Raw genomic sequence first — 72089 nt, 5'->3', positions numbered from 1 at the left:
TATGGATGGGGACGACACAAGCATTCAGTCTATATCAGAGGCCTATGGGAAGGAGGTTAGTTCTCAGCATCCCTCTGTCTTGTGGCTTTTTGGATAGCACTGGAAGACCCCAGTTTTTTTGTTTTGTTTTGTTTTTTTTATCAAATGCACTTGTATTGTATGATTTTCTCCTCTGTTACTATAGGTAATTTTATCAATAGGTTTTTTTAATATTAGACTTTCCTTGCATTCCTAAGAAAACTCATATCAGTTTTCACCCACTTGGTTTCCAATACTTTAAAAGATTCAAAATAACAAGTTTTGGCATGGATATTGGAACATGGATTTAAAGTGGTAAAATCTTTTTGGACAGTAATATGACAGGATCTATAAAAATTTTTAAGCACATCTCTTATGACCTATATTGGTTCTAATTTTTTACTTTGTATCCTTGAAAATACCTTTGCATTATGGGCGAGGTTGTTTATTATTGCATTGTATGTAGAGTGACAAATCAGAAACAATCAAAATGTTATTAGAAAGGGGTTAAATGAACAATGAAACACCTGAGTATGGCAGCAGTCAAACAAATATGTTAGATCTATGTATATACATATATACCTGCTTAGAATTTTCTGACACTGACAGTTTAAAATTAAAGCAAATTTCAGAACAGTTAGCACAAAACATCACTTATACTTTTTAAAAAGCCCAAATTTCCATATGCACATTATGATATAAATGCAAAGAAAATAATTTAAATTATTCCTATAACACTGATAATAATTGTCACCTCTGGAGGGGTATTTTCAGGGAGGACCACTATTTATCTGTGGTGTTTGCATCGTCTTTTTCTTTTCAACATCTTTATTGGAGTATAACTGTTTTATAATGTTGTGTTAGTTTCTGCTGTATAACAAAGTGAATCAGCTATATGTATACACATATCTCCATAACTCCTCCCTCTTGTGTCTCCCTCCCACCCTCCCTATCCCACCTCACTAGGTGGTCACAAAGCACTGAGATGATCTCACTGCACTATGCAGCTGCTTCCCACTAGCTATCTAATTTACATTTGGTAGTGTGTAAAGGTCAATGCTACTCTGTTTATATTATTTTCATTCCATATAATAGGTAAATCCCAAAAGACAAAGAGCACATTTTATTTCTCTGAAAAGAACATTCCTTTCTCTCAATCTTTCTTTTAGCCACATCATACTCCACCAAGTGGCTGGTAATAAGTGTGTTTTAAATTTATTAAGCTAATAATAATCACATAACACAGTAGATATATAGAGTATAACCCAATAATTTTCAAATGCAATCTAAGTTTGTCTTGTGCCATTAACTGGATATTTTATTTTACATTTTATTAATATCCTTTTTTATTTTGCTTTTCTGAGTACTAGACCTTCCCCCAAGGCCATGTTGCTTAAACGGCAAGTGTAGTATTTGTTACAGAGAGAATGCAGAAAGAATAAGGTGATGGTCAACTTTTAACATGCAAAACAGATTCAAGTAAGTCTTGAGATCCAGGGAGAAACTATTTTTAAAAAATTCATTTATCACATTAAAAAATATCTAATAACCAAATATGAAAGCTCCCTGTGCATAGAATTCTGTCAGAGTTTAACATTTTCATCAATGATAGTAAAAACACAAGTCTTGTTACTTGACTGTAGGAGGGTAAAGCTTGGGGAACTTTTTTCAAAGAAAAAGTTAGGAGGATTTGTGGAAGAGAAAAGTAAGAGGAATATGGGAGTTGGTCAGGTATGTGTCCCAATCTCCCCCCTCTTGGTTTTTCTGTCTGGACTCTGGAGATTTCAGTTTCTTGTTTCAGTTTCCCAATTTACTGCTGGAAGTAGCTGACGGTCTAGCTGAGAAACGTGCCTAGGCAATGAGGGCTGTAGAGTGGACCAGCTGCGCTGAGGCCAAATGGGAGGTCCAGGTTATTTATTTATTTTAATAAAAAAACCCTCTACTGAGGTATAATTGATATGCAAAAGTTGTATGCATTTAATGTATACAATTTGATGGGTTTGGACATATGCATACACCATCACCACAATCAAGGTAACAAATATAAGCATCACCTCCAAAAGTTTCCAGGTGTCTCTCTTTTTTTTTTTTTTGTGGTAAGAACACTTTACATGATATCTACCCTCTTAACAAATTCTAAGTGCACAATACAGTAATGTGTATTATAGGCACCCTGCTGTACAGCCCATCTCTGGAATTTACACATCTTGCAGAACTGAAACATTATATCTATTGGATAACAACTCCCCTTTCCCGCACCCCTGACAACCACTCTGGTACTCTCTGCTTCTCAGAGTTTGACTATAGATACCTCATATAAGTGGAATCATGAAGTATTTGTCTTTCTGTGACTGTCTTATTTCTCTTAGCATAATGCCTGGGAAGTCCAGTTTAGAGCTCAAAGGAGTCTCCCCAACCAGTGCCTACTGAAGTGAGGCTGAATGACTCAGGAACTCTACTAGGCTCTGATCTGGAGAAAATAAACTACAACTTATATCTGCCATAGAGTCAGCTTTCAATGACAAAAGGGCTAACCATCTCCAGTCAGACAAGGGATATGGTCCTTGACACCAGAGGGACCACAGTAAGATGTGATGCAAAGACCCCATGTGGATCCAAGGACCATAACTAGCCCTAAAGCCAAGAGGTCTCAAGTTTCCCTTCACCCCCAAACACTTAGAGGCAAACTCAAAGAGAGAAGCAGGAGAGAAAGCCTCTGAGAAGCACTTTTGTCCGAGGGAAACTGAGTAATACTTAAAGGTACTATCTAAACTATAGGATCAGACCTCAAATCAACAGATTGGACATGTAGGTTATTTTTTTCTTGCTAAGCAGCATGAGAGGAAAGCTGATTAATTATAGATAAATAGAGAAATTACATTTTCTCTGCACATATGAATTTATTTTGTGAGTTAAATATTTGCTACACTGCTACTCTGCCTAATGAATTAAAATTAAAAGAAAATCTAAAAAAAAAACCATGAAAATTTTTTGTTGCATTTCAAACTCTCAACTAATTGGAAAATACTTGTATTAACCAAAATGCATATATATTTACATCCACTTATCTTGAAAGAATCAATTATAAAAAGTAAAAAGCACTTTTCTCAACATTTGGCAGAGATGTAAATTGGATGTTCTCTAAGCTTTATAATCATACACTTCATAAGCTGGCTTTATATACACATAATAGTTTAACTTACCTCCAAAATCCAAATATGTCCTTAAAAATATATATTGTTATGGGAAAGTTTCTTTTCTTTTTGTGCAATTGATAGCATCACAGAAAAAGGCAAATCACTACACACTTGCCTATGGTTAACATTGGCTGAAGTCACATGCCACTTTCCACCCTGAAGCTTCCAGCCTATTCTACAGGTAATTACTTTGTGCCCAAGATGGAAATTTATCAGAAAAAAATTCAATAAATATTAAAGAGGAGAAGCATTTTCACAAGAGGTGGGGGTGGGGGGTGGCTCTAGGGGTGGGGTCTCCCTGGGGACCAGTTGAGGTTGCCGCTGTGCCATCGCCCTGGAGATGGGGGCAGCCTGGAGCCCCCTCTCTCGCCGCTGCGTCTCCGACCCACTGGATTGTGATTCAGTAAAATTCAAATCTTTCGCTGCCTGGACTGGCCAGGCAGCAGGCCCAGAGATCCTTTCGAATCAGGGTTTTTACAGTTATTTTCATCCACAGAGATGCCCGCCTTTCTCTGCCTCACAAAGACAAACAAACCCTTACAAACACAAAGGCTGGTAAGATACAAAGTCTTGAGGAGAATGTGGAGCCAGATTCTCTTGTGGGGGGAAAAAATGAGACCGAATGCATGTGTATTGTTCGTTGTGCTAATCTGCTGTGTATTTCAGTTCTCGTGACCAGATGCAGGTAGCAATGACAGCAAATAAACGATGGGAGAAGAGTGTAGGCAAAAACACAGCAGCGAGCCTGCAGCCAGCGCACTGCCGATCAAGTGGCCCTTAATCAACATAATGACTGGTTAGAGTCACTTTTTCTTCCTGTTGGGCATGCTGGACGCCGGAGGGATGGTTACCCTGATTAGCTTAGCCGTGATATCTGGGTTCCGCTCAGCTCTGGGTGTCTAAGCATAGATGCTGGGGAGCAGTAAGTACACGCATAGCCCTGGATGAGAAGTGCAGCCTGGTGGTTACAACAGCACAGACCCTGGGATCAGGCTGCCTGGGTTCAAATCTTGCTTTGTCATGAACTAGTGATGAGAGTCTGGGCCCATTTGGAAATTCTCTGTGCCCTCTGAGATGAGAGAGATGGTAATGACTGTGCCTACAATGAGGATTTAATGAATGAATATATGTGAAGAGCGTAAAGCAGTATTTGGCACATAGCATTGTTCAGAGTGTGGCAGCAGCAGCAGCATATTTGAAATGCAGTTGCCTAGGCCCTCTCCCCGACCTACAGCATCAGAATTGAATTTCAACAGTATTCCAATTGACATTAAACATTTGAGGAGTCTTGCTATGTAAATGTTGGTGCTGATATTTCTGGCTGGCTTTAACTAGCTGAAGTGATCAAGGTGAGAGTGGCATCCCTGCTGGTTTGCCTTTCCCTGCCAGGCTCTGAGCCCCGAGAAGAGACTTTGTCCTCCCTGACACAAGCCTCTGATTATCCTGACTTCTTGGTGGCCAGTGGACTGCGCTCCTGGGAGCCTGTGTTCTGTATTGTCCTCAGCCCGCAGGCCGACCTTGGATGTTTCCCTTAGGTCCATATCCTGATGTTTTTGACTCCATCAACTTATTTAACCCCCAGACTCTGTTAGTGCCTCTGCTTGTCAGCCCTGTTAGAGGTCTTAAATTATACACTGCATCCTGAGGCCATTCCGGTTCAGCTGGAAGTTTCTATGCCCACTTGCCCTCTTGAACAAAACAAAAATATTAGGAACATGTTAGGAGGAATAAGAAAGTTGGGATTATTTAACAGTTCCCTCCTAGGCTCCACACTGCACAGAAATATTTGGTTTTTATTGTTGGCTCCAAGATGCAATTTTCAAACAGATTTTCTAGCAGAGAAGAGAGCTCTGCCTTTAAAGACTGCAAAGGTCAACAAAGCAACATTTGCTCTATTTATGGTATCAATGTGACATTTGGACCTCCTAAAAGCCGGTATTCTTTTGGCTTTAGGAAAGAGTTCAATCGCCACACCTGCTTGCTTTATTTCACATCAAATTTAGTAAAGGGGTTTGGAAGCAGAGACCTTCCATTAGCATTCATGCCAAGCTTATCACAATTCCATGGTGCTTGGCCAATAGCGCAATGAGAATGGATGACACCAGGATGCCAGGGTCCTTGGTGTATGTGAATTGAAGGGATGTAATTGTATGGAAATGGACGGAAGAAATTCTTCAAGGGCACGCTGGCACTGATTCACAGTAGCAGAGCAGGAATTCACAGCAATAAACTTTGTATCCTGCAGTGGGTCAAATTGGAAAAGAGGAGAGGTTAGTTATTTGTAGGTTGTGAGATTAATGTGACTCACAAATTTTTTCACTCATGGATGTCTGATCTGCTTGGAAGGATCGCTCGGCCACCCACAATTATGGATGGCACTAAGAAAGCAGCCAACGTACAGAAAGGAGAAGTGTAACACTTAGATCCTCCTCCTGAAGAACTCAGCGTCACATGTGAAAAATACATATATGTAATATGAGATGGAAATAAACTTTATCGGGGAGTAAGTTGAAGGTTCCAAATGAGTAACAGAGGAAAAGTTAATTCAATCTAGTCTAGAGGGGTCTGGACAGCTTCGAGAAGGTGGGGTTGGAGCTGGGTTGGACTTTGGAGGATAAATTTATATTTGTTGTGTGTTGCACTCATAATCTCGACAAAGAAGCTGGATTCTAGGGGACCATTAAATAACCTTTTTTTTTTTGCCCTCCCAAACTCAAATATATGAAGAGAAAAACAGGAGTCAGACTCTTCCAGAGAACATAAGCTTTATTACTGTTGGAAGTTCCATCGGAGGACATGAATGGTATGTGGCTGTGGGTGCTTTAAGGCTTTATTGCTGATGTAGGCAGAATTAGCTTCCATTTGCTGGAAGAGCTGGGTGACCACAACCCACACTCCACAGAGATAGGGTCCTACCGCATGGCAGAGAGTAGACAAGATGCACTCTCTCTCAGGCAGGCAGCCAGGAAAGAGAACCCAGAGGTGAGGTACCATGCTGACTTAGCACTTTCTCCAGGGCTCCCAAGTCAGAAAAGCCATTTCTCCTACCTAACATGTTGATTTTTTTCTTAAAGAAGTAGGAAATAAGTGATTAATAGATGACTAGATCTTTTCCCTCCACCTTCTGCAGGCAGACCATGTGGGCAAGATAACATCTAAAGAAAGATCACAAGGAGTCAGCAAGTTTTCATGCAATGGAAAATGATGAAGAATCTAACACTTACCCTAATGATGAACTGAGATTGTTTTCCCCTTTTCCCTTTAAAGACTGTCAGGGTTCAGCAGAATCTTCAGAGTTGGTTTTTGGATGAGTTCAACTTCTCCCCAGGTTGCCAGTCTCCTGAATAAAGCAGCCTTTCCTTTCTACCAACACTTGTCTCTGGAGTATTGGCTTTCACGTGGTGAGCAGCCGAACCTGAGTTCAGTAACGTTAGGGGTCCCCAGGACCACCCTCAAGGGAAAGCTGTTACACTCATGGTTACAGTCTGTTGTGATGGGACATAGATTAATATCAGCAAATGAAAAAGGCACAAAAGGCAAAGTCCAGGAGGAGCCCGGTGCCAGCATTCTCTAAGTGGAATTAGATGAGGATGCACTGAATTCTCTCAGCAATGATGAGTGACAATATGTGCAAAGTATTGCCAAGTATTGCTTGGGGGGCAAGCTCCCCCAAGCCTTGGTGTCCAGGGTTTTAATTGGGGGTCAGTAAGGCATTCAGCACCTGAGTCACTGACCTTATCTATTTAGTGTCTGGCCCCCCAGAGATCAAACTGATATAGCATGGCCTGAGTTCTCACTCTTATCAGGTAGGAAATTCCAGGGCTCAGAGGTTTTTTGGTTTTTTCTTTTTTTGTCCTTGAGTCTAAACTTTAATACGACTTCTGGCCATATACTGAAGTATACACTTCTGACTACAAGTAAAAAAACACCTTTAGAGCACATTAGAAATTAGAACTCATATTCCCCCCAATATTACCATTCACTCCTATGAGGCCTGCTATCACTAAAGGTCTCCAGGGTGAACGTTCCTCTGGCTAACGTCAACCCTGTCCCCAACGCCATCTTCATGGGCTTTAATAAAAGGGTTCTTTGCTGTCCTGGCAGCTGAAAGATCACCCCAGCAACTTCATGATTCTGCTTCTACCATAATGTCCCTGCTAAAATATCACCCAGGAGCAAGTCAAGGGCCAGTCCTTTCTTTGGAAAGCTCAGCGCTTGAGAAACCCAAGCTGCTGAGAAGACCCTTCACTGCACAGGGCTACTGGTGTGGCTTGAGATATCTGACTGACCCCTTCAGCCCTCAGGAGGCCAGTGCCCCCAGGCCAGGTGCCATCACCATGAACAGTCCCTTTGAGCCTCATCAGGGTCTGATGCAAGTGTTGTAGGACAAAGTTGAGAAGAACTGGTGTATAAATAATTCCCCTGGTGATTCTGATAAGCACTAAGGCTTGGGATCTTTGGGACTAGATGATTGTTAAGGATTTCAAACCATGGTTTCTATGATTCTTGGAGCTAAACATCCTTGGAGATGCTAAGTGTCTTTTTCTTTCTCTGGTTACTTATTTGATTAAGTTTAGTTTCTGGCTAAAGCTGAAGATACTGCACTCTGGAGAAGTATTTCCAAATAGGAAATGAGGGTGAGAAATAGATATGAGAAGAAAGTATCTCAACTATGTGCCCAGAAGAGGAGGTAATGGGAAATCACTGGGGTACTTAGGTTGAGAGGGAGTGGGGTGGGACTGGTTCCCTGATCAGCTTCTACAAAGAGGTCAGGACAAAAGATTCTTGTCATTGAAAAATGATGTAATGAAGTGATGTGTAACAAAGTGCTGAACAGTGGAGTTTTTGATTTTGTGGGAACTCCAGCCTGTTATGTGTCTCTCGGTCCCACTTACCTTATTAGCTAAATAGGATTAAATGAAACTATCTTTGCATTATTGTAGTAATAATTATAAAGAATATGTTTGAGAAATTTGCAAATATAAATGTTAATTACTAGATTAAAATATTGCTTCCCTAAAACTAGTTTATAGCAGATGATCTGCCCATATAAGTGAAATATGCTCTAGAAATGAATTAATTTGCATTTTGGTGTTGGCTTCCTTTGTAATTTGTTATCAGCACTAGAGCTCTCTTATTTTGTTCCCCACACATTACTGTATTCTCTCGCGGCTTCTAAGGTGTCTCTCTTTCCTGGGTTTCTCTCTTTTCTCTAATATTTTTCTTATTTTTGTGTCTGGAATCTGTACTTCTGCCTGCCTTTAAATATTAGTTGTGCCCCAACTATATTTATAAGGGTCTATTTTTAATGCCTTATCTTTTCCTTTTATGCTAATTCCTTCAGAAGTATAATTAAATACAAGTTAATTGAGTGCCTACTATATGCCAGACAGTGTGCAAGGCACTGAGGATGAGGAAATAGAATCAAAGACCCAGCTTCTCACACATTTGACCATCACTTACATTCAGTTCCTCTCCTCTGCTGTCCCAGGCCCAAATCATACTGAAACTGAGTAGAACCCTGAGAACTACCCCCTACCCCGAAGTACAAAGGCCCCTCCATGTGCCCTGCCTCTTGTTTGTAGAAAAGTTAAAGTCTTCCAGGCCTCCCTGAGTCACGAAAGAGTGGGCTCAAGTAGTTAAGGATTAGGACAATAGAGTCAGAGATTCAGTAAATGGTGCACATTCCTGAGTTGTTTTACAGATACTATAACTGCATGATGACTAGACTGCAGCCATGACATAAGCTGCTCCATCTTGAGCAGTACTGAGTCTATGGCTGGGACAGTTCCAAGAACTGGCCTCAAGAGAATGAGATTAACATTATTGCTCATAATAATCTGTATCTTTGTGGGCATTAAAATAATTGTAGCTTGCTCTGCCCATATATGTAAGTGGGCAACTAAATTTGTCAACAAAGAGATGCTGCAGACCCATGTCAACATCTTCTACTCGAGAAAACGGCACCTATGTCAGCATGACAAAGTTACAGAAGATGGACATTCACTCTTAATCCCACAGAAGTGGAATGATGTCTGTCAAGTGGAGATTTGTAAGCAGCTCTTTTGTCCCTTTTCTGTTTGTCTATTTCTGTTCTCCTTAAACCTTAATTATAAAAATGATATCATTAGCTAACATTTGACCTAACTCCTGACTTATGCTCTATTAAATGCACGCAGTACTTTGCCTAACCTGCTGATTCTTTCCCTAGATTAAAAGAAGTTGGAATGAAGAATGACTAGGTCTCTACCCATAGCAGCCCCCTTAGCAATCCTGTAGGCAGACCATGTGGGCAAGACAACATCTGAAGAAAGATCATGAAGAGTCAGCCATTCTGCATACAATGGAAAATGATGCAGATCTTGACCTCCGGCCTTGATGATTCACTCTAATTCTTTCCCCCTTTTCCCTTTAAAAACTGTCATGGCTGAGCAGAATCTTTGGAGTTCGTTTTGGGATGTGAGTCTGCCTTCTCCCCAGATTGCCAGGTTTTCTGATTAAAGCAACTTTCCTTTCTACCAACACTTGCCTCTCAAGCACTGGCTTTTGAGCATCGAGCAGCCAAACCTCAGTTCAGTAACAATACACTGAGCATCTCTGCTTGGAATCCTGTAGGCACTGCATACCCAGTGTGGAAAGTTACTGAACTCATTATTTTTCCCTGTAAACCTATTCTTCTGGATTCCCTTTCTCTATTAAACAGCATTATCCCAAGCTTCCATGTTAGTAAGTCTTTCATCCTCTCTGTATCCACTCAGTTGCCAGTTCCTGATTACGCTGTCTCTGATGTGTCTCTCAGGTCCATTTCCTTCTCTCTTTCCCTCATTGGCTCCCATCTGCACAGGTGGACCTGTGTCTTAACTGCGTCCACGTGTCCAGGTTATCACAAGGCTACAGAGTTTCCTTCTGCTTGCACCTTTCTGCACCTTGTTCTCCTGCTTACTTTCAGTGTAGCCAGTAATCATTCCCGCTGTGTGGTCCTGACTACTTTCCCATCTCCTGCCATTTTCACACAGGCACTCATGTCCTGGTGGCATCAGACTAGACAGAATTTCCCCCACATTCCTGTCTCTGCCATGCCTTGGTGCCTCTGTTGGCCCTGGGGCCAGGGATTTCCTTCCCTTCCAGCTTTGTTGGTGAACTTCAACCTTCAAGGCTTAGATCCTTCTTCTGTGAAGAGCCTTCATCTGTGAAGATGTCTCCACACCTCCCAGTTATTTGTCCATATCTCTCTTAGAACATGTTTCACATGGTATTTTGTATTCCCAGGAACTTGTTCAATATCTGGCAGAGGAGATGATCATTTATTTTTTTTTTGTGGCTGCTGAATAAGCAAAATGAATTTTTTTACACTTTTATATCTGTCTCTGTGACCCTTAACAACTTATTTTAGCTGTAGCAAAAGACTGGATCATTAAACAGTTGATATATTTAATTGATGTAAATGCAATTGTGAAACATAAGTTTTGACTTGCTGAGTTCACATTTAGCTGGGAATTACATCTTAGTACAAACAGAGAATTAATTTTTTAATATCTTTAGGCTTTTCTTTCTTGAAATATATTCTGATAGCTGCATTGCACCTGAAAAATTAAGATAGTCCTGTTTGTCTCATGTATTTTCAGCAAGGGGTTGAAGGAACTGAAAGCATAGCTTTTACAAAGCATAATTGCTTTATATTCCATGCCTATATTGTTCTTAATATTGTACTTTACTCTTTAATGAAGAAAATACTGAATAGTGATATGATTTCCTTTTTGTCCTTCATTGGTTATTGGGAATATAAATGATAGGAAGGCATATAGTTAATTTCACTTATTCTATTTATATATTTATTCATAAGGTGGTTATATAACCCATTATCACTATTTTTCATGGTAGGATTATTGGGTGCAGTTATTATGTGAAGATTTGGGTTTCCCTTTAGTTCTAGGTATTCTAGGGTGATGGCAGGTAAGTTTATTATTGCTGAAATCCCCTCCAGGAGATCATTCCTAGTAATCTGATTCTCTCAACAGGGTGGATTTTGCAGATATACTTCAACTCATTTACAGCTCAGGATGACATGAGAGCTGGGGGGAAATAAAGATTTAGTGATGCTATTGGCATGTCAGGCTGCACGTGGCTATTTTTCTGATTCTTCTCGAGATTTAATATTATTTCTGAGGGATTTTTCTTTTGCAGTGTTTAATCTAAGATTGTTAAGAAGCATAGCAAAAGACCTAGGATTCTCTTGGACTAAACATTTAAACATAGAACCACTCAGGATACAGTTCAAAAAAAAAAGAAATAAAAATTGGGGAAAGTGTTAAATAGACTCCAATCATTTGACTGTTTTTAGTGAATTGGGTGATAGAGAGGGATCTAACAAAAAGGGTACTGTTAAAACAAAAATGAGTTTTAAATATCGTTTTCTGTGTTATGACACTTCAGCTACTACTCAGCTCAAACATAGATCTGTAGCTGTCAGGGAAATGCTCCACCCCCCAGCAGCTTGCTGCACACATGAGGTGGTTTTATTCCCTTTTTGTCTTTACTGACCCAGTCTCATCTGCTGGAGTCTACATAATTCCTGCTCAGTCATTAAGGCTCATAGCAAGAGTTCCTGACTCCATCCAGCATGTTTCTTTGTTACCTTCGGGCTGGGTTACACATCTGTCTATTGCATATTTCTTTCACTGTTATTTTTCCATCCCATTTTTATAATGATCTGTTCATGGGTCAGTTTCCACCATTAGCCTGTGTGCTCCTTGAGACCAGAGGTTGCTCTTTATCATTTGTGCCCAGCACTGTGTCTTCAGTGTAGTGGAGGATACTGTGGGAATGTTTTTATAATGAGGAAATGAAGCCAGCTCTTGGGGACTGGAGTTTTCATTGCAGTGCAGCACCATTGAAAGCTTTTACTTTGAAAAACTGGATTAAATAAAATATCACCTAAAATTTATGGACACATCTGAATTACTGCATTAAACTACTGTGTTTAATTTCATTCTAAAATAAAAGCAATATCTCTTGTCCTCTAGTTATTTAACAGGTATATTTTTAAAATAGAAAGTGGAGGTGAATTAAAAAGCATAAAGTCATAAGTGTAAATTGTTTCCCCATATAATCTCTTGAGTTCATATTTAATAAAGATAAGTTACTCAATCAACAGTTACTCTATGTGTGAGGGTATTTGTATATAAATCACTTAGTTGGCTTGGATCTAACATTGATATGACATAATTGATCTTTAAAAGTTTTATGAAAAATCACAGACTGTGAAATTACAGGAGGTTGTACTGTCTAACTTTGCCTTTCATCAAGGAGACACCTGTTTTCTTGGTAGTGGAAACCTCATTTTATATGTATTATTGATCAGTCCATGAAATAATTCCCTCATGATAATTAGCATCATATTACTTTCTAGTTTATATCAAGAAAAGCTACCAGAATTTTCTAACCTAATAAACTGCCAGCTAGGACTATTTTTGTACCCACCGTCCCCCCGCAATGTTTAAAGCCAACACCAAAGCATGTATTTTATGCTTTCTGGCTCATGATTTGGTAAACCAGTGTGTCATTTAACCTGTGTATTGCACAGTGTTGGGATGTGTGATAAGAGTTGGGAAATGTTCAGGAAACCAATTTTATTCTGCTTTCCTTTTTTTTTTTTTTTTTTTTTTTTGTGGTACGCGGGCCTCTCACTGTTGTGGCCTCTCCCGTTGCGCGGAGCACAGGCTCCGGACGCGCAGGCTCAGCGGCCATGGCTCATGGGCCCAGCATGGCTCACGGGCCCAGCATGGCTCACGGGCCCAGCCACTCCGCGGCATGTGGGATCTTCCCGGACCGGGGCACGAACCCGTGTCCCCTGCATAGGCAGGCGGATTCTCAACCACTGCGCCACCAGGGAAGCCCTATTCTGCTTTCCTTAATCTATAACAAGCTGTCCCCTGAAATTTTACTTTTTTTTTCCTTTCTTTTTTTTTTTTTATTTTTAGAAACATCATTTTCTGTCAACCTCATTTCCATTTTCTGTTTGGAAGTCTGTGGAAGAACAGCTTAAGACCACTCAGGGGTTGTCTCTCTCTATTCAGTGACCTGAGTCTCGTGAGGCTGGTGGGCTGCTGCCGTCCTCAGAGGAGCTGCTGGACAGCACAGAGTGTCACGCCGCTCCCCCCACCCCTGCACCATCTAGACCAAGAAGAACACTGACCTCAGGAAATATTACCTGAAGGAGTGAACAGTTTATCGTTCTCTATTGACTGAAATGTCTGGCCAGCTAGTTCACCTCACAACTCAAAGAATCACATAAGTGCTTTTCCTCAAGACAAACACTGTACTTTGGTACAGAGCAAAAGGGCTTTGTGTATATTTTGTCACATGAAATACTAAGAAAGGAGTGAACTGAAGGATTGAGAGTTAATAAAGTGAATACTTTTTACTGATTCATCAAGGACACCTTTTAGTGAAACAGCCTCCAAGCCCCAACTATGAGTTTCAGAGGAACAAGTGACTGATTCAGGCTGAGGTACCAGAAGTTGTTCTCACTAACTCATACCGCTTTGCATTGTAAGTGCAGTTGAGACAGGAGATAGATGGGCCCAAGTTTAGACATTTACAACTAGCCTCCTGTTTGTACTTTAAAAATAAAGGTAAATAACAGGAACAGGATAAGCAGCTGGACTTTGTCTCCTGTGGATACTTCTAGATAATGGGAATGGCAGGAACAGAGACGGGCTGAGCCCTGCTTGGGTAAAAGATAAGGAGGCCACGTATTTCTCATTCTTGAGGTCAAGGAGACCCCCCCCCCCACACACACCAAACTATGCATGCACAGAAATGTTCCTCAGGGGAGGGGGCACCAGACCATAAGTTTTGTTAACTTCCCAGAGACCCTCACGCTGAAATCCATCTTGGCTAAAAGATGTGTGCACACACAGGGGAGGGCCCAAAGCCAGAACAAATATGGACTCAAATCCATACAAAGCAAGACGGTTGACCAGAGGAAATCTGGAAGAATTGTCCCCATATATGTGATTTAATCCACCCCAAAATGTGGTTTTATCTCTGAGTCTGCCCATGTGTCTATCTGCATGTAATTTTTCCTCCTAATAAACACTTTACTTGTTTCACTACTTTCCATCTCTTTGCTGAAATTCCTCTCTTCAAAGCAGACAAGAGCCAGGGCCTTATAGTCACCAGCCCTTTTGATCTAGTGGTTAGGATTTGGTGCTTCCATTGCCTCAGCCTGGGTTCAATCCCTGGTCTGGGAACTGAGATCCTGCTTCAAGCTGCCACAGCCCTGGCCACCCCACAGCACCCCTGAGATCACAATGTCAGCACAATGAGAAAGGCAAAGAACTGTTTCTTATTATTATGAAAATAGGGACCTGATGTTCCCTCTGAAAGGATCCTGCGGACTCTTAGTGGGTCTGTGGACCACACTTTTGAGAACTGCTGTCCTAAGTGATGTAAAGTCACAGAAGCCCCAATAACAAGGGTCCAGGATGTGTTTACAGATTGCCCTAGTTCAGTCTTCCCATGGTATCTGAGAGGAATTGGTTCCAGGATTTTGTCCCCCCATACCAAAATCAATCCCTTATAGACAATGGTGTAATATTTGCATGTAGCCTACCCACATCCTCCATATAATTTAAAACATCTCTAGACTACTTATCATAACTTATACAATGTAAATACTATGTAAATAGCTGTAAATGCAATATAAATGCTATGTAAATAGTTGCAAATACAATGTAATTGCTATGTAAATAGTTGCCTGAGCATGGTGAATTCAAGTTTTGGTTTTTGGAACTTCTTGGAATTTTTTTTTCCAAATATTTTCTGTCCGTGGTTGGTTGAATCCACAGATGTGGAATCAGGGGATATGGAGGGCTGACTGTATTAAGTTTGCCCTAGTGGTTCTTGCTTCTAGGGTTGATAACAATTCAACCAAGTTGAAAGTGATTTGGTCAAGTTTCTCCTTAATGTGATACACTTCTAATTAAGGGGACAGCATTGCTAATTGTTAAATAGTTAGCATTTTCTTGCTTTCCACTGTTGGTGGGTGCATTAACAGCAATCACTTCATCCTTATTTTATTTTTAATTTTTCTTTTCCCTTCTCTGTTCCCTTATCTAGAATAGTGAGATAAGGCAGCCTGGAAGAAGAGATGGAAGTTTGTGATAAGTAACTTTCCATGGTCTAAGAAGTTCACAAAATTCTGAGCATCTTTTTGGGGAAGCTTTCTGGATGCTTCATGGTGATAACTTGGAGATAGTGTCAAACATATTCTGGCTGCCCTAGATCTGGGAACTGAGAATCCAGACACCAAATTCTTGACTTGAATTTAAAAGATGATATTCAGAGTTTTGTTGTGGGGTAGCTGGCTTCAGCCATGAATATCACCCAACAATGACAGAAGGGGAAACTGTCAAGCAATTCTGTAATTTGCATTCGGTTTTCAGATTGAACTTTTGTAACTTGTGACAACACTGAAGGATAATGTATCAGTAGCAGGTTAGAGTTTTGCATTGTGTTAATGTCATTGTCTTTGTTTAGCTTTTCACTGCACCTTCCTTTGGTGATCACTGAAATTCTTCTTTGTTGCAGAAGATTTCTCAGCATGGCCAGGTGGCATTTAAAGAGCCTAATGAGAAAGATGACTTGGCTTTAAGTGACAATGTCAAAAAAACACATGGCAGCTGCCCTGTCTGCAGGTATGGAATGAGACTGCCATTCTAGTTACTGTCCAGTGCTGCCTGGTCACTGCTGCCTTCCCAGCATCCCCTTCTTCCTGCAGGATTCAGGCCCATCTTCATCTGTCCAGTGGGTGCTTTGGCTTGAAGCATTGCACTTTATCTTCCTAATGCATCTTGCTGTCTTTGGCACGTTTGTTTTTTGTTTGTGGTGATGTCAGGACTCAGCTGTTACATGACAGGCTTTGATAGAGTGAATCAATTCTTGTTTTTCTTCTTGAAATACTTATCAGACTTTGTACTTCCCTGTTAAAAATGAAGGCTGCTTCATAATATTTACTATTGGGAATAAGAAAAAATATGACACAAGAAATTTATATCATTTCACAATTGATCATGTTGGATGAATTATCAGGAGAAAAATACCTTGATATTTTCATAGTGTTCTTTGAGATGGGAACAAATTCTAGATGTGCCAGAAATCTTATTTTCTGGAAATACAGTATTAAGAGTATAGTGATTTGGTCTTAGCTTTTACAACTCTTTAAAGACAGAGAGAGAGCTAAAAGGAGAAAGGGAGAGTGTGCATGTTTATTATTTCCAGCTTTCCTCTGCCCCAGAAGGGCAATAGCCCTCCAAGGAGTACTTTCTTGGAGTCCAGGACATTGCTTTTCACTTAAATGTTATTGGAAATTTCCCATGGATGGTGGCTCTGAAAAACCTCGAGGTCAGGGCTGAGGATTCGTGATCTAAACATTCTTGAGCTTTCTTCCCGTAAAACCACAGATTGATATTGCTAGAACTCATTGCTAAAGGATAATTATCCAGCTGTCCAGATAAAATTGAGTAATAAATTCACAAAGTTGAATGTTTCTTGTTTTGAACATTCGAGTTAAACGTTTTATACCTGGTAATGTTATTCAAATCCAAACCCACTCTGTTAAAAAATTATCATAATAAAACTCCAACTCTGTAAGGTTTTTAGAATGATGTTTAAAATAAGGCTGACCCCAACCTCACTAATTATTAGAGAAATGCAAATCAAAACTACAATGAGGTATCACCTCACGCTGTTCAGAATGGCCATTATAAAAATATTTAGAAACAATAAATGCTGGAAAGGGTGTGGTGAACAGGAAACCATGCTGAACTGTTGGTGGGAATGTAAATTGATACAACCACTATGGAAAACAGTAAGGAGGTTCCTTAAAAACTTAAAATAGAATTACCATATGTCCCAGCAATCCCACTACTGAGCATATACCCTGAGAAAACCATAATTCAAAAAGAGACATGTATCACAATGTTCATTGCAGCACTATTTACAATAGCCAGGACATGGAACCAACCTAAATGTCTATTGACTGCTGAATGGATAAAGAAGATGTGGCACATATGTACAATGGAATATTACTTAGCCATAAAAAGAAATGAAATTGAGTTATTTGTAGTGAGGTGGATGGACCTAGAGTCTGTCATGTAGAGTGAAGTGAGTCAGAAAGAAAAAATGAATACCATATGCTAACACATATATATGGAATCTAGAAACAAATGGTATTGATGAACCTAGTTGCAGGGCAGGAATAAAGAGGTAGACATAGAAAATGGACTTGAGGACATGGGGTGGGAGGGCAAAGCTGGGGTGAAGTGAGAGTAGCATCGACATATATACGCTACCAAATGTAAAATAGCTGGCTGGTGGGGAGCAGGAGCACAGCACAGGGAGATCGGCTTGGTGCTTAGCGATGACCTAGAGCGGTGGGATAGGGAGGATGGGAGGGAGGCTCAAGAGGGAGGGGATATGGGGACGTGTATGCATATGGCTGATTCTCTTTGTTGTGCAACAGAAACTAACACAGTATTGTGAAGCAATTATATTCCAATAAAAATCTGTTAAAAAAAATACTTGGAGAAAACTAGAACATACTCATGTCTTACTTTTATCCGTGGTTCTCATTCTGTGAGGAAGCTTCCACAACCTTCCGCTGTGTGAACAGGGGTGTGTTGGAAAACAGAAGCATCTTGAGGTCAGGCGTTCCTATTATCTTTATCAAATGCCCAAATTAACAATCAGCTAGTTTTACCAGTTATCTGACCTTGGACAATGGTCATCTGTATGAGGACAGATGAGTAAAGATACTAGAACATGAGAGCAGTGCCTGATGTGTAACAAACACCATCAACTATTAGTTTTTATTGTGTTGTATAATAGTTGTATAATAGTTGTAATTGAAATAAGATTATGTGTCCAAGAAAAATAAGGTGGGGAGAAGGAGATAGAAAAAGTGGGAAGGCAAGAGAGAGAGGGTCTTCTCCTCATGAGTGGGGAAGGGGAGGTGGGCCATAGTGGGGTGTTCCTTGCATCCTCCAGAACACGAACTCATTGAGTGATGGATATTTTTTGAATGGGAAGAGTGTGTGGTTCACAAGGGGAGGCTTCAGCTTGGGCTCCGGGCTCCCCCAGCCTTGCTGAAGATGCTGTGTCCAGTGAGAGCTGAGGTCAGCCAGGTATGAGAAGTGATTAGTGAAGATGAATGAGCCAGGACTGGGGGGCAGGGAGTCCCACTGTACCTTGGAGGCTGTAACACATGCAACCTCTGTGCATTCTAGAGGGAGGAAAAACTCAGTAGCCTGGGTATTTGGAGTTGGATTTAAGTATATTTAAAGATAATTTAAAAATTCCATGTTTTCTGTGCACCTGGATTATGGACTGAGCTTTATACCCACAACATTAATTGGTTCTTGAAATGGTATTATTTATAGATGTTTTCTTTGGCTAATACACATATATCCTGTTTTCCAAAGTATATTATGTCTTTGATGGCAGGGACCATTCAAAACTAGAATAGAATCTCCATCCTCCACCAAGCTTGGAATATCGCTCTCTGGGCATAGTAAGTGTTTAGTGACTATGGATGTGCTGCTCAGGGCCCAGGATGGTGGCTCTCACCTGGTGTGCTGGGCAGAGGTGGACCAGGTTATTCACCAAATCATATGACATGACATTTTTATCAGAGTATCACATTTTGTCTTTGCTCTGAGTACTGTCACTCAGACACTGTGAGATGTAACGTAGACTGAATCTACTGAATCTATGTAATGTAGACTGAATATCAAACAGGCATTAAAGAAAAAGCACATACTTACAGAAACAGGTGAGATATTCTGCACAAGGAGGATGTGATAGGATAAGGTCAGGGCAGGAGATGGCTCTGTTCATCCAGCCCCACAGAAAGCTGTGTAGAAAGGGAATGAATGGCTCCATAACCAGGGAAGCTGTCATGGAAACTGAGAGATGTTACACTCTGATAGTGATTTCTGTGTTATTGTTAGTGACTCTGATGATGCCGATTTTGGTATTTACTTCCTTCAACACTGCTGCCAAACTTCTGGAATTCAAGAGTGTGACAAATACCAAAAAGTTGAGAACTACTGCTCTGGGTTAACTATATCTGTTTTAAAAAAGTGGGATGCACTTGAATGGTAGGTTCTTGATTCTTTCGACATCATCCTGTTGGACCAGAAAGAGGTGTCTCAGCTGGATTCCTAAATAGCCCCTGTCTACGGTTGAGTGGTTGGGCAAACGCTATACAGTTGCTGGGTGTACTTGCCCGTTCCCACAGTTTCCTTCCTTAAAGAGACAACAAGCCCATATGCATGTAGACAGTTCATGCATCAGAGCTTAATGTTTATATCAGTTTCTTTGTCCCCCAGTCCCATGGGGGGTGCAGGTGGAGGCTCAGAAAGATGCTGTGCACGGGGGTATGTGTCACAGCCGGGACACCCGAGCATAGGAAACCCTAAGCTTACCGAGATGCTGGCAAACCTGCCCAATCTTCACTTCCAAGGAAGATATTATTTTTCTTACCTTGGAATGCAAGTGCATCTCTTCTGATGAGGGCAGGGAGACATTATTATCTTGGAGTGAGTAAATAAACCTGCTCTCTGACCAAGACAGTGACACTCTCCCTAGCTTCCTTGGCTGTCTGTTATGGAAACATCTTTGAACAAAACTGTTATTGAGCAACCATCTATGTGCAATGCACTGGGCTTAGCATTATGGAAGAAACAACAGAGACCATCAGATCTGGATTTGAGTTTGAGGTCGTTACTTCCTAGTTGAGTCATCTTGGGTGAGTTATCTAACCTCTTTGTGAAATGGGGAATAATGGTAGAGCTATTGAGAAAATTAAATTCAATAGTGTATTTAAAGCACTAGTGCTTATAAACAAAATCAAAGTTCTGTTGGACAGTAACAAGGTGGAACGGATGCTGGTGTCATCTGGCAGTGTCTGTGCCCCTGCATTTGAACCATTCATGTTGTAATATGGTCATTCTGTGAGCAACAGAAATTTCCATCCCTGGCAGTAACAGACATGAGTTGCTGTATGCTTTTTATTAGACATTTATATCTAAATTTGAAAAGGATAATTCTACTTGATCCAGTGGTCAAAGGACAGATCTTCCAGATTTTAGATACTAAATAGCATATTTGGGTAACTCTAAAATGGAGCCGAATGAACACATTACAGTTAATTAGGCCCTCTGGAAAGCCTTACTGTCCCTAACATAGGCAGCCTAATTACCTTATATTTTAATTTCCTCTTCTTCATTAACAGGTACTGAGGGGCATCATCAATGAACTGTCTCTCAGCAGTTTGGCTTTCAGCTTCCGCTTCCATCTTTATATGATCAAGAGTTGGTCAACTGTGTATCAAGTTATACTGTGTAGCCTAGTTTCTTGTATGTGAATTAAACTATTCAGTTCAGGGTTATTTATTTCAGCCATTTCCTCTGGTATAAATGTTTCAAAAATGTATTTCTCACTCTTTAACAAGAGGATACTGAAAATAATTGATCCTGGTTTTGATGATTCAGAATCACCTTTCGAGCATTGGTCATTGTGACATTTCATAGTCATAGATGATGATATAAAACTTCTATTGTCAACTTACTCTTTATTTACTTACCTCCTTCTCATAGAGTGAAGCTTGTTTAATTGTGAGACACTCCAGGCCCGTGTAACAGGCCCCCTTCGAGAGCTGTCATTACCCTCCATGAAGTCATCAGTGCGGTTTCTCTGCCCTTGACTTCCCACCTCTGTCCAATGACTGCTTTGATGTCTGTCACACCCACAGTTGTACTGCGAGCACCAGGCCCCCGCCCCTTTTCATCTGTGCTCATCTCATTAATGAAGTGAGAAGGGAGTCTCCCTTGCCTTTTCCAAGAATTTTGGAGACATTTTGAGTGGACTCACTCCAAAGCAGCGGTTAGCAAATGTTTCCTGTGAAGGGCAGTTGGTAAACATTTCAGCCTTTGTGGGCCACATACAGTCTCTGCCATGCATTCTCACCTTTCTCTTCTCTCATCCTTAGCTTGGAGGGCCCTGCAAGAGCACACCTGGGGCAGAGCTGACCTGCAGCTCAAGTTTGCTGATCCTTGCTCCAGACACATGGTTCCTTTTCATTAGAGCAGTGGTCTCCCAAAGAAAACAAACTTATGGTTACCAAAGGGGAAAGTGGGGAAGGGATAAAGTAAGAGTTTGTGATTAACATATGCACACTACTATATATAAAATAGATAACCAACAAGGACATTCTGTATAGCACAGGGAACTATATTCAATACTTTGTAATAACCTAGAATGAAAAAAATAGAGCAGTGGTCTCCAAAATTTTCTAAAAGTGGATACTCAGGGCTATATAAAATATTTCCATTTTTAAATCAAATTAATACATTATGTTCATAGTAAAACATGCATGAAAATAGAAATTTAAAAAGCATGAGATAAAAGGTGGATATACATAGAAGCTCTAGAAGTTCTTTCTGTGCCCCAGGAGACAATGTTGTCCACTTTTTGGGGAAACCACAGTGCATCTCAGAGTTCTCTCTATTAGAGGAAAAAGATGACACTTCTCACATGACACCAACATTACAATTTTCTAGAGATCTTAATATCAGCTTTTACCTTGAGTCTACTTAAACTCAAGAGAACTTGATTCATTGGGACTTGCCAAAATAAAGGTTGAAAAACATTACAAGAATAGACTTAAAAAAAATCAGTTCTTTAAAATATTCAGAGAACAGACTACGATCAAAAAGAAGACCATGAAATTCTCCTTCAGGATCTTGATTATTAACCTTTTTTCGAGTTTACAGTCTTCTAATGTGATATCTCACTTGAAATGCCAGGGCCACCTTTCAGGAAACAGCACACAACACAGGTAACAATGCAGAGTTTACTTATAAGACTATTTGGAATTTTCCGTGAGCAATAACCTGGAACTCACAGCACGTGCAAATTGTTTTCTAAGAACAGTTATTGAATGTGTCCTGCATCAGACATTAGATTCTTAACCTTGGGTTCATGGGTTTCATAAATGACTATAGATGAGTTTCAGTGTATCAGTGAACACGTTACAAATTTCATGCAAAATGGAATATATGGATGTAATAAGTGCATATTTCTGGGAATATGTCCATACCTATCTATTTAGGAGACAGAAATCATACCAGCTATTTTACTAGAGAGTATTTAATACAAAGAACTGTTAACTAAGTGTAAAATTATTAACAAGATAAGTGAAAAGGCAAAAAGAAAATTCGAAATTATCACAGAGGCAGCAATTGCAGGAGGCTGCCGCTGCTCCTAAGAGTTGGGTGCAGAAAAGAAAGGGGCTGGAATCGTTAGCATTTAAACCTGAAACTCAGATGGTGGAGGAGCTGCAGCCATGGGTGCTGAGGCCCTGACCTCTCAGGGGGACACCAGGCAGTGGTGTGGGGTCTCTGAGGGGGTGCCTGCCCTAGGCTGATTGAGAGAGTGTTGGAATCTCTTTATACTGGACTCAACCGCAACTTCCAAAACAAAGTGCTCCTGCAGGGGTGGAAAACCTCCTGGGGTGGTGCTCAGGGAACCCGCAGGCCAGTGAGATGAAGCAAGACCTTTCTTGGTCCTCCCATGTTGCCTCTCTGAGGAGCGCCCCCTATTGGTAGGCTCAGCCTTGCAAAGCTGGATGGATTGACTGATTGATTGATTGATGGTTAGGATTTTCTTTCTTTCCAGTTTTATTGAGATATAGTTGACATACAGCACTGTACAACTTTAAGGTATACAGCATAATGATTTGACTTATATACATCATGAAATGATGACCACAATAAGTTTAGTGACCATCCATCATCTCATATAGACACAAAATCAAAGAAATAGTAAAAAAATATTTTTCCTTGAAAACTCTTAGGATTTACTCTCTTAACAACTTTCATATATAAAGTACTGCAGTGTAAGTTATATTTATCATGTTGTACCTTACATCCCTAGTGCCTATTTATATTACTGGAAGTTTGCACCTTTTTTTTTTTTTTTTGGCCTAGCTGTGCATCTTGCAGGATCTTAGTTCCCTGACCAGGGGTTGAAACTTTGCCTTTGGCAATGAAAGCACAGAGCCCTAACCACTGGACTGCCAGGGAATTCCCAAGTTTGTACCTTTTGACTGCCTTTATTCAATTCCCTCTCCCCCACTCCCTGCCACTGGTAACCACAAATCTGATATCTTTTTCTGAGTTTGTCTGTCTGAAGTATAACTGACCTGCAACATGATGTTAGTTCCTATTACACAACATAGTGATTTGATATTTGTATACATTTCAAACTGAACACCATGATATGTCTAGTTACCACCCATTGTTACTGAATCCAGGTCTGGCTGCTCGCCACTTGAAAGCCATTTCTTGAGAGACAAGTGTTGGTAGGAAAGGAAAGGTTGCTTTATTTCAGAGGCTGGCAGCAGTGGGGGAGGGCAGAGGCCCCTCCAAAGGCCAACTGCACCCCTGACAATCAGGGGGCAAGAGGTATTATAGACAGAGGGAGGGGGCTACATGCAGAAACAATACAGCCAATTCTGACAGTCATCTTGAAATTGGTCATCGGTGGTCTGACCAGAGTCATCTTGATTGTTTTAGATACAGTTAATCTTCATTTCCAGGGTCGGTTTGTTTCCATTTCTTTGAGGCCAATTCTTGGAATTGTTGCAACTTATGTCATGGCTACAGCCTGGTTATCATGTAGTTAACTTCTTCCACCTGGTGGAGGTTTCAGTATCTATAAGACAGCTCACAGAATATGGCTCAGAATATTATATATAGCCCTTAAGGAGGAACTAAGTCTCTGACTATGTTTAACGACGGAACTATTATTATTTGGTCTCCTTTGACCGCTTTCCTCTGTTTCTGCATTTTCTCACTTCTCTGATTAAACTTATTCTTTGGCTAAATTTTTTCCACAGACGAGACAGGCTGAGGACATGGTGGGGGATGGAGGGTAAGGACCATAGGGTCCTGTTCTGTTTCACCATCAGAATACAAAGATATTATAGTTATTGACTATATTCCCCATGCTGTACATTTCATACCTGTGACTTATATATTTTGCAACTGGAAGTTTGTACCTCTTAATCTCCCTCTCCTATTTCTTTCTACCCCCTATGCCCTCCCTTCTGCCAAATACCTGTTTGTTTTCTGTATCTATAACTCTGTTTCTCTTTTTCTTATGTTTGTTCATTTGTTTTGTTTTGTTTTTTTAGATTCCACATATAAGTGAAATTGTATGATATTTGAAATAATTGACTTATTTCACTTAGCATAATACCTTCTAGGTCCAAGCATGTTGTCCCAAATGGCAAGATTTCATTATTTTCTATGGCTGAGTAGTATTCCATTTTTTTTGTGTGTGTATGTATGTTTGTATATATATCAGATCTTCTTTTTCCCTTCATCTATTGATGGACATTTAGGTTACTTCCATAGCTTGGCTATTGTAAATAATGCTGCAATGAACAAGGGGATGTATATATCTCTTCGAATTAGTGGGTTTTATTTACTTTAGATAACTACCCAAATCTGGGTGGATTTAAAGCTTCAAGATAATAGCTTCATCACTGGCCCATAGATTTAATCAAATTCTTAAAGGGGACTGGGACTGTAAATGTTAAAACTTCTACTCTTTATTTCATTGTATTTGGGGAAGAGGATTATTTTATGTATGGAGGAGCTGCCTCACGGGTGAAGACAAATGAGAATCTGGATATTCTGAAGTGTTTCTTTTTCTAGGTTCTGGTATCATACAAAGCAGACACACCAGTGATTCATCTATTGTGAATGTTCTGGAACTAAACTTCTGAAGTTATATGGTGAGGTCCCGTTTCTTTTCTTTTAATGTCTTGCTTCTTCTCTTTGGCTTTGTCTGCAAAGTGATCTCATTTCTAGGATGGAATCATGAAGGGGACGAGGCTCCCCCAGGACCCTCTCTGTGTGGCTCCCTTGCCCTCCTGGTTGTGATTGATGAAATGGTCAGAGACACCAGAAGATCTGAGCTGATCTGAGCAGCCTACCCCGACCAGGTAAGTGGTCCAGGTGTAAGAAGAGGGCACCTCCCTCAGGTGGTGAAGGGGGTCTATAGGAGCTGGGAGCTGCCAGCAGCCCCATTCCTTACAGTGAGAAGGAAGCCACTTTGAAGAAAGAGGGAACTGAGCCAACACAGTGAGAAAAGTGGAGAAGACTGGCAGGGTGTTCAGTCCTTGTACCAGTGCCCCTGAAACGGTGGGACCACCCCCTGGTGAGCACAGAGTGCTTATATGAATCAGGTTAAATTTCCTTTTCCCCTTCAGCTTATTCAGGTTGGTTTCCTATCACTGGTACCCAGTAGAGGCCTGCCTAGAGCACCTCCATTGTGCTGCTTTTTGTTTATCCCAGTTAGACAACGAATCTCCCAGGAATTCTGCAGCCACAGCCGTGAAAGAGTGATGGAACTTAGCTCTCAACATTGTCTGAGGAGAGAGTGGGGAATGTATGGAAAACATTTAGCATGGTCCCCATCATAAAGTACACACTAGAAACAACTGTTGTTTACCCAGAATGGTAACATCAGGGGCCTGACTTGCCCCCAGGCTGTGCTCCGTACAGCAGATTCTCCCTGTGGCCCCGATGCTGCTCTGCCACACCATTGGGGTTGCCCTTCTCACTTCACCCTGAGACTGTCAAGGACCAACAAGGTTGGGGAGATAGCTATTAATCCACAACAGCAATGCGTCATTTCTTCAAATATACCTAAATTAAGTGCAGGTGTCCGTGCAGCATCCCTTCAGCCTTTAAAGTTATGCTGTTTTCTCTTTATCATCAGCTGTGCATCCCGGCTGGTTTCTTCCTCCCGGGTACCAGCATCAGCTGCTGAATCCCTGACGCCATTGCTCATTGGTGATGTCAACACTGCCCATTGAGCCTATCTTCTCAAGCTTTTCCTTTTGTTACATTTCTTCCAAATCTTTTTTTAAAAAAACATCTTTATTGGAGCTTTACGATGGTGTGTTAGTTTCTGCTCTATAACAAAGTGAATCAGCTATACATATACATATATCCCCATATCTCCTCCCTCTTGCATCTCCCTCCCACCCTCCATTTCTTCCAAATCTTAATACATGTTTTTGCTTCTTGGCTCCCCATGTGAATAGTGTATGTATGTATGTATTGTATTTCAGAAGATCAGTGTAATACTCTTCAGTGAGAATTATAACTCTCATGCAGGCCAGTGTATTCTTACCAGTATGAGATAGGAAGCTAAGTCATAATCAGAAGGCTGCTTGGTGATCCAGGAATCAGTGTAAGAGATATAAGATGACCCCCCTCCCCCATCTCACACACATACAGCTATTTAACTCAGCCGTCATTGCTGTAGGCTTGAGAGGATAAAAGTAATTTGTTGTTCAGAAATGATTTTTGAACTAATAACAAACCAGACAGCTAAAGGTTAGTATAATGACTGCTACTTAGAATGAATAATTTAAAAATAAAACAAAATTGTTTTATGTGTCTGAACAACTATCTCTGTCTCATAAATACAAAGAAATAAGGATCGACTCAATCCCAAAACAAAACAGAACCAACCAAACAAAAAGCCCTTATAAAGCAAGTGGGAGCAAGGGTTGTTTGAGAAAGTTTCCTATAATAATCAATAAACACATTATTAATAGGGAAGCAAATGGCTTCATGTACACTGTATCTGGGTCATTCAAGTGTAGCATTATCAGTTTTATCCTTTCAGTCACGTGGTCTCCTAGTTTAGAGGAGTTGATCTAAACTGACCTTCTTAGATGAGTGGAGTAATTGTGCTGACTGGTCAGCTGTTCCAATCCTCTAGTCACCATTCGTGACACATTTCAAGCTGCATCAGTGTGTGAGACAGTGTGGTGTCATAATAATACACCCATGTTGCTCTCTTGTACCCCCACTCTCCCCTGTTTTCTAAGCTCACATATCCAGCTGACCACTGGATAGTCCACATGGATGACCAGCTGGTACTTCAAACATAAAACATACAAAACAGAATCCTTGACTTCTTCCTACAAAGCCTACTCCTGCCTCTGTCTTTCCTAGTGCACCAAATGACACCCATTAGCCATCGATTTCTCAGGCCAAAGTCCTGAGTTAGTCCTGCTGTCTCTCTTTTGCTCACAGCCCACAATCACTCCATCTGCTGTGTCTTTACAGTACACCTCATTCCAGACGTCACATCTTTACACCTACCATACTTCCACCTGGTCCAAGCTTCCCATGCCTCTTGGCTGCTCCTGCAGTAGCCCCCAAGCTGGTCTCTCTTCTGCCTCTTGGGCCCTAACTACTCTCCTCAGAGCAGCCGCAGGGATAGATTAAAAACATAAATCACCTCTCATCTTTCCCATACTCAAAACGCAAAATGAATATCGAGTATACTCAAAATAGCATCCAGGTGACGTTTTCTCATTTACATTTTCTATAATTACCATGTGTAATTTTTATAACCTGAAAAACAATTTGGTTTTACACTTTGCTTTTATAAGGAATATAACCTTTTGAATACAAATTAAAGAGAGCCTTTCTCAGTACAGCTTTCCTTTCTTTAATCACATGATTTGATACACATAATCTGATCCTAATTTCAGAGGCTTCCTTGTGTTTTGACCACTTCTACTAATAGTTAGATAAAAGATAACACACTAGGAGACAGCAGAGTATAGTGAGAAAGGCATGGATTTTTAAACCATAATGCTTAGGATCTAGTTTATTGGACAATGGATTAGAGGAGTAGCTTCAGCCAGTTGACTTAAGTTTTCTGTCTCTCATCATAAAAAAAAACGCAACTAACAATATCTGGTCTCCCTACCACACAGGATTTTTGTGAAGATCAAATTGATATTTGAAAGTGTTTGGTAAAGTGTAAAACACTCAGTGAATGTTAGTTAAAAATAACAGAATTACACAATCTTCACATGGTGAGTGGTAAAATCTACAGATGGAGTGACAAATTGCCTTACAACACTCACTGAAGTAAATTAAGGATTCCATTGAGTACTGTATTTGTCATATGCTATCTTAACCCAATATCCATATGCACAGAGGATGATTAGATTAGTGCATGTCAGATGCTAACTGAATAAAAATGGAAATGACAGATGTAGAGTCGGAGTTTCCCTGCTCATTGGAGGAGACAGCTGTATGAAGCTCAGAGAGAGACTCTGCCTGGTTCTGTCCATGGGATTTCTTATACACCTGGAGTGAGCAGCTAAGAGCACAGATGCAGGTGGGTGGAAACAGTGCCCAGAGCTGAATGGGGGGAGGAAGTGAGTGGGGAGAGAGGTTGTTGCACCTGTAGCCTCAATGAGGCAGCCATGGGTTTGTTACTGAAAGTGAGGGTCCAGCTGCTTGCTGCTCAGAAGCCAATAAAGAGGCAAGTTGGTGGAAAGGGAAGTGCGGCGAGCATTGCCCTCTGAGGAAGGCACCATTAAGACCCTCATTAGCCTCAGGGCCCGATTGTACTCTCCTTGGTATGCATCCTGGACTTTATGGTATGAACGTAAAAAAGGAGATGGCCTTTGGCCAAATTGCTCTAGGGACCTGCTCAGTTACTGGGAGTCCCTGGTTCCCTAAAGCTAGGAAAAGCAACCCTGGAGGGGAAATTGGTGCCTTTGAGGGAGAAGCTGAGAAGCCAATCAACCAGCTGATGCCGGTAAGGCATGACTAAGCAAATTCCCTGCTTTAGGGGTATATATACGGCTATGCTTTGTTATTAAACTTGCCTTGCAACCATCAGTTGCTTGTGCCCTTCTGATCCCATACCTTGGTGCATTCAGTTCCCTACCCCCTCTCGTCGATTGTTGCTGCACTTTGAGGACCCGCCGCGGCTGGCGGCAGGGAAGTTTGCTTTATTTTGGATGCCAGCAACCAGGGGTGGGGGAGGGGAGGGCGGACTCCTGTTCAAAGGCTGATTCCCTCCAACTGACAAGAGCTTTTATAGACAGAGGGAGGGGGCTACATGCAGAAATAGTACAATCAGCTCTGACGGTCATCTTGAAATTTGTCATGTGGTGGACTGATCAGCATCCTCTTGATTGTTTCAAGTACAGTTAGTCTTTAGTTCCAGGGTCGATTTTTTCCTATTTCTCTGAGGCCAATTCTTGGAATTTTGGCAGGTTATATCACGGCTACAGTCTGGTCATCACGTAGTTAACTTCTTCCACCTGGTGGGGGTTTCAGTCTCTACAAGACAGCTCACAGGATACGGCTCAGAATATTATCTATAGTCCCTGAGGAGGAACTAAAAGTCCTTGACTATGCTTAATGACTAAACTATGATTACTTAGTCTTGTTGGACTGTTTTCCTTTGCTTCTGCATTTTCTCACTTCTCTGGTTAAACTTATTCTTTGGCTAAAATTTTTCTACGGACAAAAAGCAGGCAGAGGACATGGGGAGGGGAAGGGGGAAGGACCATAGGGTCCTGCTTCATTTCAGGTTCACCTTGAGCGAAGGGCCCTGTGTTCAGAGGGTCTCACAGACACTGTGGGCCAGTCCTGGAAGCACAGCAGGTTATGGTGATGAGGCCTAAGGGAAAAGCCCTCAGCCCCCAGGAAAACTTCAAGTTGGAGCCTCAGAAGAAGGAACAATAGAAATGTTGAGATCTTTATTCAGTTTAAAGCAACCAAAATTTCACCGAGTACCAGGCACATGGCTAGATCCATTTACATATGATCATATTTGATCCTTAAGCATGCATTTTTAGGTAGGTATTCTCAGTTTGCCGATGGGAAAACTCTAGACTCAGAGGAGTTAGAGAAGTTTTTCAAGATCATCCTACTAGTAGGTGAACAATCTGGGCTTGAAATTCAGTTCTGTTGGCTCCTTTATACCACATCCTCTTGAGCACCAGTGAGCTTCTGTGTGGCAGAGGCCTTGACTCTGGCAAATTAATGATTCTCAGAGACACACCTGTGGACCTTTCTAGGGGTGTTGGCAGAATCTTTGAAACCAGGTTTGGTGATCTTGGAAGGAATGCAGCCCAGCAATATGTGGACCTGTGATCTGCTTTCTTTAACAAAAGACACTGAGATTTGTGGCTCAGCACCTCTGAAAGATTATTGTGATTTTTTTCAAGTCACGTATTTTATTGATAAAGAAATATTTTGCTATTTTGAAGATAACCTTTATAGTACCTCAAAGAACCTCATCAAATCACCGTGTATTAATGTAAGAAACTGAGATTTTTGGCTCCACTAAGAGCTTGTGTGGTCTCATTCAGATGGAGGTAAATGGCATGTAATTCATGACCTGCTTCATGGAGCCAGGGATGTGGTTTGACAAGAACACCACTTCATGATTGTATTTCTGCTTCAAGTCACAAAACAGAACTCATGAGTTCACTAAGATCTTTTCAGTCATGTGTGGTTTCTTTTCAAATGCTTCCAGAGAAGATTTTTGTACTGGGGCAAATCCGCAAATCCAAGAGTTAGTAAAATCACAGTCTTTCCAAATCTAGTTTTCTTTTCACAAAGATTCACATTGTCTGATGTACCAGGGATACACATAAGGTATTGCTTTAAATTTTTTTGGCTTCATATTTTTATTGGGAAAAAACTTTTAACACCTAAAGCACTGAGACTTTTATTTTTAATTTATCTTCAGGTATAGAAGTAAAATCTGAAAATATAGACATTTTATCATACTTTATTTTCTTCGACATTTTATATCTAAACTCTTTAAAACAAATTTGTAAAAATTGTGTGTCCATAAATATAATGACAGTTTAGGGTCTCAGTAATTCTTTTCAAAGGAAAATTATTCTGTATATCTTAGCAAGGAAATAATGATGGGTGTAAGTTAACTGACCATGTACAGAACAGAGAGTGTACTGCTCTTCTGTATTATCTAAAGTCAACAAGGCTTTAATAACTTAATTTGTTATAAATGGAATATTCATCACAAAATCATGTTTCAAAGCATCTAGAAGAAATTAAATTTAAAAATATGGCATCTGTTTTATGTGGCCCCTGACGTCAACCCATGGATCTCATGCCACAGTTTAAGAAATGTTGTTTTAGAGGCAAACCAAGCATTTGATTTATTATAGGAAAAGCTAATTTTCATGATCTCTAAGACGGACCTTTCTACTGTAAGAACCCTTAACTGTGTGATTCATTTGTGTAAGTCAATTGCCTTATCTGATTGAAATCAAGGATAGCAGTTACTCTATTGTATGACAGCACGAGGAATAACTTTATTTTAGACAATACTGTATAGTTTGCAGTGAGTTTGCAGGTTATTTATTTTTATTATTATTTTGTACATGGTAAGGTAGGGTTTCAGTAATCTCTTCTGTGTAACAGAACATGACCACATTTGATGACTTTAAACAACACAATGAATCTTTCTTGGGGTTCCTTGGTGATCTTTTGCTGCACCTGGATCCATCACACAGCCGCCCGGGTGGCATTGGGGAGACCCCCTGCAGAGTGGAGCCCGGCCCCTTAGGAGGTAGGGGAGGGAGGGGAACACCCGGAGTGAGGGCCTTTGCCTCCGTCATACTTGCTGATACCCCGTTGGCCATGGCGAGTCACGTGGCAGAGCGTAATTTACATGCTGTGAATACTGGGAGGTGAGCTTCACTGGGGTCTGTAGTGTCAGAACTCCCAGAGATCGCTGTTTATCTCCTAGTGTCTGTCCACCTTTCCCCCATCCCCTAGTAACAAGAGTCCTGGTTTTAAACAGGATGCAAGACCACGTAGAATAAAGACTACTTTTGCTACTATAGCAAAAGGTAGGGATTGTGGTTAGGAAGCTACACTTTTGGACCATGAAATTCCAGCAAAAGTGTTGTGTGTGGCCTCAGGGTACTGTCTTTATCACACATCTATTGTTGTGAGACAACTCCCTCCAATTTAGGGGCTGGAAGTAACAAACATTCCTTTTCTCACAGATTCTTAGAATCAGGATTTGGGAGCAGCTAAGGTGGATGACTCTGGCTCAGAGTCTCTCCTGTGGTTGCAGTCAAGGTATCAAGAAGGGCAGCCGTCCTGTGGGAGTCAGCTGGGGCTGGAGCATCCCGCCCACGGGGGCTCCTGCACTTGGTTGTTGATGGAAGCCTCAGTTCCTCCCCATATGGACCTTTCCACAGGGCTTCCTGAGCAGCCACTGACTAGCCTTCTGTCATGGAAGTTAGTTCCCCCAGAGTGAGTGACACGAAGAAGAATCAAAGTGTCTTTTATGAGCAAACTTTGTAAGCCACAGGTCATGAGTTTTGTCCTCAGTGGGTCGCACAGACCAACCCTGAGGGTGGAGGGGAGCACACGAGGGTGTGACCACCAGGAGGCAGGGGTCACAGGGGGCCACCTTAAGGCTGCTGACCACAGTGTCCTTAGAGGAAAGGTGCATGTGTTCCTTCTTATTCTGAGCTTCTAGAACTCCTCAATACTGTATTCTAAGCAGTCATGTGAGACAATGCTGAGCAAACTAATTCTATACAAAACGTTCTCCACAGCGTAGGCAAGCTCCAATTTATTTGTAGTCTTCATTCTCATTAGGGAAAAATAACAGAAAAGAAATTATTTCCTGGGCTCTTTGGTGGGGCTAATGGCAGACTCTGGGAGGGCTCATGTCAAGGAGTACTTCCCAGAACTTTTGCTGCCAGTGTCCTTGTCCCCACAGTGAGCCACAGCTAGCCCCAACCTCTGCAGGACACCCTCCAACACTACCAGATTATCTCAAGGTGCAAGCCTCTGGGATCTCGAGATGGAATCCACATACTGGCTGGTCAGAGTTCTCCCAATGATCAGCCTCTGTTAGCAAGTTCCACACCTGGGAACATTCGCCAAGAAGTGTAATTTGATTTAGTTGAAGATAAAATATTGGTAGTGGAGCTGCTCTACCCACCACCAGTCCCTCCCATCAGGAAACTTGAACAATCCTCTTAGATAGCTTCATCCACCAGAGAGCAGACAGCAGAAGCAAGAAGAACTACAATCCTGCAGCCTGTGAAACAAAAACCACATTCAGAGAAAGATAGACAAGAGGAAAAGGCAGAGGGCTATGTACCAGATGAAGGAACAAGATAAAACCCCAGAAAAACAACTAAATGAAGTGGAGATAGGCAACCTTCTAGAGAAATAATTCTGAATAATGATAGTGAAGATGATCCAGGACCTCAGAAAGAGAATGGAGGCAAAGATCAAGAAGTTGCAAGACATGTTTAGCAAAGACCTAGAAGAATTAAAGAACAAACAGAGATGAGCAATACAATAACTGAAATGAAAATTACACTAGAAGGAATCAATAGAATAACTGAGGCAGAAGAACGGATAAGTGACCTGGAAGACAGAATGGTGGAATTCACTGCTGCAGAACAGAATAAAGAAAAAAGAATGAAAAAACATGGACACAGCCTAAGAGACCTCTGGGACAACATTAAATGCACCAACACTCGCATTATAGGGGTCCCAGAAGGAGAAAAGAGAGAGAGAGAAAGGACCCAAGAAAATATTTGAAGGGATTATAGTCAAAAACTTCCCTAACATGGGGAAGGAAATTACCACCCAAGTCCAGGAAGTGCAGAGAGTCCCATACAGGATAAACACAAGGAGAAACACGCAGAGACACATAGTAATCAAATTGGCAAAAATTAAAGACAAAGCAATATTATTGAAAGCAGCAAGGGAAAAATGGCAAATAACATACAAGGGAACTCCCAAAAGGTTAACAGCTGATTTCTCAGCAGAAACTCTATAAGCCAGAAGAGAGTGGCATGATATATGTAAAGTGATGAAAGGGAAGAACCTACAACCAATATTACTGTACCCGGCAAGGATCTCATTCAGATTCCATGGAGAAGTCAAAAGCTTTACAGGCAAGCAAAAGCTAAGAGAATTCAGCACCATCAAAGCAGCTCTACAACAAATGTTAAAGGAACTTCTCTAAATGGGAAACACAAGAGAAGAAAAGGACCTACAAAAACAAACCCAAAACAATTAAGAAAATGGTAACAGGAACATACATATTAATAATTACCTTAAACGTGAATGGATTAAATGCTCCAACCGAAAGACACAGGCTTGCTGAATGGATACAAAAACAAGACCCATATATATACTGTCTACAAAAGACCGACTTCAGACCTAGGGACACATAGAGACTGAAAGTGAGGGGATGGAAAAAGATATTCCATGCAAATGGAAATCAAAAGAAACCTGGAGTAGCAATACTCATATCAGATAAAATAGACTTTAAAATAAAGAATGTTGCAAGAGACAAGGGAGGACACTACATAATGATGAAGGGATCAATTCAAGAAGAAGATGTAACAATTATAAATATATATGCACCCAACATAGGAGCACCTCAATATATAAGTCAACTGCTAACAGCTATAAAATAGGAAATTGACAGTAACACAATAATAGTGGGGGACTTTAACACGTCACTTACACAATGGACATATCCTCCCAACAACATTAATAAGGAAATACAAGCTTTAAATGACACAATAGACCAAGCAGATTTAACTGATATTTGTAGGACATTCCATCCAAAACCAGCAGATTACACTTTCTTCTCAAGTGTGCATGGAACATTCTCCAGGATAGATCATATCTTGAGTCACAAATCAAGCCTCAGTAAATTTAAGAAAATTGAAATCATATCAAGCATCTTTTCTGACCACAACACTATGACATTAGAAATGAATTACAGGGGAAAAAATGTAAAAAACATAAACACATGGAGGCTAAACAATACATTACTAAATAACCAAGAGATCACTAAAGAAATCAAAGAGGAAATAAAAAAATACCTAGAGACAAATAACAATGAAAACACAACAATCCAAAACCTATGGGATGCAGCAAAAGCAGTTTTAAGAGGGAAGTTTATAACTATACAAGCCTACCTCAAGAACAAGAAAAATCTCAAATGAACAATCTAACCTTACACCTAAAGGAACAAGAGAAAGAAGAACAGACAAAACCCAAAGTTAGCAGAAGGAAAGAAATCATAAAGATGAGAGTAGAAATAAATGAAATAGAAGCAAAGAACACAATAGCAAATATAAATAAAACTAAAAGGTGGTTCTTTGAGAAGATAAACAAAATTGATAAAGCATTAGCCAGACTCATCAAGAAAAAGAGGGAGAGGACTCAAACAAATAAAATTAGAAATGAAAAAGGAGAAGTTACAACTGACACTGCAGAAATACAAAGCATCCTAAGATACTAGTACAATCAACTCTATGCCAACAAAATGGACAACCTGGAAGGAACAGACTAATTCTTAGAAAGGTATAACCTTCCAAAACTGAACCAGGAAGAAATAGAAAATATGAACAGACCAATCACAAGTAATGAAATTGAAATTGTGATTTAAAATCTTCCAACAAACAAAAGTCCAGGACCAGATGGCTTCACAGGTGAACTTTATCAAACATTTAGAGAAGAGCTAACACCCATCCTTCTCAAACTGTTCCAAAAAATTGCAGAGGAAGGAACATTCCCAAACCTATGAGGCCACCATTATCCTGATACCAAAACCAGACAAAGTTACTACAAAAAAAGAAAATTACAGACCAGTATCACTGATGAATATAGATGCAAACACCCTCAACAAAAATACTAGCAAACAGAATCCAACAACATATTATAAGGATCGTCCACCATGATCAGTGGGATTTATCCCAGGGATGCAAGGATTCTTCAATATATGCAAATCAATCAATGTGATACACCATATTAACAACTGAAGAAGAAAAACCATATGATCATCTCAATAGATGCAGAAAAAGCTTTTGACAAAATTCAACACTGATTTATGATAAAAACTCTCCAGAAAGTGGGCTTAGAGGGAACCTACCTCAACATAGTAAAGTCCTTATATGACAAACCCACAGCAAACATCATTCTCAATGGTGAAAAACTGAAAGCATTTCCTCTAAGATCAGGAACATGACAAGGATGTCCACTCTCACCACTATTATTCAACATAGTTTTGGAAGTCCAGGCCATGGCAATCAGAGAAGAAAAAGAAATAAAAGGAATACAAATTGGAAAAGAAGAAGAAAAACTGTCACGGTTTGCAGATGACATGATACTATACACAGAGAATCCTAAAGATGCCACCAGAAAACTACTAGAGCTAATCAATGAATTTGGTAAAGTTGCAGGATACAAAATTAATGCAGAGAAATCTCTTCCATTCCTACATATTAATAATGAAAAATCTGAAAGAGAAATTAAGGAAACACTCCCATTTACCACCCTAACAAAAAATAAAATATCTAGGAATAAACCTACCTAGGGAGATAAAAGACCTGAATGCAGAAAACTATAGGTCACTGATGAAAGAAATTAAAGATGATACCAACAGATGGAGAGATATACCAGTTCTTGGAATGGAAGAATCAATATTGTGAAAATGACTATACTACCCAAAGCAATCTACAGATTCAATGCAATCCCTATCAAATTATCAATGGCATTTTTTACAGAACTAGAACAAAATATCTTAAAATTTGTATGGAGGCAGAAAAGATCCCGAATAGCCAATGCAGTCTTGAGGGAAAAAAATGGAGATGGAGGAATCAGACTCCCTGACTTCAGACTATACTACAAAGCTACAGTCATCAAGACAATATGGTACTGGCACAAAAACAGAAATATAGATCAACAGAACAAGATAGAAAGCCCAGAGATAAATCCACGCACCTATGGTCAACTAGTCTATGACAAAGGAGGCAAGGATATACAATTGAGAAAAGACAGTCTCTTCCGTAAATGGTGTTGGGAAAACTGCACAGCTACATGTAAAAGAATGAAATTAGAACACTCCTTAACTTCATACACAAAAATAAACTCAAAATGGATTACATAGCTAAATATAAGACCAGACACTATAAAACTCTTAGAGGAAAACATAGGAAGAACAGTCTTTGACATAAATCACAGCAAGATCTTTTTTGATCCACCTCCTAGAGTAATGGAAATAAAAACAAAATTAAACAAATGGAACCTAGTGAAACTTAAAATCTTTTGCACCGCAAAGGAAACTATAAACAAAACGAAAAGACAACCCTCAGAATGGGCGAAAATATTTGCAAATGAATCAACGGACAAAGAGTTGATCTCCAAAATATATAAACAGCTCATGTAGCTCAATATCAAAAAAATAAACAACCCAATCCAAAAATGGGCAGAAGACCTAAATAGACATTTCTCCAAAGAAGACATACAGATGGCCAAGAAGCACATGAAAATCTGCTCAACATCACTAATTATTAGAGGAATGCAAATCAAAACTACAATGAGGTATCACCTCACACCAGTTAGAATTGGCATCATCAGAAAATCTACAAACAATAAATGCTGGAGAGGGTGTAGAGAAAAGGGAACCCTGTTGCACTGTTGGTAGGAATGTAAATTGATAGAGTCACTTGGAGAACAGTACGGTGGTTCCTTAAAAAACTAAAAATAGAATTACCATATCACCCAGGAATCCCACTACTGGGCATATACCCAGAGAAAACCATAATTCAAAAAGTCACAAGCACCCCAGTGTTCATTGCAACACTATTTACAATAACCAGGTTATGGAAGCAACCTAAATGCCCAGCGACAGATGACTGGATAAAGACGATGTGAAACATATATACAATGGAATATTACTCAGCCATAAAAAGGAACGAAATTGGGTCATTTGTTGAGACGTGGATGGATCTAGAGACTGTCATATAGAGTGAAGTAAGTCAGAAAGATACAAACAAATATTATATATTAACGCATATATGTGGAACCTAGAAAAATGGTACAGATGAACTGGTTTGCAGGACAGAAATTGAGACACAGATGTGGCGAACAAACATATGGACACCAAGGGGGGAAGGCGGCAGGGGTTGGGGGTGGTGGTGTGACAAATTGTAAGATTGGGATTGACATGTATACACTGATGTGTATAAAATGGATGACTAATAAGAACCTGCTGTATAAAAAAAAATAAAATAAAATTCAAAAATTTAAAATATGTGAACTGTTTTGGAAATTTTTAAAAAATGAAATTATTTACTAAAACTAGAAACAGTTATGACAATATTTACTGAGAAGTCATTCTCTAACCTGCTATGAGGGTTTTTGGATTGCTTGAAAACAATTTAAAGAACATGGCCTGAAACAGAAACATTGCTGTCTTATTCATATTCATTGCAGAAATAATTACAGATTACTGTTGTCAAACTTGTCTTAAAAAAAAACTGGGACAGTGTAAACTGTGTAGTATGAAAATGAATTTTCATATTGACCAGTCTGCTGGTGCTTTCCTGCTGTACTCATGGTGGAGCTCTTGGGTAAATCCTATCTTTAACATGTCTAAGAAAATGCTGATACTGTTCCCATAATTATTAAAGAAAAATTCATGTTCCATATTGGTGTTTTGCCCGCTGTAAATTTTGATGATTTGATTCTAGCAGTGGATAAAAGCATTTCTTTCAGGTCAAGGATTCAGGGTTTCAGACCCCAGTTTGACCTTCTCCGAGTCATGTGTCCTTACGTGCTCACCTGTAAGATGGGAATAATACTGAGTCAGAAGATTTTGTGTGTAATACAAGGCACATAGGATCATAGTAAACACTCAATAAACGGAACTATTATTAGCTCAATGCTCTTTAAATCTTTATCGATTAATGGCTTCGGTGAATGCTTAACATATTTCCTATAATAAGATTTTTCCTTTAAGGCAATTTTGTGTGTGAGGGAGGGTGTGTGTGTGTGTGTGTGTGTGTGTGTGTGTGTGTGTGTGTGTGTTTAAAAAGAAGAGATTAAAGCACAAAATGAACTAGGATTAAGAAAATGTGTTTCCTTTTAGATGGTCTCTCCTGTTGGAAAATTTAACAGTTTGAGTCATGTTAATGCAAGCAAATAACTCAAAGCCATCCATCTATCCATTTATTCAGCCAGCTAGTCATTTACCCAACATTTATAAAGTGTCCATTATGTGGTGAGCACTAAAAAATTGAAGAATAAGATATTGCCCCTGCCTTCCATGGTTGCACAAGCTAGTGAAGATTTATATCAAAGAGAGATACAAACAATTAAAGCAGAGTGTCAGTCGCTGTATTTCTAACATATCTGGGCTGAGTTTCATCCCGCAGGAGGTGCTCACACAGGGAGAAGCCTTAAATGCCCAGGGGAGGCTTCCTGAGGGATTAGTGCTTCATCTGGGTCTTGGAAGGTGAAGAATAGCTTCCCAGACGGCTAAGGAAGAGAGAGGACTTTCTGGGCAGAAGCTGTAGCCTGTGAGGAGGCAAGAAGGAATGGAAGAACACAGTATATTCCGAGGAGCTGCCCTGGTTTGGAATGGATGCCAGGACTGTGGAGGCTTGAAGGGTGGCAGCCAGGGTGCGGCTGGAGAGTAGAATGGCAAGATTACAAAAGAGCACATATGCCACGAGAAAGAAGGTGAACTTTACCTTGTAGGTGTTGGTGAACCATAAAGGATTTTTTAAGAGAGAGACAAAATCATATTAGTGGTGGCAGTGTGACAGATAGACGAGGGACATCGACGGAGGCTACTGCAAGCATCCAGAGCAGCATGACCAGAAGCTGAGCTAAGATAGTCGTTATGGATATAGAGGTGAGATGTCTGACTGTACTGTAGGGGGTTGAGGATATTGGAGGAAGAATTCTTCAAGGACTCCTGGGTTTTGGTTTGGGATACAGAGAGTGGCAGTGCCAGTCCCGAGACAGTAACATACAAAGAGGGTAGGGATGTGGGGGAAGAAGGGATGCTGTGTGTCATTTCGAACTTCAGTGACAGGTCTCATGTGCCAGGGCTGGTCCGAGTGGAGGTGTCCTGTACCAGTTGGATACAGGAATGTGGCTCAGGGCTGGGCAGACTCTCAGTTCAGACACCTTTTCAGCAAGCATCAGCACACACATGGCACTGAACCTGGACACTGCTCCTAGCAGAACTGAAAGAGGAAAGGTCTGTTGACCTCCTGATCTTTACTGCACATAATTGGCTGCTATTTTTATCTGACCCACGTCTAACTTTTTAGCCCCACCTTCTACTATTTTTTCACATTTATCTTTTATGCCTGTCACATCAAACCACGGGCAGGTTTCTGGATACTTTATAACATTTTATGAATATATCATGCTATTCCAAGTTTAGTGTTCATGTCTGTCTTTTCTGAATTCTCTTCTTACTTTTTGCATCTAATCAAAATTCTACTCCATCATTTATCTCCTCTAGGAAGCCTGGCTGGATTCCTCATCTTTTTTAGATAACTTCCTATGAACAGCTCTTAAGTCAAGGGCATGACCAACTTTATATCATTCCAGGACAATATTTATAAATATTACATTATAATTTTAATATTTTATATAATAAAACATTTACTACTTACAATATCCCATGTAAATGATTTACCTGTAAATATTAGTGAGAGTATATTATACTTATTTTTTAGACCTACTATCTTCTACAAACAGTTTCATAAACATTTTCCATGTCAGTAAACACATGGCTTCACTCTTCTTTACAGCTATATGGTGTTTTGTATATTGTAAGCATTTATTATATGCAATGGTTTTTTTGAATAGTACTTATTTCCCTATCCTTCTAATTTAAATTCACTTCTCCATCTTTTCCCACAGATGGTAAGGTCCTTGCTAACATCAGTTAGGTTTCACTGGGAGGCAGTTCCCCATGGGTTGCTGTCTCCTGCACACATTGAGAGCAGCAGTGCTGACAGCCTTCTTCCTGGACTATTTCTGTAAAGAATATTTGTACAGCAGACAGCCTTGGAAGGTAGGGTTGCCCACTCTGGAGCAGAGGGCAGGCCTGATCACTGCTGAGAATGATGAGGACAATGTTTCCCTCCAGTACAAAGTCAGGTAGGCTTGCTTGCAGCTTATAAAAGATTTGGATTTCCTAGGCTCCGAGTTTCTTTTTCTCTTTTAAAATTTAATTTATTTTTATATAGCAGGTTCTTATTAGTTATCTGTTTTATACATATTACTGTATATATGTCAATCAAAATCTCCCCCGAGTTTCTTGATTATAACCCAAGCCTACAGGAAATTGGGGAGTGACTAGAACTGATGTAAGTGGAAAGCTCAGGCTGTCTGCTGTCCTTTAAGTAGCAAGGTCCATTGCCTCCAATTCAGTGGTCTCCTGGCATCTGCTAGCATCTATGAAACTACCACAGGCTCACCTGTCAGCTTGCAAGTAGGATCATATCTCAGACCTTTCACAGTTTTTCTTTCAGTACTTACTTTTATTATTATTGTTAACAAAGCTAATGCTTACTAAATCTTTACTATGGGCTAAATATTACATGTATTTTCTCTCAGTTATCACACAATTATGAGTAGAATGTTATTTCTCCATTTTATAGATAAGCAAACTGCATGGAGATGTAAAGGATAAAAGAAATGTTCACATTTTAAGATGTGGGGAAGTCATTCTGGGTTATACATGAGTTAACTTGAATTTTTTGCTAACTAGAACAGCCAGTTTGTGGCCTATCAAGAATACATTGGACATCTGCTTTAATTATTATTTATTTATTTACCTGTCTATCTATCTATCTATTTATTTATTTTTGGCTGTGTTGGGTCTTCATTGCTGTGTGCTGGCTTTCTCTAGTTACGGCAAGCAGGGGCTACTCTGTTGTGGTGCGTGAGCTTCTCATTGCAGTGGCTTCTTGTTGCAGAGCACAGGCTCTAGGTGCATGGGCTTCAGTAGTTGTGGCACATGGGCTCAGTAGTTGTGGCTTGTGGGCTCTAGAGTGCAGGCTCAGTAGTGGTGGTGCAGGGGCTTAGTTTCTCCATGGCATGTGGGATCTTCCTGGACCAGGGCTTGAACCCATGTCCCCTACATTATCAGGCAGATTCTTAACCACTGTGTCACCAGGGAAGTCTCTGCTTTAATTATTGAAGAAAAGGGTTCCTTGACCAGAAGTAAAGAATGTCCATGTTAAAAATAAAGATCAAATGCCTCCCTTCCTGGGATGCCAATGTTGGTCCTCCTTTGATAACAAGACACCCTTCCCAGGTGCCAGGGCCATACTGACTCGCTGTGTACTTGCTGAACTGTATCCCTGACTTTTTTGATGTTCTTTGTTCTGACAAGACATAAAACTGTGCTGAAAACCATGCTTTTCCAGAGCAGTTCCTCAGAGTGATCTGAGAGGCTGTCTTCCAGACTATAGTACTCAGTTTGGCTCAGATAAAACTCTTTTCTATTACTTTTATAGATTGTTTATTGCTTATTTTCATTGACATAAATAACATGCCAAGGTCACATTATCAGGAAATGATGGAGTCCAGAGTCAAACCAGGTCTTTGGGATCCCAAGTATGACCTTGGCATATCACTACAGAATGTCTTAATGTATAAATCATCCTGGGAAAAGTTAGTACTGTGACTGGGCCAATTTCTTAACACAGATGAATGAATTCTTTGATTTAAAGAAAATAAACAATAAGGTGACCATATGTGTGTGGGTTTATCTCTGGGCTTTCTATCCTGTTCCATTGATCTATATTTCTGTTTTTGTGCCAGTAACACACTGCCTTGATTACTGTAGCTTTGTAGTATAGTCTGAAGTTAGGGAGCCTGATTCCTCCAGCTCCATTTTTGTTTCTCAAGATTGCTTTGGCTATTCGGGGTCTTTTGTGTTTCCATACAAATTGCAATTTTTTTTATTCTAGTTCTGTGAAAAATGCCATTGGTAGTTTGATAGGGATTGCATTGAATCTGTACATTACTTTGGGTTGTATAGTCATTTTCACAATGTTGATTCTTCCAGTCCAAGGACATGGTATATCTCTCCATCTGTTTGTATCATCTTTGAAGGTAAGAATATAAAATGGAGAAAAGACAGCCTCTTCAGTAAGTGGTGCTGGAAAAACTGGACAGCCATGTGAAAGAATGAAATGAGAATACTTCTTAACACCATACAAAAATATAAACTCAAAATGGATTAAACTCTTAGAGGAAAACAAAGGCAGAACACTCTATGACATAAATCACAGCAAGATCCTTTTTGACCCACATTCTAGAGTAATGGAAATAAAAACAAAATTAAACAAATGCAACCTAATGAAACCTGAAAGCTTTTGCTCAGCAAAGTAAACCATAAACAGGACAAAAAGACAACCCTCAGAATGGGAAAAAATATTTGCAAATGAAGCAACTGTCAAAGGATTAATCTCCAAAATATACAAGCAGCTCATACAGCTCAATATCAAGAAAAACCAAACAAACCAATCCAAAAATGGGTGGAAGACCTAAATAGACATTTCTCCAAAGAAGATATACAGATTGCCAACCAACACATGAAAGGATGTTCATCACTAATCATTAGAGAAATGTAAATCAAAACCACAATGAGGTTTAACCTCACACTGGTCAGAATGGCCATCATCAAAAAAATCTACAAACAATAAATGCTGGAGAGGGTGTGGAGAAAAGGGAACCCTCTTGCATTATTGGTGGGAATGTAAATTGATGTAGCCACTATGGAGAACAGTATGGAAGTTCCTTAAAAAACTAAAAATCGAACTACCATATGACCCAGCAATCCCACTACTGGGCATATACCCTGAGAAAACCATAATTCAAAAAGACATGTACCAGAATGTTCTTTGCAGCACTATTTACAATAGCCAGGACATGGAAGTAACTAAGTGTCCATTGACAGATGAATAGATAAAGAAGATGTGGCACGTATATACAATGGAATATTACTCAGCCATAAAAGAAACGAAATTAAGTTATTTGTAGTGAGGTGGTTGGACACAGAGTCTGTCATACAGAGTGAAGTAAGTCAGAAAGAGAAAAACAAATACCATATGCTAACACATATATATATGGAATCTAAAAAAAAAAAAATGGTTCTGAAGAACCTAGGGGCAGGACAGGAAAAAAGATGCAGACATAGGGAATGGACTCGAGGCCATGGGGAGGGGGAAGGGTAAGCTGGGATGAAGTGAGAGAGTAGCATTGACATATATACACTACCAAATGTAAAATAGATAGCTAGTGGGAAGCAGCTGCATAGCACAGGGAGATCAGCTCTGTGCTTTGTGACTACCTAGTAGGGTGGGATAGGGAGGGTGGGAGGGAGATGCAAGAGGGAGGGAATATGGTGATATATGTATTTATGCAGCTGATTCACTTTTTTGTACAGCAGAAACTAACACACAAGTGTAAAGCAATTATATTCCAATAAAGATGTTAAAAAATAAAGAAAATAAACACAGGGGAGGGAGATATGTTGGCATAAGGAGGCCTCCCTGACACTTGTCAAATCAGATGACAGGAACAAATGCTCTGCATGCATCTTCTGCCTGGCTGAGGGGAATAGAGTGTGTGTTGAGCCTAATCCCTGCTCTCAAGGGTCTTGTAGTCTAGTTTGTAAGGTGAAATTTACCCACAGGAAGCAATTAGAAGGCAAGACAGTATTTAACTAAGCTCCACATTGAATTCAAGCAATAAGAAAATCATCAGCTGAAAGAGGAGAGGTCGGTGAGGGCTGGATTCATTCGGGAGAGATTCAGAGAGGAGGCAGGGCCCGGAGAGGGACAATCAGCTGCAGTTGGGATCAAAACCTGAAGAAAAAACTCGAAGAGAAAGTCATGCACTTGCTGTGTGTTACAGGAAAAGTATGTTCTCTTCCTGCTTTTCTCCATATATGATAATAACTCTTTGCACGTTTGAGTCTTTCAAAAAATCATAACATACAAGCACTGGAAAAAAAATCCCAAACATACTCACACAAAGAAACAAAACCCACCATGATATTTTCTAATTTGCACTTAACTCAGAGTTTAGGAGCTTTTTCTCCCAGTGTGGATGCTGCTACAGGCTCCTGACATTCTGAGCTTGGTTGGATTCCTGCAGTGCATTCTACTTCAAACTACCTTTTTTAGGCCACTTGAACATTTTTCGATTTATTCAGCAGAATATATCAGCCTGTCAGCTGTGGAGAGTTGGTGCCCATAGAAAATATATCTGTCTTCTGCAGGTGGCACTGGCTGCCAGTTTTTCTTTGGGATGAGCTCTTGTTCTGAAGAAGCCCCCCATGGTCTGAGCACAGTCACATTTGAGCCAATCTCCTTTCCTGCCCACTGCTCTCTCTGTGTAATGGCCCTACCTGCTGTGTATGAGGAGAGAGAGCTGATGAAGTTCTTTTCTTTGCTTTGTGATTAGCAAATCACTTTTTGCTTAAACTGAGCCATCCCATCTCTTTTTACTTGCCTGAGAAGTTTATCTGCCTCTCTCATTTCCTAGATGTTGATATCAATGTCACTTTGTTTCAGATGGTGTTCCCTGAGTCCTTGAAGCTCCTGCTGTCTTCTCTTTGATGACTCACCATGTACTCTGCAGAATGGCTTCGTTCTCCTGCTGTCAATTCTCATCACAGAGGCAGTCTGGTTCAGGTGAACTACCACGCCCCTTCCCCTCTGGGCTGCAGTGAGGAAGTGGGAAGATGTCCTCGAGGATGGTCAGAGACCTCTGGAAGGTGTCTCCATCACTCCTGGTAGCACATGACAGAGGCTGAAAGCAAAACATACCTACGGCTGTCAGTTTTACTAAGTGAACTGACATCAGAGTAGTAAATGGAAGAAGGAAAGGACTTCTCTTTTCTGGGTTTTCCTCTTCTGCTCTTCCTCTACTCCTTCTGAATGTCAATTTCCTTTTTTTCTTCTGCACAGCACATTATCAAGAGATTAGTTAATTAAAAACATATCCCCAGATGGATGATAATTCCAGGCTGTTTTGAGGCTTACTAAATTCTAGTAATGGAAAAGTCCAGAAGAGGCCATTGAGCCCCTTCCCCCTATTTCTGGGAGGGAGGGCCCTCAAGAATCCCAGACAGATGGGTTTTGAGGCTATTTATACATATCTTGTAAAACAGGCAACCGAAGGAGAATCTGGCTTATGGTGGATGAGCCTGTATTTAACAAGTAACAGTTAGTAGTAATGAGGACTGTACACTATTAGTAAAACAGCTAAGAAAAGGACTAGAGAATTATGGTAGCTAATGGTCTGAAGAACATTACTATAAACGTGATTTTATGATACATTTTAGAAGAGCAGTTTGATCATAAATATTCACTCTCTCGTGACACATTGCACATAAAGTCTGATCCCTGGAACATTTTTAAAATACCTTTTAAAATTGGAGACAAGCAAAGATAGCTTTCATATGCAAAGGAAGTTCTCTTAGGTTTTTGAGTGTGAACCCCCAATCAAATTATTTCTACTAAAGATATATCCTTAGGGAAACTCATAGTAAAGTGAAAAGTTCAACTCACAGAATATTTGAACCTCTATAAAAGGATGAGATGGGGTAAGCGTCTCACAAGTGTCTCGTTTTTGGATTTCATTATAATCACAAGGAATTTTTTTTGCTATTTCTAGAGTTAGTGTTTGGTCTTTTTGTCATATCATCTTGTTTAACTTAAACACAGGTGAAGTTATTTTCTTTCTTCTGCTCACAGGTGATAGCAACCATTAGCTCAATCTTCCTTGGAGGTGCTAATATTAGTGAAAACTCCTTCACCTACCCACCTCCCACAATATGGGCAGGGCCAAAATTTCAAGCATGGCCAGTGAAACTAGCCCAGAGGTGTTTTCCTGCTAATGCTTCCTTAGTTCTTCAGGGCTTGTTTTAATATGGTATTAAATAACTCTGGCTTCCTTTAAACCAGAAACAGACAGGAGAAACTAACTATATTGCAACTCAAGTAGCTGTTTTTCTTAGATCTCAAGAGCAATTCCTTATTCGATCTCAATTGGGCAGTGAAGAAATGTGTTAAAGAAGGGAAGATAAAAGGGATATTTAGAACTTTTAAGCTCTAAGTCATATCTTCAGTGTGGGATTTATTATTATGTTTTACTTTGTGTGTATTCCCAAAACATCAAGCACACTTGTATTAAGAATAAACATGAAAATAAGAAAACATCCCAACAGTATGTATACCTTATTTGTGGTTACTTGACATTTTCTAATATATCTCTACTTTCTGCCATTTTTGTAGGTCAAAGATCTATAAAATATTTAAATAATGCATCCATTGGTAAAATATTTTTAGTGTGCACTCCTCAAATATTTTTATATAGATTTATTTGCTTACATATTAAATACATTTATCATTATACTAATGTATTATGTGCATTAAAAAACACACAAAGAAATAAATTTAAAAAGTAAGCTAAGAAGAATAAATTATTTTAAATATCTTGCCAATCAATGATAGTATCATTTGTTAATAGCTTATGGCACTACAGAGAGCTAAGACAAGGGTAATAGTTAACCTTAGTAAATGTATATACCCACATTTCATATGATCTTTTTGATGAACTCAATTTATTTTTGGTGGCCAGATTATGATTGTTCTCACTTTATAAGGAAAATTTCATGTAAGGAGGAGGAGAATTGTCAGCTCTGCCTTTCATTGTTCACTCATGTTTACATTATTGGTACTCCATTTGATCTGTTGTCTCTGCAGGAGTATTTTTAAACTACTTGTCTAAGTTACAAGAGTTATTTAGCTAAAACTAGAAAAAAAATCCATAAATCTAAATAGTCACACTTCAAGTCTACTTCATATGCTGCATTACAAACCAACAAACATGTGAGGCATGACTTTCAACCCATCTACATTGGGGGACAACTCTCTGCCCTCAAGATACCCCATATTCTATATGTAATGGTGACATTCTGATACGTGAGTGGATGAGTGTCAGTGTTCATCTGAATACTAGGTGTTAGACAATTGGTAAAACTTAATTTTCTTTTTTATGAAAAAGTAAATAGAAATTTTAGTATTTCTTCTCAACTCCTATGGATTGACTTGTGTACCTCCTGAAGTGAGTGAGGGAGTCACCATCTTGGAGATCACTACTTGTGATAATGTAATAGAAGTGATAACCTAAAAAGCTGTCTTTCCACTTAAGATGAGTCTTATTTTATTTTATGATAATGAACATAGAGCAAAGATGAGCATCATAGTCAAATCCCAGTAGGTCCTCAATAAGGTAGCTATGACTCCTGATGACTGTTCAGACTCACCTCATTTAACTCTGCTACTCTATGAATTCCACTAAGGACAACTTTTTAGGGAAGATAAGTGCAGCAACTAAGTCCTAATTAATCTGTTTAAAGTATAAGTTAACTCAAATATGCATTTGCTGAGGTAGAGTGTAAACCCGTTAACACATAGTAACATCTATGAGAAATGCTGTGAATCTCTTGTGGATATAATGTGTCCAGAACCCAGCTTGTGAGCAGTAAAATGGTCCTAATGAATATACAGCCACGAATGCTCTAAGACATTTACTAACATAACTGATCTTAGAAGATGGGTTGAAGAAAAATGGGCATAAAAGAAATTAAGGAGGTTATTTTTTTTTTTTTATTTATTTATTTTTTTTTTCTGAATGCGGGCCTCTCACTGTTGTGGCCTCTCCCGTTGTGGAGCACAGGCTCCGGACGCGCAGGCCCAGCGGCCATGGCTCACGGGCTCAGTCGCTCCGCGGCATGTGGGATCTTCCCGGACCAGGGCACGAACCCGTGTCTCCTGCATCAGCAGGCGGATTCTCAACCACTGCGCCACCAGGGAAGCCCAAGGAGGTTATTTTTGAGAGAGAACAACTGAAAAAAACTTCTGATTATTTCTCCTTGATTTTAGATTGCTCAGAAGACTTATTTCTTATGTAAATTTGGAAATCACTGTTCTATGTAGCTATAAGGTTAGGATTCATTTCTTTCAAGCATTTTCTTAAAATCTTAGGGTATTATATGTTTAACTCTAAGAAAGATAGAAATGGCTTCCCCTAATCCAGGGATAAATATGAGACAGTCTATTTTCTCACTCTTTTCCTCTAAGTATTTTGTTCTTGCCTTCTAATTTTTGAACCATAAGACATAATAGAAACAGTGGCTGTATGTTATAGAGACACCAAAATCACCCACCCTCTGTGTTATTTGCAGGAGCAATTGATTTAAAACTATCTTTAGATTATGATTTAGAATTTTTGAGATGTATCTGAACTATTCAAGTTTATTTGTACAAAAGAGGCTAGCATTTTTTTAAAAAAATAATTAATTTATTTATTTTTGGCTGTGTTGGGTCTTTGTTTCTCCGTGCAGGCTTTCTCTAGCTGTGGCGAGCAGGGGCTACTCTTCTTTGCAGTGTGAGGGCTTCCCATTGTGGTGGCTTTTCTTGTTACGGAGCACGGGCTCTAGGCACGTGGGCTACAGCAGTTGTGGCATGCAGGCTCAGTAGTTGTGGCTCGCAGGCTTAGTTGCTCCGTGGCATGTGGGATCTTCCCTGACCAGGCCTCGAACCCATGTTCTCTGCATTAGGCAGGCAGATTCTTAACCACTGCACCCCCCGGGAAGCCTGTTAAGCTAGAAGTCAGGTATTACAGGTATTAAAATGTTGGCTATATTCCATTCTCACATATTATATATCCCTTGGACATCAAGCAGATTTTGAATTCTCTTGCAGAGTGAGAGTCACGTCTTTTTTTTTTTTTTTTTTCTGGTCAAAGTCCTATTCAGCTCTTGTTCCTTCAGCATTTTCAAAATTTTGTATCAAAATCTATTTGCACTTTCTATGACTTTCTCACAGATGAAGGTAAGGCAACAAAAAGTTTTCCCCCCAAATCAATTATTGCTATGAAACTACTGGGTGAACTACTTTACAACAGGAGCATGTGTTTGACTTTCCAGAAATGAAAGCTTAATTAATAGGCTTATATTGACTATTGATCAGTAGCAAAACTTTAGAAATGTCCATGAATCTTCATATTTTGGAAATTGCTGGGAGTATGAAGGAAATTAAGATTAAAAGTCTTACAGAGGATTCTTATATACCTAAGATTTCTCTGTAGAGTAGTTTATAGTCTCTGTAGAGGCTTTTCTATTTTAATGGTTAAAAAAAGTGGTTGGGATTCCCTAGTGGCTCAGTGGTTGAGAGTCCACCTGCCGATGCAGGGGACACGGGTTCGTGCCCCTGTCCAGGAAGATCCCACATGCCGCGGAGCGGCTGGACCCGTGAGCCATGGCCGCTGAGCCTGAGCGTCCGGAGCCTGTGCTCCGCAACGGGAGAGACCACAACAGTGAGAGGCCAAAAAAAAAAGTGGTTGTCAAGCATACTGGGTGGGAACAAGACCCCAGCCCACCCTCAGGAATTCTGACTCCGTCATGTACTGGGGTGTTAAGAGGGCAGGAATCAGTAGTTTTAAACCCTCCCCATGTTATTCTGATAATATGCCATATTTGGATTTAAATATAAAGGTGGTCTATAGATTTCCCAGTTAGCAATTAGAAAGGGAAAAAAGAATATCAACTTCATGTTTTTAGAAGGGCAGAATTTCAGGCAATTACAGTATCAATACATGTAATAGAGGACTTTGTTCCCAGGTGACAAGAGTCTGGCAGACTTCACAAGAGAGTGTGAGGAGATGGAGCTCCCAGGAGAACTAAACGAAAGCCTACCCTTTCTGGTCCTGGTGGATGGAGGGCAGGTGGTCAAATGGAGATGAGAAAGTCAGTCAACAGGTGTGTCTAATTCTTTCCCCCCTTGACCTTTCCATGCAGAGGACCTGCTACTTTGGAGCAACCAGATAGTGTGAGAAGCAGCCCAGGGTCTTTGAAGTGCATGGCTGTTTCTCCGGATGTATTAGGGAGACTGCAGGAATAAGGGAAAACCAGCCTTCCTGTCAGTGGTCAGCTCAACACAGCAGCTGTGGGATGCATGAGTCAGAGAAGAACTGTTAGGTAACAGGAAGGTAAAATCCAACTCACGCTATGTGAAATTCCAAAGTGAGGTACTAGACTACCATATATTGAATTTATAAAAGAAATGGAAAATACCAAATTTTACACCTCACTATTTGACCCCTCACCTCTCATCTAGGGACCAAGACTACAAAAGGCAGAGAAAGTCGACACAGGGAGATTGTTGAGAAGGGGAAAGGGGTGTGTGGGGGGGATAGGGGGCGGGAGGGTGTTTCTCCTTCATTCCACACTGAGTTTGGGAGGTGGCTTCAGTGGAACTACTCACTGAGTTTGAAATGCATTTCCTACCTTTGGGCAGCAGAGAACCTGCCTGTAGGTGACAGCAGGTACAGGGACAGTGTGAAGACTGGGTGATGCTCCTAGTGGACAGAGGTATGTGAGGGTCCATGGTGGTCCATGTGGGAAGGAGATCTTGCCCAGAGTTGGGAAGATGGAGAGTCTTTTAATAGAAGAGTACATATTGAGAGAAATGCTGTAAAAGTTATGGATGCAGGAAGGGCAGTGGTCCATGTGGTTCTCAGTGAAGGCTACCTCCAAGGAGCCCAGGAGACCCCATGTGAGAATGTGTCCAAGTTAAACGTCTTGCCCAGAAGGCCCCCTGACCAGATAACCATGGTGCCTGCCACCATCTGTGTCCTTTACCTTAATCCTTTAACCTTCTGGACCCACTCTGGGAGAATTCTAAGCCTTACTTACTAAACTGGTAGAAGAAAAGGAGGAGGATGAAACAGAGAGAGGATTCTGCCTCTCCTTCCCCACTGCAAGTGGCCAGCTCAGACCCCCACAGAGGAAGGAGGTGAGATTCCAGATAGTCAGGCTTTGAGAGTTGATTATTACATATAACAGATTAATATACCAAATTAGACTGTTCTGTGAGTTGTTAGGACTTAAAGATTTCTTATAAGTGTGAAAGAGTCAAGTGGAGGTGAATAATAGTTTCTTAATCTAAAAAATGTTTAAAGAAAGGTGGATAAAAAATGTGTTTTCATCACACTGGGTTTGTTCAATATACCAATTTCAATGAGCTGTTTCTTAAAGAGCTATGGAAGTGTCTGCATGTCCTGTGGGAGGCATGGAGGTGTGGGGAGAGTGGGCACTGGGGGATGCAAAGGTGGCAGTGCTCTAACACTGCATGACTGGAGGCCAGTGGGTGAGTTCAAGGACTTTGGTGTTGAGAGCCAGCAGGCATCCCTCCCACCAGAAAAAGAAAGATAAAAGTGATTTAATACTGACCTGAATAGTCCAAGAAGAACAGACCTGGTCTCTGCAGAGATTACCTGTGGATTCAGAACCCTTTTCCCAACCTCTGATGCCTTGATGCCGCCCCCCTCACTTGATGCCATCTTGAAGAGGAGGAACGCAGGGGTGAAGGGAACACTGAAGATTTAGTGAAGTCGTATAGAGACTTGAGTTCCATAAAGAGTTAGGTTACTGAGTTAAACTAAGGTTATAGCACTGGCCTCAATTTTAGTTTTTCCATGTGGTGATGTTAGTAACAACAGTAGTAAAGAGTGGTGGTAATGAAAAACCATACATGGATTTTTTTCAATATCTATGCACTACAGTGTCACACGACCCATGGTGGTTGAATTCTCGAGCGCAGAACTGGTGATACGCAGAGCAGACTGAGAAGTTATTTTTGACGGCATGGGGGTCGGTACCCCTATCCCCACTTTGTTCAAGGCTCAGCTGTGTATACAATATGAAAGAAAGCTAAAGACTTGCTAAAACTTAGTGGAAAATTACTTCAAAGAAAAATCTATGATAATATCATTAGGAAATTCTTGCACCTTTTAAAAAAAATGATGAAGCAGTGCAGGTCCTCACTAACAGCAGAAGCCTCCCTTGGTTGCGGGGCTTGATATATTGTCAGGTTTTGTCCAGGACCAGTGGAAATGGTGAGGCTCTCTCCAGTTTCTTCCTCATCAAAACACTGGGATTCTGGTTTGTTTCCAAGTTATGTTTTAGATTCAAAGGGCACATTTAAATTTTTGTTTTCTTTTCACACACACCTTCCTTTGATGTTCCCTTCACAGGCCACACATCTGCTATTGGTGTCTTTAAAGGGAATTTTAAAAGAAAATTTAGAAACATTGTTCCTGATATAAATATTAGTAATAATTATTTCAACTACAGTATTTGCCAGAAGATCAAGGCCAGTTTGAAAAATTAAAACAATATATTGTTCTCCAAGAATTGTGAACTTATTTATGCCTTTACAATTATTCCAAACTCTCTCCTCACTCTTTGTAGGCTTATTCTCAGCCTTTGATAAACTGCTGGTACCATCTGTAGAAATACTACTGGTAATTTTCAGACATTACACCATTCGGATTTAGTTAGACCAGAGGTATTTAAAGAAAATCTACAGGATCATTTTCTGGTTCTTCTAGCTGTACCTTGATAAAAAGTTCAACAAAAAAAATTATGGACTCTATTAATAGCCGGAAGAGTATTCCTATTGGTACACCCCACAGTTCAGAATGACATCTGCAAAGGAACTTCCAGCTTAAAGATATAAGACCGACTAAAATTCCTTGAGATGTTTTATGACACTTTAGAGGCATGTTGGTGATAGAAATATCCAGGTGGCCATTCCCTTCTCACTTTCCTTGGTAAGCAGATGGTGTTTAACCCTCAATCTGCTGCCATGCTCTCCTCTGCTGCTGTCTTCAATTAGTGTTACTTCTACTTCTCCAGTTCTTCCCCAGTGGGAGAACTTACCAATCATCCAGTTCAGGAGATACGTTTTCTTTTATTAGTCCTGTTATTGTCATCACCACCAGTGAACAAAATGACTGAATCCTGTGAAGCCAACAGATTTTGGAAGCAGGAGACAGGAACCTGATGTACCATAGTGATGCTTCTATTGCACTTTCCTCTTAATTTCAGGCTTCAGCCGCGATGGACTCTTGTTTTCTTCACTACAGGTACAACATGATGGGGACCCACTTATCTCCTTACCTCATTAAAGTTATTTAATGGCTTCAGGTTTTTCCTAACACTCCTGCCCATGTCACCTTGTCTTGTGGGATGTCCTCATCCCCACGAGCACCATGCTTCTGACGATTGCCCCTCTTTGCTCCTGGAGAAACCCAAGCTCCTTTCTGCCTGAGAGTCCTGTTCCTTGAGATGCTTCCCACTTAGCCCCTCCACTTCTCTGAACTAACTCCTTCCTATCTTTAGGTCTTAGATTAAAGCTCAGTTTCATGAGATCAGGGTTCTTTCAAGTGTATCACCCATTCTTAGATTGATATCTGGCACAGAGAATACACTTGGTTTTTCTTGAATGGAACAACAGTAAATTGGGTTGCTCGACCATGCCACTCTTAGACCCAGGCAAGGTGGCCTAGAGAAACGAATGAATGCAGAATGCCACTAAATGTGTCATGTCTGGCATGTCTTGGTGTCCGTTACTTTATATTTTTATTAAGATGATAATTTCTGTAAAATAGCTACTTTGTGGAATTGTTAGAAAGAACATTTGAAATTTCAAACACACACACAAAGATATTTTGATTTATGATAAATGTTTATACCTGTGCCATCAAATATATAGGTATAGTTGTAGTTTGAAATGAGCATATGTATATATCAGGGTGAAATATCACTAAACTGGATTCAACTGGGTTTTAAAAATACCAGGATTCTTATCTCTCTGAACAGGAAGTCCAGTGGTTGGACAAGCTCCAGGTAAAAGCTGTCACTACTTTGGTTCTGTCTCCTTGTCATTTGTCTGTTTCCTCTTTCTCTGTGGTTAAATCTTGCTTCCAGACTCAGCATGATGGTGGTAGCAGTTCTGGACATAGTATCCCAACATGACAACATGCAGAGAAAGAAACTCTATTTCTGTGAATCTTAAAAAGGGGGGAAGACTTTCCCAGATGCCCTCCAGCCCAGGATACTTCCTCTCTTGTAAAAATTGTTTCTCAATCCTAGCTTAAACCATCCCTGGACAGGGGAATAAGACCATTATACTAGGCTTCAACTCTATGGTTGGCAGTGGTGCCAACCTCCCCAAATCCTGTGGACCCATGCAGAAGGATGGATAATAGAACAACATTGCAATTGCTTCCAGAAGGAGGAAGGAGGGATGTGGGGGTGGATGTGGGGTAGGCAACCAACAGTACCTGCTATACAATATGTCAAATATATGAATTTAAATTATTTTTCTTGTTCATGGAGGTCAGAAGAGTGAGGTCCCATAGGTAGTGTGGAAAGATAAGATATTGTAGTATTACATAGTGCTTTAGAGCAGGGATCCCCAGCCCCCGGGCCATGGACCAGTACCAGTCCATGGCCTGTTATAAACCGGGTTGCACAGCAGGAGGTGAGCAACGGATGAGCGAGTGAAGCTTCATCTGTATTTACAGCCACTCCCCATCGCTCACATTACTGCCTGAACTCCGCCTCCTGTCAGATCAACGGTGGCATTAGATTCTCATAGGAGTGCGGACCCTGCTGTGAACCGCACATGTGAAGGATCTAGGTTGTGCGCTCCTTATGAGAATCTAATGTCTGATGATCTGAGGTGGAGCTGAGGCAGTGATGCTAGTGCTGGGGAGCGGCTGCAAATACAGACTATCATTAGCAGAGAGGTTTGACTGCACAGAGACCGTAATAAATCAATTGCCTGCAGATTCATATCAAAACCCTATCAAGTAAGTGGCAAGTGAAAACAAGCTCAGGGCTCCCACTGACTCTGCATTATGGTGAGTTGTATAATTATATCATTATGTATTCCAATGTAATAATAATAGAAATAAAGTGCACAATAAATGTAATGAGCTTGAATCATCCCGACACAATCCCTACACCCTCGTCTGTGGAAAAATTTGTCTTCCACAAAACTGGTCCTCGGTGCCAAAAAGGCTGGGGACCACTGCTTTAGAGTACACGGTGTTAGGACTATTAGCAAATGATATCACTAGCAAACCAGCCCACTCTGGTATGCAACAATGAAGAAAGTTTCTCTGCTGTGTAGGTTCAAATCACATCTGATTATAAGGCAGAGGGAAATATCAAATAACAAAGGGCTCCATAGCAGTGACAGCTGTCAGGGATGATGTGCATGTTCTTCACTCCTCTTGTACTCGTTGCACACATGGCTAATCAATCACAGCACACTCCTCACTGAGGGTGGACATGGTCTGGAGTCATTTTCAGACTGGTTGACTGTCAGCTGGAGTTGTACCTCCAAAGAAAACCTGTCCACCATCTATGACACAGACATGTTACAGAACTATATTTTTATACAGAGAAGTAGAATGAAAAAAGTTCTATCTAATTTCAAAATAAAATCATTAAAAATATGAACCCAAAGCAGAGGGAATAGAAGGATGTGTGGTAGTTATATGCACCATGACTTCTGGTGTAAGTGGCCTTTGCACCTGGCCCTGCAGGATGAAGAGGTTTTATGGATTGATGGATGGAAAAAGGAAGAAAAGAGGAGACAGATCAGGGCATCAGCAAAGACAGGCAGGCAACAGACCAGTGCGGTTCAAATACTGAGAAGGAAATGGGTGTGTCTCCCACCTCCTTTGCTCTGTGCCCTCTTTGTGTGTCCTCTGGCACTTTATCCTCATTCTGTTTACCCTCAACAAATCCCTCTGTCAGCAAGGGATCTGACAAGTCATTCATACCAAACATCACATGATTGATAAATCTCAATGAGAAATCTTCCCCTGAGCTATTTTGAATATTTGTTAGAAGCAAAGCCTTAAACCAGAAGGTATGAAGTTAAAGAGGTGGAACTTCTCAAGCTAGTGAGACAGGAGTAGGGCAAGGGCAAGGGCAAAAGATATTTTGAGCACACAGAGGCTTCCCTCAAGTCTGTGAAATCATACCAGGGAGGGAAATACTGATAAATATTGACAAAAAGAATAATGACAAAAAGACAAATATTGGAGTAAAGACAATTTATTTTGCCTATAGTGCCTAATGCTTTAAAGACTGGCTTTATTGAGATATAATTCATATGATCCAACCTTTTACAGTGTACATTTCAATGGTTTTTAGTAGATTCACAGGAGTCTGCAACCATCACCACTATCTAATTTTAGAAAAAAAAGAAATCTTTTGCCCATTAGCACAGGATTCTTCCGCCCATCAGCCTGTGGCAATCATTAATTGGTTTTGTCTCCATGGATTTTCCTGTTCTGACCATTTCATGTAAATGGAATCATACAATAAGTGATCTTTTGTGACTGGCTTCTTTCACTTAGCTCAGTGTTTTTGAGGTTCATCCATGTTGTAGCATCTACCCATACTTCATTCCTTTTTATTGTTAAATAATATTCCATTGTATATATATTTTACATTTTGTTTATCCATTCATCCATTGGTGGACATGTGGGTGGTTTCCAACTTTTGGCTGTTTTGAATCATGTTGCTGTGAACATTTGTGCACAAGTGTTTGTGTCAACATATGTCTTCATTTCTCTTAGGTATACACCTAGGAATGAAATTGCTGGGTCCTAAGGTAACTCTATGTCTATTCACCTTTTGAGGAACTGCCAGACCATTTTCCAAAGTATTGGCACCATTTTAAATTCCCACCAGCAACATGTGAGGGTTCCAATTACTCCATGTCACAACACTGGTTTTTACCTGTCTTTTTTGAATATAGCCATGTTTGTGGCTATGAAGTGATAACGCATCAGCGGTTTTGATCTGTGTTTCCCTGAAGGCTTGCCAAAAAATTTTGCACCTCCTCCTTCAGCCACAAGATAGGCATGCTTCCATTGTTTTTGTCATATGAAATTTCTTCTTTTTTTCCTTTTCTATCTAACCACCAATAGCTATTAACATAGTGAATGGCAACTTCCCTTTAAGCGATAATAATCCTCTTCCTGATTTGGACAGTCGATGTTCAAGACATCTTCAGGTCAAGAACAGTACTGACCAAAAATAAAAACCTCACCTTGTGTGTGAAAGCAGATGCCAATGAACAGAAATTGAAAGTCACAGCTGTACTCCACATGGCCTTCAACCTCATATTAAATATATTTCTGAATGGCCCTTCTGTAATTTGAAATTGTAGCAGAGCCAAAACTGTCCTAAAGTTCCTGTAGGAACTGAGAAAGATGAATAGTCTACTCAATTTCTTAGATCTTCAGAACACTGGTGGCATTTCAGCATTGCAGAAAATTGTTATTTCTTTCATTTTCATTTCTCCCTAGTCAGAAGGCACTCAAGTGCAAAATGGTCCCAGAATCCCTGGTGCAGGAGAGTCTTTGTTTCCTGAGGTTTGCGCAGCTGATTTCATTGTGCCATTAGGCCTGAAGCTGGCCCTACTTTAGGCAAGTCTCAATTATATCCATTAACTTGGAGGAAGTTCATTTTCATCTTTATTATTGTTGTTATTGCTGGTTTTATATATTATGTGTATTATGTTTATTAATTATGTTATAATCTTCACAGTTATCCCAGAAGTATTAAGCTCCAGGCAGGAATCTTTGTTTTGTTTATTAACATATCCCAATCCTCTAGAATATGTAAGTGCTCATAGATATTCGTTGAATGGATAAATTCATGAATTGAGTGCTTCTTACACCTGACACATAAGAAATGCTCGGTAGATGTTAGCTGTCATTTTCACGTTCAAGTTTCAGGTTAAGCACTTCACAATGGATACTTCACTTCATTCTCCTACCAACCAAGAAGGAGAAATATTATTATAATATTAATTTCACAGATGAGGAAAGGAGGAGCTTGGAGAGTTAAGGAATTCTCTCAAGGTCGCATGCAAAGCTGGTTGGTGGCAGTGCTATGGCTGGAACCAGCTGAGCTGGACTCCTGAGCTGGTGCCCTCGTTCCCGTGCCCCTCACCTTTGCTATTGAAGAGTAAAGGGAAGAGATATGGGAACATATGTATATGTATAACTGATTCACTGTGTTATAAAGCAGAAACGAGCACACCATTGTAAAGCAATTATACTTCAATAAAGATGTTAAAGAAAAAAAAAGAGTAAACAATCAAAGCCCGGCCCTTTAATCGCCCGGCAGCCCCAGAACGGAAGAGGAGTGCCTTGTGTGTGAACACCATCTCCTCGCTCTCTAGCAATAGCCCTTTGAAGTGAAGAGATCAGATATTCCGGGAATAGAAAAAGGAAACGTCAGACTACTTGAGTTTCATACGAAAAATTGTCAGTTAGTGGTATTGATCCACCCCATGTGCAGCAGCTGGTAAAATGTTGGTTTTAACTTGCTTTTCTCCTGATGCTTGGAAGTTTTGCTACACTATGGTCAGAACTGAGAGACTGCTTATGCTCAGACTAATCCTTTGATGTGTTACTTGAAGAATTTATACTAATGCTCCCTTCTAATAATAATAGCTCTTCTCAAGCGGTGAAAAGAGGAAAGCTCATGGGATGGCTTATTCCAGGAGAAAAAAACAAATACTTTTCCTGAGAATCAAGAAAAACATAAAAACAGAAATAAGTGTTGACTTGTCATCGAGAGTTTCTCGGAGCTACTCTTATGCTAATAAGCCTTAGTGACTAATTATAGACAAGGAAAAATGTGCTATGTGCCGATTTGAAGAAATGAGGCCGGACATTTAAAAAAATATATGAGGCTGCTGGCAAATGAAATTTTTAATAAAGGTTGAGAACAGTTTCTGTCACAAAGGCTGATCTGTCTGGAAGTATGATTGAAAATTTGTGGGTTGGTACGAGGCTTTTTTAAAAGCTGTAAAACTTAAGGACATTCTTCAAGTCCATATCTAGACAGTGTTCTTTGAGTAATAGTTGATTATCTGGTATCTGCATTCCTCAGCTTCATGGACACTAGGCTGAAGTTACAGTGAGGGCTGCATGGCTGAGGAAAAGCAGAGTATTTAGCAATTAGCAAGAGACAAAAAAAGCCAAGCTGGGGTGATGCATTTCTAAGTTCACTTCTTTATCTCAGTTAATTTTCCATATGGTTGTTCAAATGGGAAATCTGAGGGTAATGGAAATTCTCATGGGTTTGCCAGGCCTCCATTCTTCTTCTTTTTATTATCATTATTATTAATGCTATCTGGATTTGGCTGAGCTTGGCAGGCAGCCTGAGTCAATCAGTAGAGCTTCTGTCCTCTTGGCCAGAGGCATTGATTTAGGAATAGGTACAAGACCCAATTTGGGCATGGAATTAAGGTTCAGGACATTTGTTCAGTCTGTCTGGTGAGAGATCCCATCTTTTCTGCTTTGGTTGAGATGAGAAGAGTGTTGGTCCAAGACAGTATTTGTCCTTGCTAAATCACCATGATGGGTGGAAATGCACAGAGGGAAGCAGAGCCAGGGCTGGGGAGAAACTGGGTCCCAGTGATGTGGTTTCAACCCTTCGATCCAGCTGTGTTCAAATTCATCCTTGCCCTTTGACTCTTAAGTTCCAAGAGCCAATAAATGTCCCCATCCCACTATTTCTTAAAACAGTTTGACTTGGGCATTCTGTTCCTTGCAATCAAAAGCATACCAACTGATCTGGTGAGATGACTTTTAATTTAATTGACCCCTATACTCTCCCCAACCAAAGAGTCACACACATGCTTACACACATGCTTACACTAACACATGGATTTTATAGCACAATCCTGGTCTTTTGTAAAGGGTGTATTTTTTTTTTTTTTTTACTGTGAGGTTTCTAATTAGATAAATTATTTCATCTGGGTATTTGGGTGTGGGTTTCATTTTTAGAAAAATGACACAGGGCCTTGTTAATAGTATCCCAACATAACTATTCTGTATAGGTTTTCATTTAGTGTCAAATTAAGTAAGAGCACAGTCTTTATTTTTGGGTCTCAGACAAAACCAGGGTGTTCTTATGTCTTATCTTATGGTCTATCATAGCCTTGTAGATAGTGTTATGGACTAAATGTTTGTGTCCCTCCTAAATTCCTATGTTGAAATCCTAACCTCTAATATGATGATGTTAGGGGGTGGGGCCTTTGGGAGGTGATGAGGTCATGAGGGACACAGTGAGAAGACAGTCGTTTATGAACCAGGAAGTGGGCCCTCACCAGACCGTGGATCTGTTAGCACCTTGATCTTGGACTCTCCAGCCTCCAGAGCTATGAGAAATAAATGATTGCTGCTTAAGCCAATCTATGGTATTATTGTTATAACCATCCAATTGGACTAACACAGGAAGTAATCCATAAATATATGAGTAAGTATTCATTTGTTCCTGTCAATTAAAGTAAGACATATTTTCTTCTCTCTCTTTTTGGGAAGAAATGTCTTATTATTGAAAGAAAGTCAATTTTAGCATTATCAGAATACTTTTCTGTTTGTGCTTTGGGCTAAACAAAAGACCAAAAGACTTACCTTCCTTAGCATTTACTTATTCCTTAGGTCAAAAATTGTTTATTAAGATTTATACCCTGCATGCTCTATTTTGTCTTTGAAAATATATTTAATTTAAAATACTTTAATAAATTTATATTTTATTTAAAAAGTTATTCTTGCTGTATTGGTTGAGCTTTAATCATAGAAGCAGAACCACTGTGGGTGATGGGATAAGGAATTTATTATGGGAATTAGAACCTACACCCTTGTGGGAAGAGCTGGAAGAGAGAAGGTCAAAAAGAAATGGAAGGATCAGAGAAAAAAAAATCATCATCTAGTTAATATGGAAAGACAATGATGTCCAGCTACCAAAATGAGGCTGTGAGGGGGAGGATCATGAAGAACTTGTAGGGAGAGTGGGGAACTGTGACTTTGGCTAACATTTCTGTGCATCCACCACCAAATGTCAAGGGGGTGGGTAGGGGGCTGGGGCTGCTGTTGAGAAGAAGTGAATGTGGGGCAGAGGAGAGCAGGACAAACTTACATTCGTTGGTTATAGCCTTTTTTCCCTAGAAATGCCATTGTGTGGTCACTAAGTATTACAAAGGAAAAGCTTCTGGCCAGCCTAGTGTTATTCCTTGGTAGAGAAGCCAGGTTGCTTGTTTTTCAGGGCTAGAGACTTTGGACTTTTTGTTAGCTTGTTAATTGGGCACTTTAACAGAATATGTACATGTTTGATCTGTTGGTTGAGATTTACCTGGAATATAGTTGGGCTTTTATACTAAATTATAAGATCTTTTCTCAACTTTGGCAAATCTCCTTCAATTCTATCTCTATTGTTTCTGTTACATGTTTTCAGGTTGCAACTTTGGGAAAAACTATGATTCTTAACTTTGTTTCTTCACTGATTGGGCTCCACATCTATCATATTTTCATTTTTAAAAATCTCATCATTTTTTTGTGAGTTTCAGACCTCCTTTTTGATTAAGTCTGTGGTCAAACCTAGCACAAGGTAGGGTTTAATAGTCAAAGTCTTCCTCCTTTTTTGGTATTTTATATTTACTTTTTAAAAAATTTATTTTACTTAAAATTTTTTTAAAAAATTAATTTGTATTAGAGTATAGTTGCTTTACAATCTTGTATTAGTTTCTACTGTACAACAAAATGAATCAGCCATAAATATACATATATCTCCTCCCTTTTGGACTTCCTTCCCATTCAGGCCACCACAGTGCCTTAAGTAGGGTACCCTGTGCTATACAGTATGTTCTCATTAGTTATCTATTTTATACATAGTATCAATAATGTATATGTGTCAATCCCAATCTCACAATTCTCCCCCCACCCCTTTCCCCCTTGGTATCCATACATTTGTTCTCTACCTCTGTGTTTCTATTTCTGTTTTGCAAATAGGATCATCTATACCATTTTTCTAGATTCTGCATATATGCATTAATATACAATATTTGTTTTTCTCTTTCTGACTTACTTCACTCTGTATGACAGTCTCTAGGCCCATCCATGTCTCTACAAATTACCCAATTTTGTTCCTATTTATGGCTGAGAAATAGTCCATTGTATATATGTACCACATCTTTATCCATTCCTCTGTTGATGGACATTTAGGTTGCTTCCATGTCCTGGCTATTGTAAATAGTGCTGCTATGAACATTGGGGTGCATATATATTTTTGAATTATGGTTTTCTCTGGGTATATGCCTAGTAGTGAGATTGCTGGGTCATATGGTAGTTCTATTTGTAGTTTTTTAAGGAAACTCCATACTGTTTTCCATAGTGGCTGTATCAATTTATCCTCCCACCAACAGTACATGAGGGTTCCTTTTTCTCCACACCCTCTCCAGCATTTATTGTTTGTAGATTTTATGATGATGGCCATTCTGACTGGTGTGAGGTGATAGCTCACTGTGGTTTTGACTTGTATTTCTCTAATAATTAGTGATGTTGTGCATCTTTTCATGTGTTTGTTGGCCATGTGTATGTCTTCTTTGGAGAAATGTCTATTTGGGACTTCTGCCCATTTTTGCATTGGGTTGTTTGTTTTTTGATATTGAGCTGTGTGAGTTGCTTATATATTTTGGAGATTAAACCTGTGTCAGTTGCTTTGTTTGCAAATATTTTTTCCCATTCTTTTCATCTTGTTTATGGTTTTCTTTGCTGTGCAAAAGCTTGTAAGTTTAATTAGTCCCACTTGTTTATTTTTGTTTTTATTTTCATTACTCTACCATGTGGATCAGAAAAGGTCTTGCTGCAATTTATGTCACAGAGTGTTCTGCCTATGTTTTCCTCTAAGAGTTTTATAGTGTCTGGTCTTACATTCATGTCTTTAATACATTTTGAGTTTATTTTTGTGTATGGTGTTAGGGAGTGTTCTAATTTTATTCTTTTATTTATTTATTTTTTTTTGTTGTTTTCTTTTTGTTTTTTTTGTGGTACGCGGGCCTCTCACTGTTGTGGCCTCTCCCGTTGCGCGGAGCACAGGCTCCGGACGCGCAGGCTCAGCGGCCATGGCTCACGGGCCCAGCATGGCTCACGGGCCCAGCCACTCCGCGGCATGTGGGATCTTCCCAGACCGGGGCACGAACCCGTGTCCCCTGCATAGGCAGGCGGATTCTCAACCACTGAGCCACCAGGGAAGCCCTAATTTTATTCTTTTAAATGTAGCTGTCCAGTTTTCCCAGCACCACTTACTGAAGAGGATTTCTTTTCTCTATTGTATATTTTTGCCTCCTTTTTCATAGATTAGGTGCCTATAGGTGCATGGGTTTATCTCTGGGCTTTCTATCCTGTTCCATTGATCTATATTTCTGTTTTTGTTCCAGCCATACTATCTTGATTACTGTAGCTTTGTAGTATAGTCTGAAGTCCAGGAGCCTGATTCCTCCAGCTCCATTTCTCTTTCTCAAGATTGCTTTGGCTGTTCAGGGTCTTTTGTGTTTCCATACAAATTGTAAAACTTTTTGTTCTAGTTCTGTGGAAAATGCCATTGGTAATTTGATAGGGATTGCACTGAATCTGTAGATTGCTTTGGGTAGTATAGTCATTTTAACAATGTTGATTCTTCCAATCCAAGAACATGGTATATCTCTCCATCTGTTAGTGTCGTCATTGATTTCTTTCATCAGTGTCCTATAGTTTTCTGCATACAGGTCTTTTGCCTCCTTAGGTAGGTTTATTCCTAGGTATTTTATTCTTTTTTTTTACAATGATAAGTGGGATTGTTTCCTTAATTTCTCTTTCTGATCTTTCATTGATAGTGTATCAGAAAGCAAGGGATTTCTGTGTATTAATGTTTTTTCCTGAGACTTTACTAAATTCATTGATTAGCTCTAGTAGTTTTCAGGCTGCGTCTTTAGGGTTTCCTATGTGTAGTGTCATGTTGTCTGCAAACAGTGACAGTTTTACTTCTTTTCCAATTTGGATTCCTTTTATTACTTTTTCTTCTCTGATTGCCATGGCTAGGACTTCCAAGACTATGTTGAATAATAGTGGCAAGGGTGGACACCCTTGTCTTGTTCCTGATCTTAAAGGAAATGCTTTCAGTTTTTCACCATTGAGAATAATGTTTGCTGTGGGTTTGTCATATATGGCTTTTATTATGTTGAGGTAGGTTCTCTCTATGTCCACTTTCTGGAGGATTTTTATCACAAATGGGTGTTGAATTTTGTGCAAATCTTTTTCTGTATCAATTGAGATGATCATATGGTTTTTATTCTTCAGTTTGTTAATATGGTGTATCACATTGATTTGCATATATTGAAGAATCCTTCCATCCCTGGGATAAATCCCACTTGATCATGGTGTATGACTCTTTTAATGTGTTGTTAGATTTGAAATTTGCTAGTATTGTGTTGAGGACTTTTGCACCTATGTTCATCAGTGATATTGGCCTGTAAATTTTTTGTGTGTGACATCTTTTTCTGGTTTTGGTATCAGGGTGATGATGGTCTCATAGAATGAGTTTGGGAGTGTTCCACCCTCTGCAATTTTTTGGAAGAGTTTGAGAAGGATAGGTGTTAACTCTTCTCTAAATGTTTGATAGAATTCACCTGTGAAGCCATCTGGTCCTGGACTTTTGTTTGTTGGAAGATTTTTAATCACAGTTTCAATTTCAGTGCTTGTGATTGGTCTGTTCATATGTTCTATTTCTTCCTGGTTCAGTCTTGGAAAATTGTACATTTCCAAGAATTTGTCCATTTCTTCCAGCTTGTCCATTTTGCTGGCATATAGTTGCTTGTAGTAGCCTCTTATGATCCTTTGTATTTCTGCAATGCCTGTGGTAACTTCTCCTTTTTCATTTCTAATTCTATTGATTTGAGTCTTCTCCTTTTTATTTCTTGATGAATCTACCTAAAGGTTTATCAATTTTTTTGTCTTCTCAAAGAGAGCCAGCTTTCTGTTGTATTAATCTTTGCTATTGTTTCCTTTGTTTCTATTTCATTTATTTCTGCTCTGATCTTTATGATTTCTTTCCTTCTATTAGCTTTGGGTTTTGTTTGTTCTTCTTTCTCTAGTCACTTTAGGTGTAATGTTAGGTTGTTTATTTGAGATTTTTCTTGTTTCTTGAGGTAGGATTGTATTGCTATATACTTTCCTCTTAGAATTGCTTTTGCTGCATCCCATAGGTTTGGGGTCATCGTGTTTTTGTTGTCATTTTTTTCTAGGTATTTTTTGCTTTCCTCTTTGATTTCTTCAGTGATCTCTTGGTTATTTAGTAGTGTATTGTTTAGACTTTATGTGTTTGTATTTTTTACAGTTATTTCCTGTAATTGATTTCTAATCTTATACCACTGTGGTCAGAAAAAGCATTGTGGTCAAATGCTTGATATGATTTCAGTTTTTAAAAATTTATCGAGGCTTGACTTCTGACCCAAGATGTGATCTATCCTGAAGAATGTTCCATGAGCACTTGAGAAGAAAGTGTGTTCTGCCACTTTTAGGTGGAATGCCCTATAAATATCAATTAAGTCTATTTAGTCTACTGTGTCATTTAAATTGTGTTTCTTTTTTATTTTCTGTCTTGGTGATCTTTCCATTGGTGTAAGTGAGGTGTTAAATTTCCCTACTATTATTGTGTTACAGTCAATTTTCCCTTTTATGCCTGTTAGCATTTGCCTTATGTACTGAGGTTCTCCTAGGTTGGGTGCCTGAATATTTATAATTGTTTTATCTTTTCTTGGATTGATCCCTTGATTATTATGTAGTGTCCTTCCTTGTCTCTTGTAATAGTCTTTATTTTTAAGTCTATCTTATCTGATATGAGTATTGCTACTCCAGCTTTCTTTTGGTTTCCATGTAATATCTTGGAATATCTTGGAATATCTTTTTCCATCCCCTCACTTTCAGACTGTATGTGTCCCTAGGTCTGAAGTGGGTCTCTTGTAGACAGCATATATACAGGTCTTATTTTTGTATCCATTCAGCCAGTCTGTGTCTTTTGGTTGGAACATGTAATCCATTTATACTTAAGGTAATTATCGATATGTATGCTCCTATTATCATTTTCTTAATTGTTTTGGGTTTGTTCTGGTAGGTCTTTTTCTTCTCTTGTATTTCCCACCTAGAGAAGTTCCTTTAGCATTTTTTGTAAAGCTGGTTTGGTGGTGCTGAATTCTCTTAGCTTTTGCTTCTCTATAAAGCTTTTGATTTCTCTGTCAAATCCGAATGAGATCCTTGTTGTGTAGAGTAATCTTGGCTTTAGGTTTTTCCCTTTCATCACTTTAAATTTGTCCTGCCACCCCTTCTGGCCTGCAGAGTTAAAAAATCAGCTGTTAACCTTATGAGGGTTCTGTTGTAGGTTATTTGTTCATATTCCCTTTCTGCTTTTAATATTTTTCTTTATATTTAATTTTTGTTAGTTTGAATAATATGTGTCTCAGCATGTTTCTCTTTGGGTTTATCTTGTATGGTACTCTCTGTGCTTCTTGGACTTGACTATTTCCTTTCCCATGTTAGGGAAGTTTTCAACTCTAAGCTCTTCAAATATTTTCTCAGACCCTTTCTTTTTCTCTTCTTTTTCTGGGACCCCTTTAATTCGAATGTTGGTGCATTTAGTGTTGTCCCAGAGGTCTCTGAGACTGTCATCATTTGTTTTTATTCTTTATTCTGCTCATTGGCAGTTATTTCCACCATTTTATCTTCCAGCTCACTTATCCATTCTTCTCCTTCAGTTATTCTGCTATTTATTCCTTGTAATGTATTCTTCATTTCAGTTATTGTGTTGTTCATCACTGATTGTCTGTTCTTTAGTTCTTCTAGGTCTTTGTTAAACATTTCTTGTATCCTCCCAATCCATGTCTCTATTCTATTTCTGAGATCTTGGATCATCTTTATTATCATTACTCTGATTTTATTTCAGGTATATTGCCTATTTCTTCTTCATTTATTTGGTCTTGTGGGGTTTTACCATGCTCCTTTGTCTGAAATGTATTTCTCTGTTGTCTCATTTTGTCTAACCTGCTGTGTTTATGGTCTCCTTTCTGCAGGCTGCAGAGTCGTAATTCCTCTTGCTTTTGTTTTCTGCCCCCTGGTGAGTGAGGTTGATTCAGGGGCTTGTGTAGGCTTCCTGGTGGGAGGGACTGGTGTCTGGCACTCTCAGTCTTTTCCTTTTTCCTTCTTTTTTTTTGCAGTACACAGACCTCTCACTGTTGTGCCGTTGTGGAGCACAGGTTCCGGATGCACAGTCTCAGTGGACATGGCTCATGGGCCCAGGTGCTCCATGGCATGTGGGATCTTCCAAGACTGGGGCACGAACCTGTGTCCCCTGCATTGGCAGGCGGACTCTCAACCACTGCGCCACCAGGGAAACCCCCGAGTCTTTTCCTTTTGAAGGGCAGGGCTGCATCAAGTTGTGTATTTTGGGGTGTCTGTGAGCTTAGTACAACTTTAGGCAGCCTGTCTGCTGATGGATGAGGCTGTGTTCCTATCTTGCTGGTGGTTTAGTGTGAGGTGTCCATCACTGGAGCCTGCAGTCAGTTGTGGGGGGTTGGGTCTCGGTGTTGATATGGATACCTCTAGGAGTTTGTGTGCTGATTAATATTCCCTGAGCCTGGGAATTTTCTGTTGGTCCCATGTCCTGGACTCAGTGCTCCCACCCCAGAGGCCCAGGCCCAACCGCTGGCCAGGGAACCAAGAGCCTGCAAGCTGCACCATGTGACCAGAGTAAAAGAAAAGAAAAGAAAAAAAAGAAGAGAAAAGAGACAGACTAACAACACACAGGACAAATGTCGAAAACAACAACAAAGAAACAAAACAGCAGCAACAACAACACAACACACACACACAAAGAGGGAAAAAAGGAAAAAAATAAAGAAGTAAAACAAACAAACAAAAACCACAAAAGGACAAACAAGCAAAGCATTCAATAATGAGAACAGTCAATAAGAACTAAAGTAACAATAACAAAATGAAAACTAAAAATCTGAATGCAAACAAACAACAAAAGAAGTGAAGGAAACACAAAACATACACATAAAAACGAATAAAAAAAGAGAAAAAAATAAAGTAAAATAAAATAAAAAACAAGAAAACCCCACAAAACCACAAAAAAGTAAAAACAGAATAAAAAGATAAATAAAAATAAAAAATATATATATAAAAGGAATAAAAATAAAAGGTAAAAAATAATAAAAGCAACAACACCAACAACTGAACAAAATGAAAAAAAAGAATAATAGTAATAAGAATATTTTCCTGGGGTCTCTGCTGTCAGTGTCCTTGTCCCACAGTGAGCCAAAGCTAATCCCTGCCTCCCAAGGAGGCCTTCCAATACCTCTAAGTAGGTCTCTGGACTTGCTGCCGACACTGTGGGGTCAGCTCAGACTCTGACCTGGCCCAATTCCCATGTGTATTTGTCTTCTATGTCCACTGTTGTGAAGGTTAGACTGGTCTCAATTATGGGAACACTCACTGTCTATTCAGATATTCCACAGACACAGGATTTATCCAGACAATCTCAGAGATTTAATCTGTAGCTTGTGCAGCTGCATGCAAAGATTTCTTTTCCTCTTCCTTACTCTTACAACCCCTGGGACTCAGGTTTTGTTTTGACCCTACCTCTGCATGTGTGTCACCCTCAGGCCTCTGTCCCCTACCCAGGCAAGAGGGAGTGAAAGCAGCAGATGCTTGGGACACACTTATACTGGGCTGTGCACGAGTTGCCTGCAGTGGTGGGGACTGGCAGGTGGTTGTAACCAAGTGTGGCAGCTCTTGCTGGTGGGAGTCCCTCCCAGTGCCAGAAGAGGCAGGAGCTGGCATGTGATGATGGTGGCGGCCCCACCCCTTGCTTGCCTCTCAAGAATGGCATCTCAGTTTCCAGGCAAAACACACTTTCTCTAGGGGCATTTCCAGCCATGCATCCCCTCCCTCTTGTTCCCTCTACAGTATCCATGCAGCCAACAGTGTTCTGCTCCCCAGATCAGTTCTCCCAACCCCATGCTTTAGCACTCAGCCCCTGACAACATCAGCAGATTCTCATCCCAGGCAAGGGTGCTCAGGGCTGTTTCCCAGGAAGGCTTTGGGATGGATGGTACTCAGGCCCCTGCAGCCCTTGCAGGTGGAAGAGACCCTGGTCTGAGGAGCAGGGCTGCCCCACTCAGAAGTGAGCACCCCCCAATGTCCACTGATGCCGAAGAAGCTGACAGGTTGGCAAAGGGGCTGTAATGGTGGCTCTGCCCCTTGTGCACCACCCAACAATGACACCTTGCTTCTATGGTGTTCTGGGCTTTTTCCTCAGACCTTCTGGGTTGTGGAGCTCCTTACTCCTGTCCCTTCAGGCTGTCTTTTCACAGCCAATAGCTGTCTCCTCCCTGGGTCCTGCTCCAAACCCCACTTTCCAACACCCAGACCCCCTTCACCACAGACAACTTACAACTCAGAGCTACAGTGTAGACAATGCATGTAGTTCTTACTTTGTTCTGCCATCCACAGACCATCTGTTGTTTTCTCCTTTGATGCCACAAAGGTTCTTTTCTGTCCCAGTTTACTTCCCCACCGTAAGGGAGTTTTTCTGAGTGTGGGGACCTCCCTTCATCTTCAGCTTCCTGTCAGGTTTGCTGGTCCTTTTTTTGATTTCTCTTTTCTTTTTTTCTTCTTTCATTCATCCTATGCAGTTTTGAGGGTATTCTTCTTATCCTTTCAGGTGTCAGAAGTCTTCTACTAATGTTCACTTAGTGCTCTATGAGAGTTGTTCTATTTGTAAATGTATTCTTCATGTACTTGTGAGAAGCGACGAATTCCACATCCTCCTATCCTGCCTTCTTAACTCCTTTCTCTATTTACTTAAATGCTTTTTTTTAAAAAAATAAGGTATTAATTACACATAAGAGAAAAAATAGGAGAAAATATTAGCAACCTGGTGTTTAGCAAATATTTCTTAAATGTAACACAAAAGCACAAGCTACAGAAGAAAAAAATCAATAAATTGGACTTTATCAAAGTTAAACATTTGCTCTTCAAAAGACACTATTAAAAAATGAAAAGGAAAACTACAGATTAGGAGAAAATATTTGCAAAACATATCTGACTATATATGACATATATCCATTGTGTGATATACATGATATATCTACAAAACCACATACTAATCTCCAACTTAAGGACAAGAAGACAAATAACCAAACTAAAAGATGCACCAAAGATTTGAGTCTTCCCTAAAGAAGATATGAAGATAGAAAAAGAGCACATGAAAAACACTCAGCATCATTACTCGTAGGGAATGCAAATTAAAGCACAATGAAATGTTACAACACTAATTCTTGAATGGGTAAAATTTAAAAGCCAGATGGTACCAAGTGTTGGCTAGGACATGGAGGAACTAGAACTCTTGGATTTTGCTGGTGTAATGTAAAAGGGCAGTAATGTTTGGAAACATTTTGGAGAAGAGTTTGGCAGTGTTTTTAAAAAAGTTAAACATACATCTACTGTATGACCCAACTGTTTTATTCCTAGATATTTACCCAAGAGACATGAAAGCATATATCCATTTAAAGACTTGTACATGACTATTCATAAAAGGTTAATTGGTAATAGCCCCAAATGGGAACAATCCAATGTCCATTATCTATTTACCTGCTATCTATTTAACAGGTAAATAGATAAACAACATAGAATGGAGTACTACTCAATGATAAAGAGGAATGAACTATTGCTACATAAACTTGGATGAACACCAAATTAATTAGGTGGAGTGAAACAGACAAAATAGTATGTAATCTATGCTTCCATTTACATAAAATTCTAGAATTTGCCAACTAATCTGTTGTGGTAGAAAGCAGATCAGTGCTTGCCTGAGGATAAGGACAGAGATGTGAGAGAAAGGGATTATGAAGGGACATGAAGAAACTTTGGGGGCTGCTGGATATGTTCATTGTCTTGCTGTGTGGTGATAGCTTCAAAGGTGTATGCTTATGTCAAAACTTATCAGACTGTATATTTTACATATGTGCACTTTATTGTATGTCAATTATAGTTCAATAAAGCTCTAAAAAGAAAAAAATTAGTAAGAGCCGTTAAAAGTAAATGAATAAAATAGCTATAAATCTGATATATCAGATGCTCAACATTAATCATTAGAGAAATACAAATCAAAACCACAATGAAATATTACTTCACAGCCATTAGGATACCTGCTATCAAAAGAATAGAAGACAAGAAGTGTTAGTGAGGATGTGGAGAAATTGGAACCCTTGGACATTGCTCGTGGGAATGTAAAATGGTGCAGCAACTGTGGAAACAGTATGGTGGTTCCTCAGTA

General features: G+C 39.9%; 1 pseudogene; it reads right to left on the bottom strand.

Moving 5' to 3' along the window:
* Positions 1 to 17835: 17835 nt before the first annotated feature.
* LOC131764165 (sentrin-specific protease 6-like) lies at positions 17836 to 53781 on the bottom strand (annotated as a pseudogene).
* Positions 53782 to 72089: the final 18308 nt, after the last annotated feature.

This window comes from Kogia breviceps, chromosome 10 (assembly GCF_026419965.1).
Source record: "Kogia breviceps isolate mKogBre1 chromosome 10, mKogBre1 haplotype 1, whole genome shotgun sequence".
Classification (NCBI taxonomy): Eukaryota; Metazoa; Chordata; class Mammalia; order Artiodactyla; family Physeteridae; genus Kogia; species Kogia breviceps.
This window is presented reverse-complemented; position numbering and strand designations above follow the sequence as displayed.